The 72089-nt window shown below is 44.6% G+C and overlaps 1 protein-coding gene across 1 annotated transcript; it reads right to left on the reverse strand.

Moving 5' to 3' along the window:
- Positions 1 to 1066: 1066 nt before the first annotated feature.
- On the reverse strand, positions 1067 to 53929 carry FAM110A (family with sequence similarity 110 member A). Its single transcript, XM_087888982.1, has 2 exons — positions 53854 to 53929; positions 1067 to 3047 (listed from the first exon to the last, which is right to left on the reverse strand). Exon 2 carries the CDS (start codon positions 2641 to 2643, stop codon positions 1564 to 1566), a length of 1080 nt encoding a protein of 359 aa, XP_087745108.1. The 5' UTR covers positions 2644 to 3047; positions 53854 to 53929; the 3' UTR covers positions 1067 to 1563.
- Positions 53930 to 72089: the final 18160 nt, after the last annotated feature.

Below are 72089 nucleotides of genomic sequence, written 5' to 3' on the forward strand. Positions count from 1 at the left end.
CTTTTCTTGGTCGTAAGCCAAGACGTTTTTTTTTTTGCATTCTTGCACCTGCTTAACAATAAAACGTGGGGATTTTCCAGCTCTCTCCGCCTTCTATTGTTCCCTGGTGCTGTTGTTGCTTTGGCTAAAAAAATCCCCCCTTAAGACTCGAACTCGGCTCCCAGAGGCGAGGGTGTCATGCCACCCTTGGAGAGAAACCATCTTGGCTTCTGATATCATAGTCTTGGTGGGGAGTTTTCCCCCCACTCCTGAGCAATAGGTGTAAAGGAGAGGAAGCGGGGGTTAACCGGGCGATGCCGACGGCAGGACGATGCCCTGGGCATCGTGGGCAAGCTCCAAGGGCATCCCGTGATGTCACTTCCAAAACGCGATCACGTGGCACGGGACGTATAGCTGGCACTGCTATGGCACAATCAGAGTGGGGAGGACATGGCAACCTCCTTCTGTGAGGCGACTTCAATTTGGGGGGGGGGCTTTCCCTGAGAGAAAAGAAGGGAGGACGGGGGTGGGTGGGTGCCGTTTTTAAGGACACCCGCCGAGTCTCGAAATGAGGGTCCTCGAAGAGATGCCCTTCAAAAGTAATATAATCCGTGACTCCCATCATCCACAGCCACCGGAGAACGAGGCGGATTCCTCTCTTGGAAAATTTCGAATGGGTGAAGGACGTCTGAGTTATATTTATTTCAGTAAATAATAAACAATAGAAGAGTGGATTTGTACCTCAGGGATGAACGGTGGAGTCCTTGGTGCTCTCTTAGGTTGTGAGTTCTAGTCCTGCCTTAGGCCGCGCACAAAACCCACTCCCTTCTAACATTGATGATGTCGCCTAGTTGGGTGATGAGATGGTTGCAAGAAAACCATCAACCTCAGAGAGCCCCCAAGGACCCCAAAATGGCCATTGTCCCCCTCCTCCTCTCCGCAAACCCCACTCCCTTCTAGCACTGATGATGTTCCCTAGTTGGGTCACGAAACGTCTGCAAGAAAACAGCCAAGCTCAGAGAGTACCAAGGACCCCACAGTCCTCCTCCTCCTCTTTCTCCTTCTTCTTTTCCTCCCCCCTCCTCCTCTCCGCAAACCCCACTCCCTTCTAGCACTGATGATGTTCCTTAGTTGGGTCACGAAACGTCTGCAAGAAAACAGCCAAGCTCAGAGACCACCAAGGACCCGACAGTAAACAACAGCCTTATCAAGGAACCACAAAGAACACTTCCCCACCGATACAGACAGGACAAGTCACTTGTTTATAAACAGAGAGCAAAAAAACCCCCCTCCCATCTAGCAAGGATGACGTTACCAAGTTGGGTCATGAAATGTCTGCAAGCAAAACAGCCAAGCTCGGACAGCACCAAGGGCCCTACAGTGTTCTCCTCAAGCTTGGATGGGGAACAGAGTGCAAGCAATCCGTGCACGATTCCAAAACGCTCGTGGTGGAAAAGATTTGAAGGTTAATGTGACGAGTCCTGGAGACGACGAGTTGCAAACAGAAATAAAGAGCCTCGGGCAATGTTGAGGGGCTCGAACCTCGTCGTTGGAGTTCCCACCCGCCCCCCTCACCGACGGCTGCTATACGTTGGATACCTTCTGCGCCTCTTTGGCCTGTCGGAGTCCATAAAGCCACTTAATGACCCGAGCATTGCGTTCGATGATGGAGATCCCGTACGGCATGCGTTCGGCTTGCCTGTCCTCTACGGTGACGGTGCTGCGTCGGGAGTGGGTCCCCACCGAACTGCTGGTGCTGACGCTGTGGAACTTGACGGACACAATATCCGAGCTGGCTCGAGTGAACCTCTCCATCTCCATGTCTCCGACGTCCTCGGGATCCAAACCGCAATAGTTGAAGAAGCGTTCCAAGTCGGCCGTCGCCCGCGAATATCGGTCGCTCAAGTCCGATTTGGACCGGTGTAACAAGGTCTGGCGTTTGGCGCTATCGGTCCGCGGCTCTCCCCTCGGGCTTGGGCAGCTGAGAGGGGTGGCAGGCAGGTTTTTGGGGGGCGCTGGGGGAGCAGGGAGCGGAGACAGTTGGATAGCGGGGGTACCTCTGGCCGGCGACACACCGCAGGGCCGGACGTCCACTCGGCGGACGGCTACAGTGCTGGATGGCTTGGAAGACACCGAACTTTGCGAGAGTTTGCTCATGTCAGTCATGGGCTTCTTCTTAGGGGTGGAAGGGAGGTTGTCCAGATTCCGGCTATGGACCTTGGATATCCACGGGCTGTCCGAAGGGCTCAGCTCCGGTTTGGGGAAGGCAAGGGGGCTGTCGCAAAAATTGATCAAGTTATTGAGGATTTCCAAGTTGAGGGACGATTTGGCCCCACCGCCTTCTCCCCGCCGCCCCACTTGAGGGACCTTGCGGTTGGGGGTGAATATTGCCCGCCTGACCCCGGGGGTGAAGAGCGGCTGTTTGAGCAGCAATGGCCGGACGGGGTCTTGTTTGGTGGTGGCCACTTGTTGACTCTTGACGTACTTGGCTTTGTCCGCCTCCAGACGTTCCACGGCGCTGAGCTTCCGGGAGGTGCTGACCGGAGGCCGGCGAAAGTATTCGGGCCCCTTGTTGAGGATACGGAAGGGCATGGCGGAGGTGAAAGGGGCCGTGGCCGTCACGGTGCTCATGGCACGGCTGGCTTGGAGGGTCTCCACCGGCATGGCGAGCTGGCGCCGTCTGATCTCCCCCGCGAGACTTCTTGTGCGACAATCCTCAAGGGAAAGGATTCACATGCCCTGGGCTGGCTGTTGTCAAGCACTGGAGCGGTCTCTTATTGGCAGGCGGGCAGGCAGGGCAGCTTTCCCAGACAGATGACAGCCTGCGGAGAAGAGAAGGCAGAGAGATCGGCAGCTCCCAGTCACTGCTGGCAGGCAGGGCAGCTTTCCCAGACGGACGACAGCCTGCGGAGAAGAGAAGGCAGAGAGATCGGCAGCTCCCAGTCACTGCTGGCGGGCAGGGCAGCTTTCCCAGACGGATGACAGCCTGCGGAGAAGAGAAGGCAGAGAGATCGGCAGCTCCCAGTCTCTGCTGGCGGGCAGGGCAGCTTTCCCAGACGGACGACAGCCTGCGGAGAAGAGAAGGCAGAGAGATCGGCAGCTCCCAGTCTCTGCTGGAGGGCAGGGCAGCTTTCCCAGACGGACGGGCAGCCTGCGGAGAGGAGAAAGCAAAGAGATCAGGGCTCTCTCTCTCCTAGCACAGCCTCAGCTCTGCTTGCAGCTTTCCAGACGGACGGCAGCCTGCAAAGGAGAGAAAGCAGAGAGATGGGCAGCTCCCAGTCTCTGCTAGCAAGCAGGGCAGCTTTCCCAGACGGAGGGCAGCCTGCAAAGGAGAGAAGGCACGGAGATCTGAGCTCGCTCTCTCCCTCGCCTCGCCCGGGCAGCGTCCGCAAGACAAAGGCAGCAACAGCAGCTGAGCGGCGGGTTGCCTATTTCAAGGGGAAGACCCCGCCCACCCCTCTCCGCGGGGGTCCGCCCGGCCAGCCAATCAGCAGCGGCGGGGACACTTCGAATGCCAGCTCCGACCTATCACGAGGAGGCGGAGGAAGCTCCCGCGGGGGCGGGGGAGAATAGATTCAGTGAATGAAAAAGAGCCCCCCCGCGGGAGCAAGAGCGGAGAAAAAGGGAGCGAGGTTCTCCGTCTGGTCCGCCCGCCGGGGGAGGAAGAAGAGGAGGGAGGAGGGGGGATCTCCCCCTCCCCTTGCTCTTGTCCTCCTTCTGGTCCTCCTCCTCCTCCTCCTCCCTCTCTCTCCAAGCCCTGACATCACCTGCGCTCTTCCCACAATGTTACTCACCTGGAGTGCGTTCACACGAAACCCCAAACCCGCTTCCCGGTGTGTATGTGTGTTTGTGCGTGTATGGGTCATCAGGGGTCTTTCTCTCTCTCCCCCCCCATCATAAAAAAAGGAATCAACGGGATTCCCATGATCCCTGCTTAAGGCATGCTCCCCCCCCCACCCCGCTCATCATCCCGGTTTATCGACGGCGAACCTGAGTCACGCGTGTCGTGTGAACGGCCCCTTCCTCCCGCTCCATAGGGAAAGGAGCGAGGGTTCGGATGGGAATCCGCCTTCCTCCCCTTCCTCGTCCCGGGTCTGGTTTCCACACACACCCCTCCCCAAAGGCAGGAGGCGGGGAGGAAGAGACCAGATTAATAACAAAAAATGGAAGGGACTTTGGAGGTCATCTAGTCCAACCCGGGCCCTGCCCAAGCAGGAGACACTACCACGCCATTTCTGACAGATGTCAGTCCGGTCTCTTCTTGAAAGTTTAACAGATTAACAGAGTTGGAAGGGACCTTAGAGGGCATCTAGTCCAACCCGGCCCCGCCCAAGCAGGAGACACTACCACGCCATTTCTGACAGATGTCAATCTAGTCTCTTCTTGAAAGTTTAACAGATTAACAGAGTTGGAAGGGACCTTAGAGGGCATCTAGTCCAACCCGGGCCCCGCCCAAGCAGGAGACACTACCACGCCATTTCTGACAGATGTCAGTCCGGTCTCTTCTTGAAAGTTTAACAGATTAACAGAGTTGGAAGGGACCTTAGAGGGCATCTAGTCCAACCCGGGCCCCGCCCAAGCAGGAGACACTACCACGCCATTTCTGACAGATGTCAATCCAGTCTCTTCTTGAAAGTTTAACAGATTAACAGAGTTGGAAGGGACCTTAGAGGGCATCTAGTCCAACCCGGCCCCGCCCAAGCAGGAGACACTACCACGCCATTTCTGACAGATGTCAGTCCGGTCTCTTCTTGAAAGTTTAACAGATTAACAGAGTTGGAAGGGATCTTGGAGGGCATCTAGTCCAACCCGGCCCTGCCCAAGCAGGAGACTCTACCACACCATTTCTGACAGATGTCAATCCAGCCTCTTCTTGAAAGCTTTAGCCTAGATTTAACAGAGTTGGAAGGGACCTTGGAGGGCATCTAGTCCAACCCCACCTATCTACCCCCTCCAAGCAGGAGACCTTACTACAACATTTCTGGAAAGGCCACTCGCTTCTTCGTCGCCCGGCGGAGAGGTGGGGGGAGGGATTTCCACACACCCCTTCCGGATTTTGGGTTGGGAGTTGGAGCTCATTCTCAGGACGGGGGTGGGGGGTGGGAGTGGGGGAGGGAAAGGGGGCACGAAAAAGCCTTTGGGGGATGGGAGCCTCTCTTAAGAATGGATGTTCCCGTGTCTCATTTCAACGACACAGACTCTGGAGTTAGTTAGTTAGTTAGTTAGTTAGTTAGTTAGTTAGTTAGTTAGTTAGTTAGTTATTTGTTCGATTTATATATGCCGCCCTTCATACTTTTGTATATACCTGCTTAGTAGGGCTTTTGCCCCCCCCCCAAGCGGTGTTCTTTTTTTTATACAAAGTCAGCTTATTGCCCCCACAATCCGGGTCCTCATTTTACCTACCTCGGAAGGATGGAAGGCTGAGTCAACCTTGACCCTGGTGAGATTCGAACTCGCAGTAATTGCAGGCAGCTGGTAGCTATTTAACAGTGCTTTAGTCTGCTGCGCCACCAAGGCTCTTTTTTTTGAGTTGAGGCTTAGCTGGGGTTCAGTCCCCTTCATTAGGCAAAAGCTGGTCTGCGTTTTTTTATTTCGTGATATCCTGCCATTTTTAAAAGCTATTATTTAATAAATAACTCAAGGAGGCGAACAAACTAGCACTTTTTCCTCCTCCTGCTTTATCCCCATAACAACAGCAACCCTGTGGGGTAGGCTGGGCTGAGAGAGAGAGTCTGGTGGTCCCAGACCACCTAGCTGTCTTTCATGTTTAAGGCAGGATTAGAACTCGCCGTCTCCTGGTGACTGGGCCAAAAGTCACCCGGCCAGTTTCTGTGCCTATGGCACAACTAGAACTCACTGTCTCCTGGTGATTGGTTCAATGTCACTAGGCAGACTTTTGTGCCGAAGGGGGGAGCAGAATTCTTATTCTCATTCATTCCCTCGCTCTCTCTCTCTCCCTCTCTTCCCCCTCTCTTTCCCTCTCCCTCTCTCCCTTCCTCCCTCACCCCCTCTCTATCTTTCTCTCTATCATGCCTGTCTGTCTGTCTGTCTATCTCTTATCTGTTGATCTATCTATCTATCTATCTATCTATCTATCTATCTATCTATCTATCTATCTATCTATCTCATCTATCTGTCTGTTGAACTATTTATCTATCTATCTATCTATCTATCTTATTTGTTGATCTATCTATCTATCTATCTATCTATCTATCTATCTATCTATCTATCTATCTATCTATCTATCTTATCTATTGATCTATCTATCTATCTATCTATCATCTATCTATCTATCTATCTATTGATCTATCTATCTATCTATCTATCATCTATCTATCTATCTATCTATCTATCTGTTGATCTATCTATCTATTTTATCTGTTGATTTATCATCTATCTATCTATCTGTTGATCTCTCTATCTCTCTATCTCTCTATCTCTCTATCTCTCTATCTCTCTATCCATCATCTGTCCATCTATCCATCTATCCATCTATCCATCCATCCATCCACCAACCCACCCACCCACCCACCCACCCATCCATCTATCCATCCATCCATCCATCCATCCATCCATCCATCCATCCATCCATCCATCCACTGGTATATCTATATCAATCATCCGTATACCTACCTACTTATCTACCTACCTATCTCTCTCTCTCTCTACCTATATTTTAAAGTCTTGAAATAATTTTCAAATTCACGTATATTCCATGTGACTTTCTCCTCCAGAGGACCGGATGGGAATCCTTCCCTCGGGTCTTTCAGCCAATTTACCTGTTTCCTGAATTAATCCCATTTCTGCATTTCCGTAATTTATTGTGCCTTAAACGAGCACTGCAGGCTCAGCCACACATACAAAATGACAAACAGACTTAGCAGGTTGTGCAATAACAGTGTTATATCACAACTGCTGTGAATCTGCTTTTGAAATGTTTCCAGGGTTGATCAGGATTTAAATATAGTCTAATCTTGCATCGTTGTTTCTAAGGCTATTGTTTCCTTTCTATGGCTAGCAATGCTTTCTGTCCGTCACTCTTGATTGGCAAATCAGATTTCCTTGGACTTCTAAGAGAAGCAACCTTGGAACAAAAGATGCCCTAAAAGGATAGATTTTAGATACGATAAAAGAAATCTAAATATACAAGCCGGTGCTATAGAAAATCAGTGCGCAACAATGATCATCGAATCGCAGTTTCCTTCTAATACCACTTTCTAATTCTCTAATCCCATTTTTCTCAATCTTAGCCACTTTTAAGGTGAGCGGACTTCAACTCCCAGAATTCCCTAGGCAGCATGGCTGACTGGGGCATTCTGGGAATTGAAGTCCACCCATCTTAAAGGGCCCAAGGTTGAAAAATATTTGTATAGACACTGGGATAAAAATAAATACATAAAAATAAAACAAATTGCCTGTGCAGAAAATGAGTTTTTCCAGCATCCCAATGAAGCCTGTAATTTGAACCTTTTAAGGAGTTTCATTTTATAGTTTTAATATAGTTTTGTATGTTTTAACTTTCCGAATGGGAACCGCCCAGAGTTGGTCATAAAACGGGCAGCAGTATAAATGTTTCAATGAAATAAAACCATACAATCTACCCAGCCAACAGAACAACAGCCTGCTTTCGCAATATGCTTGACCTGGTTATTGGATTAACCCTTTCTCTGCGTTGACACCTTAAAAGGTTGGGAAGACGATGAGTAGGTTTTCTCAGGATATTTTTATTTCTTTACACCATCTTTGCAGAGCAGCCCCGTTCTGAGACTCTGGGTGGTGGAAAACCAGGCCGGAACAAGTGATGAATAAAAAATTAATCTTGTCTAATAATATAATATAATAATAATATGATGTGATAATATAAAATAATATAATGATATAGTACAGTTAAGTATTAGTCTAGTACTAGTATTAGTATCGTGTCATATAGTATAGTATTAGTCTAGTACTAGAATTAGTATGGTACTAGTATAGTATAGTATAGTATTAGTCTAGTACTAGTATAGTGCTAGTAAAGTATACTAGTATTAGTATAGTACTAGTATAGTATTAGTGTTAGTATAGTATAGTGTTAATAGAGAATAGTGTTAATATAGTATAGTACTAGTACAGTATAGTATTAGTATAGTTTAATACATACATATATGTATGTATATAGACATATATATATGTCTTTTTCTTTTTCGTAGGCTTTTATGTGCATATTCTTTCTAGCCAGGTTCCACCTACTTCCACTTTCTAGCCAGGTTCCACCTACGTAAGCTAAGTTGTTCCACAGCCCTAGTTCTGTGAAATCTCATTCACAAGTTTCTGGGCTTTTTGTATCCTGCTGAAAAGCAACAACTCCCAAATTGCAGCACAGAGTGTATATATATATATATATATATTCTGAGGTTTTCACGGGTGTTTGTATGTAGGTCTTTGGTTATTCGGGTTTTCTCCTGCGTAAAATTGGAAGTGTCTTGGCGACGTTTCGACGAAGTCTCATTCGTCATCTTCAGGCTGGTGTTTTTGGCTTCGTGCTTCTAGGAGCAATGTGTGATCGCAGCTGTTTCTTCCTTTTAACTGCCAGTAGGGGTGTGAACTGATTGGGTGGGAGCTTGGCTGTGTTCTGATTGGGTGGAGGTGTGTTCTGATTGGTTGGGGGCTTGGCTGTGCTCTGATTGGCTGGGGGTGTGTTCTGTTTAGGTGGGGGCTTGGTTGTGCTTGGGTTAGTCTGAGTTGCAGGGGGATATTTGAGCTGGTGAGCTATGTTGCTGTTGAAACAGCTGCGATCACACATTGCTCCTAGAAGCACGAAGCCGAAAACATCAGCCTGAAGATGACGAATGAGACTTCGTCGAAACGTCGCCAAGACACTTCCAATTTTACGTGGGAGAAGACCCGAATAACCAAAGACCTACATAGATATATATCACGATACTAATACTATACTATACTAGTACTATACTATACTAGTGTATGTATGTATGTATATTTGTTTTCATAGATTTTCACTGGTATAGGTATGCAAGTCTTGGCGTATTTGGGTCTTTTCCTGTGTAAGATTGAGAATATCTTGGGACCTCATCGAAACATCTCCAAGATACTCTCAGTCTTACACGGGAAAAGACCAGAATACACCAAGACTTGCTGGATCTTTTCCCGTTTAAGACTGAGAGTATATATATATATAGTCGAGAACGATCTGTAAAATAAAATAAATCAAACAAAACAAAATAAAATAAAATTAATAAAAGCATAAAATGCCCTTCCTTCCTTCCCTTTTTTCCTCTCTCTCTCTCTCTCTCTGTCTTCCTTCCTTCCTTCCTTCTTTCTTTTTTCTTTCTTTCTTTTCTCTCTCTCCCTTTCTTTCTTTCCTTCTTTCTTTCTTCTTCCCTCCCCCTCTTCTTTCTTTTTCCTCCTTCCTTCCTTTCTTTTTCTTCCTCCCTCCCTCCCTTCTTCATGCCTACCCTTCCTTCCTTCCTTCCTTCCTTCCTTCCTTCCTTCCTTCCTTCCTTCCTCCCTCCCTCCCTCCCTCCCTCCCTCCCTCCCTCCCTCCCTCCCTCAAGATCAACACCTACAGTCAATCAGATCAAACAAGGCATTCTAGCAAATATCTGGTTTTCCTGCTGCCGTGTGAAATGCAGAGCTTTTTCAGGCTGGGCGAAATTCGGCAAGGTGGCACAACTAAGGGTATGAAAGCAACCCTCTGCAACTCATTCCTTCCTCCCTCTCTCTCTCCTGGCTTTTCCCACAGCCTCAGGTAGACTGCACTGCTCCATGGAGGCTCCCTTTCACAATTCCGCAGGCAGAAATCTGCCTAAAATCCATCCCCTTTCGGAGAAGAGCTGGAGAAGAAAGGAGTAGGGAAAAAAATATGAAAGAGGAAAGCAGAAAAAGAGCAGCCTGAGAAAAAATTGGGCAAAACGTAAGAATAAATTTGGGGGGTGGGGGGGGAAGACCCCAAAGTTTCCATCATCACCCCATTTTGCAAAACCGAAGAATTGTGTCGGCTTTGTCGCGTAAATATGGACTTCCAGAAAAGGAGGAGTTGTGTTAAATGCTAAGCCTTTGTTTAGAGTGATTTCTTTTCTTTTCCAGACAAAAAAACCTGAAGCATCGTTGGGCGATGAAACGTGAGCTGAATAATAAGAATTAAAAGTAGAAGCCCATCCCTTGAAAGAGGAGAGAATTCAGCACAGAAAAAGGCCATCTCCCGCCTTCAAGGGATGGACCCACAAAGGGTTGTGTGTCTTTTTGACCCTAGAATGCTGTTTTTTCAGCCAAAACTCTGCAGAAGTATCTCCAGTTTAATGCTTTTAAGAGTGTTTTTCAACCTTGGTCCCTTTAAGAGGGGTGGACTTCAACTCCCAGAATTCCCCAGCCAGCCATGCAGCGTTTGCCTTGGAATTCTGGGAGTTGTAGTTTTCCTCCTCCGGTAAAAGCTGTTTTTCAACCTGTGTCCCTTTAAGAAGGGTGGACTTCAACTCCCAGAATGCCCCAGTCAGCCATGCTGCCGAGGGAATTCTGGGAGTTGAAGTCCGCTCACCTTAAAAGTGTCCAAGATTGAGAAAAATGGGATTAGAGAATTAGAAAATGGTATTAGAAGGAAACTGCGATTCAATGATCATTGTTGTGCTCTGATTTTCTATAACACCGGCTTGTATATTTAGATTTCTTTTATCGTATCTAAAATCTATCCTTTTTAGGGCATCTTTCGTTCCAAGGTTGCTTCTCTTAGAAATCCAAGGAAATCTGATTTGCCAATCAAGAGTGACGGACAAAAAGCACTCCTAGCCATAGAAAGGAAACAATAGCCTTAGAAACAACAATGCAAGATTAGACTATATTTAAATCCTGTTCAACCCTGGAAACATTTCAAAAGCAGATTCACAGCAGTTGTGATATAATGGTGTTATTGCACAACCTGCTAAGTCTGTTTGTCATTTTGTGTGTGTGGCTGAGCCTGCAGTGCTCGTTTAAGGCACAATAAATTACGGAAATGCAGAAATGGGATTAATTCAGGAAACAGGTGAGTTGGCTGAAAGACCCGAGGGAAGGATTCCCATCCGGTCCTCTGGAGGAGAAAGCCACATGGAATATATGTGAATTTGAATATTATTTCAAGACTTTAAAATATAGGTAGAGAGAGAGAGAGAGATAGGTAGGTAGGTAGGTAGATAAGTAGGTAGGTAGTAGGTATATAGATGATAGATGGATGGATGGATGGATGGATGGATGGATGGATGGATGGATACATACATACATACATACATACATACATACATACATACATACATACATATATAGGAGATAGATAGGAGATGGATGGATGGATGGATGGATGGATACATACATACATAGATAGATAGATGGATGGATAGATACATACATACATAGGAAATAGATAGAAGATAGATAGATAGATATAGATAGATAGATAGATACATACATACATACATAAGAGATAGATAGATAGGAGATGGATGGATGGATGGATAGATATATACATAGATAAATAGATGGATGGATGGATGGATGGATGGATGGATGGATACATACATATATAGGAGATAGATAGATAGAAGATAGATAGATAGATAGATAGATAGATAGATAGATACATACATACATACATACATACATACATACATACATATATAGGAGATAGATAGGAGATGGATGGATGGATGGATGGATGGATAGATACATACATACATAGATAGATGGATGGATAGATACATACATACATAGGAAATAGATAGAAGATAGATAGATAGATATAGATAGATAGATACATACATACATACATACATAAGAGATAGATAGATAGGAGATGGATGGATGGATGGATAGATATATACATAGATAAATAGATGGATGGATGGATGGATGGATGGATGGATGGATGGATGGATGGATACATACATATATAGGAGATAGATAGATAGAAGATAGATAGATAGATAGATAGATAGATAGATAGATAGATAGATACATACATACATACATACATACATACATACATACATAGGAGATAGATAGATAGGAGATAGATGGATGGATGGATGGATAGATATATGGATGGATGGATGGATGGATGGATGGATGGATGGATACATACATAGGAGATAGATAGATAGGAGATGGATGGATGGATAGATCGATAGATCGATAGATAGATAGATAGATAGATAGATAGATAGATAGATAGATAGATAGATACATACGAGATAGATAGATAGGAGATGGATGGATGGATGGATGGATGGATGGATGGATAGATAGATAGATAGATAGATAGATAGATAGGTAGGTAGGTAGATACTTCAGGGGTGGACTTCAACTCCCAGAATTCCAAGGCAAAAGCTGGGCTGGGCTTTTTAAAAAAATTAATTTTCTTGATCCCATGGATGTCCTGCCAAATCTCTCTTCTAGCGCCGATGCATCTGGAAAGCATCAGGAAGGAACGTTGGCCTTGATCGGCAGGGTCAGGATTCAAATTTGATCTGGACTATAAATAACCCTAAGAACCTGTCCAATCACTTTTTGTCCCTCAAAGCTCCCATGCCGGGTGGTTGGGAGGATTTAAAAAATGCAGGGGGGGGGGGATCAACGGGCCATGTATAAAAAGAGGATAATAAAATAACAACGCAACTTAAGTCAAGGCGATGATTTATGCCTTCCTTTCCTCCCTCCTTCCTTCCTTTTCTCCCTCCCTCCCTTCTTTTCCCCATTACTCCCTTCCATCCATCCATCCATCCATCCATCCATCCATCTATCCATCCATCCATCTCCCTCCCTTCTTTCCTTCCTTCCTCCTTTCCTTCCGTCCACCTCCCTTCCTCCCTCCCTCCCTCCCATCTTTCTCCCTCCATTCCCTGCCTTCCTTTGTTCCTTCCTTCATTTTTTCTTCTTTTTCTTTCCTTCCTTCCTTTCCTTCCTCCCTCCCTCCCTTCTTTGCTTCCCATCCATCTCCCTCTTTTCTTTCTATCTTCCCTCCCTCCTCCTTCCTCCCTCCCTCCCTTCTTTTCTCCATTACTCCCTTCCTTCCTTCCATCCATCCATCCATCCATCCATCTCCCTTCTTTCTTTCCTTCCTTCCTGCTTTCCTTCCGTCCACCTCCCTCCCTTCCTCCCTCCCTCCCATCTTTCTCCCTCCATTCCCTGCCTTCCTTCGTTCCTTTCTTCATTTTTTCTTCTTTTTCTTTCCTTCCTTCCTTTCCTTCCTTCCTCCCTCCCTCCCTTCTTTGCTTCCCATCCATCTCCCTCTTTTCTTTCTATCCATCTTCCCTCCCTCCCTCATCCCTTCCTTCTTTCTTTTCCTCCCTTCCTTCCTCCCTCCCGTCTTTCTTTTCCTTCCTTCCTCCCTCACTCCCTTCTTTGCTTCCCATCCAACTCCCTCTTTTCTTTTTATCCATCTTCCCTCCCTCCTCCCTCCCTTCTTCCTTTTCCTTCTTTCCTTCCTCCTTCCCTTCTTTGCTTCCCATCCATCTCACTCTTTTTTTCTTATCCCTCCCTCCTCTCTCCTTCCCTCCCTTCTTCCTTTTCCTTCCTTCCTCCCTCCCTCCCTCCCTCCCTCTCTTTCCGCCTTTCCTCCCTCCCTCCTGCCATCCATCTCTTTCCCTTCATTGCTTCTTGTATGCTTTGAACACCCATCACTTGGAAAAAGATGAAGGGGCACACCCATTGTAACTTTTGCACCTGGGTGAATTGGCATCTGGCTAATGGCTCAGCCACGAATCCTTGACAAGACCTCCAGGCTACAACTTGGCACCCCAGAGAACTGCTACTAGTTACTACCTCAATGCACCAAGGAGCAAACTCCGTGTAATAGCATCGAAGAGGCCTGGGGCTGGATCAGGCCTTCAGCCCATCTAGTCTGGAGTTCTGAACCATCCAGGGGCCGGGTGGAAATCCTGGGCATAGGATACAGGTTACAGAATAATGGAGTTGGAAGGGACCTTGTAGGTCATCTAGTCCAACCCTCTGCCCAAGCAGGAGACCCGAGACCAGTGTTTCTCGATCTTGGTAGCTTGAAGATGGGTGGACTTCAACTCCCAGAATCCCCCAGCCAGCAGCGCTTTTTCTTTCTTTCTTCCTTCCTTCCTTGCTTGCTTTCCTTGCTTTCCTTCCTTCTTTCCTCTTTCTCTCCCTCCTTCCCTCTTTCCTTTCCTTTCCTTCCTTCCTTTCTTCCTTCCTTGCTTTCCTTCCTTCTTTCCTCCTTCTCTCTCTCCCTCCCTCCTTCCTTCTCTCCTTCCCTTTCTTTCTTTCCTTCTTTCTTTCTCTCCCTCGCATTCCTTCTTTCTTTCCTCCTTCCTCCCTCCCCTTCCTTCCTTCCTCCTTCCCTCCCTCCCTCCCTTTTTCTTTCTTCCTTCCTTCCTTGCTTTCCTTCCTTCTTTCCTCCTTCTCTCCCTCCCTCCTTCCTTCTCTCCTTCCATTTATTTATTTATTTATTTATTTATTTAATTAATTAATTAATTAATTTTTATACCGCCCTTCTCCCGAAGGACTCAGGGCGGTGAACAGATAAAATAACATACATATAAAATGTGAATATAAGATGATTAAGCCAATTTGGTTCATTGGTTAAGAATCTTCAGCAACCTTCTCTTTCTTTCTTTCTTTCTTTCTTTCTTTCTTTCTTTCTTTCTCTCTTTTCCTTCTTTCCTACTTTTCTTTTTTCCTCCCTCCCTCCCTCTCCCTTTCTTTCTTTCTTTCTTTCTTTCTTTCCTTCCTTCCTTCCTTCCTCCCTTCCTCCCTCCTCCTTCCTTCCTTCCCTTCCCTTCCCCTCCTCTCCTTTCCTCTCCCCTCCCCTCCCATTCCCTTTCCTTCCTTTTCTCTTTCCTTTTCTTGTTTTCTTGTTTTCTTTCTTTCTTTTTCTTTCTTTCTTTCTCTCTCTCTCTTTTCCTTCCTTCCTTCCTTCTTTTCTTTCTTTCTTTCTTTTCCCTCCCTCCCTCCCTCTTTCTTTCTTTTTTTCTTTCTTTCTCTTTCCTTCCTTCCTCCCTCTTCCTTCCTTCCCTTCCCTTCTCCCCTCCTCTTCCTTTCCTTTCCTGTCCTCTTTCCTTTCTTTTTTTTTCTTTCTTTTTGCATTAAAAAAAAGGACCCCGGGGCTGCTAGGGCAATGCAAACACCTTTGCCCGTTCAGCCTGGCATAAACTGAGGACTTCAACGGAGGAAGAATGTGCCCCAGTCATCAGTTCAAGAGTTAGAAAAGGCAGCCAGTGAAACGGCCTCGGGGGCAGCGGGAGAAACACGTAGGCACATTGCCATCTTCCACCCCGACAGTCGAACGGAGTCGGGAAGTGTTTACGCCAGGTCACGCCACACTGGCTGAATCATTCCCACAAGCCTGGGTTTAGGATCCGCCCGGCCCTTGACTGGGCTGGTGGGAAACTGAGTCAGCTGAATCACCCCTGGAATTCTGACAGCCTAGGAGTTAGAAAAGAGTATTTGTAGCTCAGGATTGAATGCTGGTGGGGTCCTTGGTGCTCTCAGAGGTGGGTTGGAGACGTTTCATGACCCAACTAGGTAGCATCATCAGTGCTAGCTAGAAGGGAGTGGGGTTTGGGGGAGGGAGGTGGAGGTGGAAGTGGAGGAGGAAGGAGGAGGAGGAAGAGGAAGAAGAAGAAGAGGAGGAAGTGGAGGAGGAGGAAGAGGAAGAAGAGAAGAGGAAGAGGAGGAGGAGAAAGAAGAAGAGGCGGAAGAGGAGGAAGAGGAAGAAGAAGAAGAAGAGAAGAGGAGGAGGAAGAAGAAGAGGAGGAGGCGGAAGGAGGAGGAGGAGGAAGAAGAAGAAGAAGAAGAGAGGAGGAGGAAGAGGAAGAGGAAGAAGAGGAGGAGGAAGAAGAAGAGGAGGAGGAAGAAGAGGAGGCGGAAGGAGGAGGAGGAGGAAGAAGGAGAAGGAGAAGAGGAGGAGGAGGAGGAAGAGAGGAAGAAGAAGAGGAGGAGGAAGAGGAGGAAGAGGAAGAAGAGAAGAGGAAGAGGAGGAGGAGGAAGAAGAAGAGGCGGAAGGAGGAGGAGGAGGAGGAAGAAGAAGAAGAGAAGAGGAGAAGGAAGAAGAAGAGGAGGAGGAAGAAGAAGAAGAAGAAGAAGAAGAAGAAGAAGAAGAAGAAGAAGAAGAGGAAGAAGAAGAAGAAGAAGAAGAAGAAGAAGAAGGAAGAAGAAGAAGAAGAAGAAGAAGAAGAAGAAGAAGAAGAAAAAAACAATTATGGGCTCCTTGGTGCTCTCTGTGCTTGTCTGCTTTCTTACAGACATTTCATAACCCAATTAGGTAACAGCATCAGTGCTAGAAGGGAGTGGGGTTTGGTTTCTGCTATCTGCTTATATGCAAGTCGCTTTCCCTGTTAGTGTTGGTAAAAGTATCAAGGAACTACCAACTTAGACAAACAAGTTAACAGTAAACAATGGCCTAATCGAGGAACTACCAAGAACACTCCCACCCACACTGACAGGCCAGGGCAAGCCACTGTATATAAACAGACAGCAAACCTACTGCCTTGTAGCACTGATAATGTTACCTAGTTGGGTCATGAAACGTCTGCAAAAAATTCCACAAAAACCAGCCAAGCTCAGAGAGCACCACAGTCTCACAGTCCTCCTCCTCCTCCTCCTCCTCCTCCTCCTCCTCCTCCTCCTCCTCCTCCTTTTCTCTTTCTTCTCTTCTCTTTCTTCTCTTCTCTTCTCTTTCTTCTCTTTCTTCTTTTCTTTTCTCTTTCTTCTCTTTCTTCTCTTCTCTTCTCTTCTCTTCTCTTCTCTTCTCTTCTCTTCTCTTCTCTTCTCTTCCACAACCCCCCACCACCCTTCTAGCACTGATGACGTTACCTAATTGGGTCATGAAACGTCTTCAGGAAAACAACCAAGCTCAGAGAGAACCAAAAACCCCACAGTCCTCCTCCTCCTCCTCCTCCGTGCAGAAACCCCACTCCCTTCTCGCACTGATGATGTTACCTAGTTGGGTCATGAAACCTCGACAGCAAAACAACCGAGGCTCAATCACCAAGGATCTCACAGCGTAAATCTGCGGCGCCTGGACTCCAACACCCATGACCTCCACTCTGGCTGGAGTCCTTGAACCCCCATCCCCAGTGTGGGGAGGGAGGGGTGACCTGTCATCTATTTTTCAAGCATTGTTCTGCCCCAGCTCCGGATTTCCGAGGATATTGACACCCACCAATGGTCCTTATCAAATTTATTAAGTAGCAAGAATAAACAAGACCGGCAAAGGTTGGCAACCAGCCCAGAAAACAAGATACGATAAGACTCTGCTCTGATGATAATTACAAGTTGTTTCCAGCAAGAAACTTACTAACGGCGGGTGACTTAAATAGGCGAAGGGAGTGGCCAATTATCCTCAAACCTTACTCTCGAGTGGACCTCCTCCTCCTCCTGAGTACCACTCCTGCCTTTTGGCAGCCCTGCGTGCCCAAGCATTGAGGAGAGGCTCCTCCACTTCGCTCTCTCCACTTGAAGGAGCCTCTGGAGGTTCTGAAGGCCCTGGCTGAGTCTCTGCCTCTGGCACCACATCCTCTTCAGCCTCCTCGCTGTCCGACGCGAGCGCCGGCTGCGCAGGCTGCTGGCGTGACACCACACCAGCCTCCTCCTCGTCGGGATCAGCCACGATCCACGCAGGCCGCTGGCGGGCCACAACAAGCACGGGATCCCACAAACATATTTCAAGAGGAAGAGGCGAACACTGCTTGTTCCCAGAAATTTGGATTTCACACCCCCAGCGCCATATGTGTGTTCCTTCGGAAATCTGAACAGCATCTGATTTGTGTTATTACTCACCCCCTTATAGAAATCCTAGCGATAAAGTCAGTAGAACAGACGCCTGATGACGTCAATCTCAAACACTGACGCAGTTTGTGACTGTAGGCAACATGCAGGGGGGTTTCAAATCTTTGCCACATGCCCACTAGCATTTAATACGGGTAGTCCTCGACGTACGACCACAATGGAGCCCAAGTCGCTAAGCGTGACCTCGGTCAAGTGAATTGCGCCCCGTGGTACGCCTTTTCTTGCCACGCTTGCTAAGCGAATCGCCGCCGTCGTTTAATTAGTCACACGGTCATTAAGTGGATCTAGGCTTGACTCGGCTTGCCAGAAGGTCGCCGAAAGGGGATCACGTGACCTTGGGACCGTCATAAATGTGAGTTGGTTGTCCAGCATCCGACTGTAAATGACGTGAGTATGGGGCGGCTGCAATGATCATAAATGGGGAGAAACAGGCTCGGGCTCAAGACCGAGTGGCTGTGGCTTCCGGCATCCTGATATAGTCAGTTGACGCCATCGCTGACTATTGGGGGCGAATCGCTGGCCCCCACGGAGAGGGCTCGCAACTTGGGTGTCCTCCTGACGCACGGCTGTCTTTAGAAGAGCACATGACGGCTGTGGCCAGGGGGGCTTTTTATCAGGTTCGCCTGATCCGCCAGTTGCGTCCCTTTCTGGATCGGGATTCCTTGCGCACGGTCACTCAGGCGCTCGTCACTTCCTGCCTGGACTATTGTAACGCTCTCTACATGGGGCTCCCCTTGAGGAGCACCCGGAGGCTCCAGCTGGTCCAGAATGCGGCTGCGCGGGTGGGTATGGGGGCGACTCGGAGCTCCCATGTAACACCTCTCCTGCGCGAGCTGCACTGGCTCCCGGTGGTCTTCCGTGTGCGCTTCAAGGTTTTGGTTACCACCTTTAGAGCGCTCCATGGCTTAGGACCCGGGTATTTACGAGACCGCCTTCTGCCACCAGTAGCCTCTCACCGACCAGTACGCTCCCACAGAGAGGGGCTCCTCAGGGTGCCGTCGGTCAAACAACGCCGACTGATGGCCCCCAGGGGGAGGGCCTTCTCTGTGGGGGCACCTGCCCTCTGGAACGAGCTCCCCCCGGAGATACGGCGGATCCCGGATCTACGCACCTTTTGCCGTGCCCTAAAGACGTTTTTATTCCAACAAGCCGGGCTGGCCTAAACTCTTTTAAATTGTTTTAATTTTTAAACTGTTTAATTTATGGTTTTGTTTTTTTTTTAATTTGACTTATATGCCGCCCTTCTCCGGAGACTCAGAGCGGCTTACAATGCGTTAAGCAATAGCCTTCATACTTTTGTATATTTTATACAAAGTCAGTTTATTGCCCCCACAAACTGGGTCCTCATTTCACCTACCTTAGAAAGGATGGAAGGTGAGTCAACCTTGAGCCTGGTGAGATTCGAACCTGCAGTAATTGCAGGCAGCTGTGTTAATAACAGGGTGCATTAAACCACTGTACTACCAAGGCTCTTTTAATACAGGGGTGCTTTTAATTGTGGGCCAAATTAATTTAATCGGATTTTAATACTGTTTTTAAATTTTGTATTTCTTGTGTTTTATCTGTTGGCTGTTCACCGCCCCGAGTCCTTCGGGAGAAGGGCGGTATATAAATATAAACAATAATAATAATAAATGTGAAAAATAGTCACTTTTTTCAATGCTGTTGTAACTTCAAATGGTCACTAAGCGAAGTGTTGTAAGTCGAGGACTACTTGTACTCCTTGTTCTGCCCCCACCATAATTTGATTCCCTTTTTTGAGGTCCTTAATCCAGATAAGCGTGGATTAACCCCAGACAAATAAACAAGCAGAAAACAATACCCCAATCAAGAGATTATCCAGACATTCCCACCAACACTAACAAGGCAAGCCACTGGCATATAAACAGTGCTCCCTTCTAGCACTAGTGATGTTATTTGGTTGGGTACATGACAGTCCTCGACTTACAACACAGAAACTTCAATCAATCAGAATGGAGCTGGAAGGGACCTTGGAGGTCTTCTAGTCCAGCCCCCTGCTCAAGCAGGAGAACTTATACCATTTCACACAGGTGGCTGTCCAGTCTCTTCTTAAAAACCTCCAGTGATGAAGCATCAACAACTTCTGGTGGCAAGCTGTTCCACTGGCGAATTCTTCTCCTTGTTACGAACTTTCTGCTTAACTCCAGGTTGCTTCTCTCCTTGATTAGTTTCCATCCATTAATTTCTTGTCTTGCGTTCTGGTGCTTGAAACCCTTCCTCTTCTTTGTGGAAGCCCCTCAGATACTGGAACTCGGCTATCATGTCTCCCCTTCTTTTCTCCAGATTGGCCCAAATCAAATCCTGCAACCGTTCTTCATATGTTTTAGTCTCCAGGCCTTTAATCATCTTAGTTGCACATTTTCCAAAGTCTCAACATCTTTGAACAGAGAGCACCAAGGACCCCATACTCCTCCTCCTCCTCCTCCTCCTCCTCTCCCTTCTAGCACTATGATGTTACTTAGTTGGGTCACGAAATGTCTGCAAGAAAGCAATCAAGATCAGAGAGCACCAAGGACTCCACAATTCTCCTCCTCCTCCTCCTCCTCCTCCTCCTCCTCCTCCTCCTCTCCCCTTCTAGCTCTGATGATGTTCCCTAGTTGGGTCATGAAACATCTGCAAGAAAACCACCAAGCTCAGAAAGCACCAAGGATCCCACAGTCCTCCTCCTCCTCCTCCTCCTCCTCCTCCTCCTCCCAACTCCTCCCCCTTCTCCTCTTCACAAACCCCATGCCCTTCTAGCACAGATACAGATAGATACAGATGAACAGAGTTGGAAGGGACCTTGTAGGTCATCTAGTCCAACCCCCCGCCCAAGTAGGAGACGCTACACCATTTCTGACCGATGGCAGTCCAGTCTCTTCTTGAAAGCCTCCAGTGATGAAGCTCCCACAACTTCTGAAGGCAACTTCTGTTCCATCGGTTGATGGTTCTCACTGTCAGGAAATTTCTCCTTATTTCCAGTTTGAATCTCTCCTTGATCAGTTTCCATCCATTATTCCTTCTCTGGCCTTCAGGTGCTTTGGAGAATAGCTTGACCTTCTTCCTCCTCCCCGTGACAGCCCCTCAAATACTGGAAGATGCTCTCCTGTCTCCCCTGGTCCTTCTCTTCACTAGACTAGCCAGGCCCAGTTCCTGCAACCGTTCATCGTATGTTTTAGCATCCAGGCCTGCTTTGATCATCTTAAATAGAGTCAGATTAACAGAGTTGGAAGGGACCTTGGAGGTCATCTAGTCCAAGCCCCCGCCCAAGCAGGAGACCTATAACATTTCTGATAGATGGCAGTCCAGTCTCTTCTTGAAAGCTTCCAGGGATGAAGCTCCCACAACTTCTGAAGGCAACTTCTGGTCCATCGGTTGATGGTTCTCCCTGTCAGAAAGTTCCTCCTTATTTCCAGGTTGAATCTCTCCCTGATCAGTTTCCATCCATTATTCCTTGTCTGGCCTTCAGGTGCTTTGGAAAATAGCTTGACCCCCTTCCTCCTCTCTGGGGCAGCCCCTCCAATATTGGAAGATGCTCTCCTGTCTCCCCTGGTCCTTCTCTTCACTAGACCAGCCAGGCCCAGTTCCTGCAACCGTTCATCCTATGTCTTAGCCTCCAGTCCCCTCCTCATCCTGGTTGCTCTTCTCTGCACTCTTTCCAGAGTCTCAACATCTTTTTTTTATAGTGTGGGGACCAAAACTGGATGCCTTATTCCAGGTGTGGCCTTACCAAGGCTTTATAAAGCAGTACTAATAATTAACGTGATTTTGATTCTATGCCTCTGTTTACGCAATCCAGGATTGCGTTGGCTTTTTTTTGGCTGCTGCCGCCCACGTTCGGACGCTTGGCAAAACTGGCGTGTCCATTGCAGCATCCCTGCGTTCACGTGATCAATATTCAAATGCTGGGCAACCCGGCACGTATTTATGATTGCAATGTCAGCTCGTGTGATCGGAAGGTTTTGCGGACCTTCCGAGAAGCAAAGTCAAACTTAACCATTGCAGTGATTCACTGAACAGCTGTGGCCACATAGGTTGTAAAATGGGGCAAACAAACAAACAAAAAAAACCCTCAACTGTCTTGGTTAGCGAAAGGAAGGCTGGGCTCAATGGTGGGTCGTAAGTCGAGGTCTATCTGTATTGAAACGTCTGCAAGAAAATAAGCAAACACTGAAAGCACCAAGGACACCACAATATTCTCCTCCTCCTCCTCCTCCTCTCTGCAAGCCCTCCTCCCTTCTAACACTGATGATGTTGTCTATTCGAGTCATGAAATGCCTGCAAGAAAACCACCAAACTCAGAGAGCACCAAGAAACTTACAGTCATCATCTCCTCCTCCTCCTCCTCCTCCTCTTCCTCCTCCCCCCGTCCCCCTCTCCACAAACTCCTTCTACCACTGATGATGTTCCCTAGTTTGGTAATAAAACGTCTGCAAGAAAACCACCAAGTTCAGAGAGCACCAAGAACCCCTCAATTCTCCTTCTCCTCCTCCCTCCTCCCTCCTGCTGATGATGTTACCTAGTTTGGTAATGAAATGTCTACAAGAAAACAAGTTCACAGCCCATCAAGGACCCTACAGTCCTCCCCCAACCCCCCCTGGTCCTCCTCCTCCTCTCCCTTCTAGCACTGATGATGTTCCTTAGTTCAGTCATGAAATGCCTGCAAGAAGACCACCAAGCTCAGAGACCACCAAGGACCCCACAGTCCTCCTCCTCCTCCTCCTCCTCCTCCTCCTCCTCTCCACACACCCTACTCCCTTCTAGCACTGATGATGTTACCCAGTTGGGTCATGGAATGTCTGAAAGAAAACAACCAAGCTCAGAGAGCACCAAGGATCGCACAGTCCTCCTCCTCCTCCTCCTCCTCCTACCTCCTCCTCTTCCTTCTCCCGTTCCTTCCTTCCTTCCTTCCTTCCTTCCTTCCTTCCTTCCTTCCTTCCTTCCTTCCTTCCTTCCTTCCTTCCTTCCTTCCTTCCTTCCTTCTGGCACTGATGATGTTCCCTAGTTGGGTCATGAAACATCTGCAAGAAAACCACCAAACTCAGAGAGCACCAAGGACCCCACGGTCGTCCTCTTCCTCCTCCTCTCAATACACCCCACTCCCTTCTAGCACTGATGCTGTACCCTAGCTGGGTCATGAAACGCCCGCAAGAAAACCACCAACCTCAGAGAGCACCCCGGGAACCCACATTCCACCCCGATCTTCTCTTCTCCTCTTCTTGTGACCCCTTCCCTGGGCAGCCTCCAGGATCTCAAATCTATTTGGATTCCCCCACCCCACCATGCCCCACCTCCCTTCTTAGAGAGGGATGCTGAAGGAAAGGGCTGGACAATTCAGAGTATGGATCAGTGGTGGGGCAACATGTTTGATACGGTGCGTTGGCGAGGCCCCAAAAGATTGTTGACCTGGAAAAGATGGCGGGGAGAGGATGGGAAAAAGGTTCTTTGAGATCCCGGCCTCCGCATTTTCCCACTGCTCTTAAAACTGATTCGATTTGACATTCGGTGGTGGGCGTTGTTAGGAGTCATTCAGGCAGCGCCTCTCTGTATGTACACAGCAAAATAGTTTCACAACGTCGACAGAGAGGCAGCTCCCTGCCTGCGAGGGAAATCATGTTTCCAAGGAAAGCCGAGAAGAAGAGGAGGAGGAGGAAGAAAGTGGAAGAACCAAGGAGCGATTCAGCAAAATCGCTTCGGCTTTTTAACATAGCTGCCATTGGCGGCAGGCAGGATAAATTTAAATATTTGCGTGGGTTTTTTTTTTCTTTTCCCACTTGCAAATCCTTCTTGAAAAGCATCCAAGAGGAAGTCAACGGGCCTAAATCATATTCCCAGAATTTTTTTTAAAAACAAAAAAAAATGCAAAGAGAGCGTGGCAGGAAATGTTGGGACGGAGAGCGGAGTTCAATGGGAAGATTTTAAAAGTGTGGGTTTTTTTTAATGATGTGTGTGAATCATGGTGCGTTCGTTTGGGCAACGATATAGATAGTTCTCGACTTAACGACCAGAGCTGGGAGCAAAATGTCCGTTGGTAAGCAAGGCAAGCTTGTTAAGAGAGTCGTGGCCAATCTTTTGACCTTCCTTGCCATGGTTGTTAAGCAAATCATGGTTGTTATGAAGTGAATCGGACAGTCAGTAAGTGATTTTAGCTTCCCCCGTTGACTCTGCTTGCCGAAACTGCACTGAAAAGTGTTTTATTGTACTTACAACCGATGCAGGATCCCTATCGCAGGGGTGAAATGTTCCTGGTTCGGACTGGATCGCCCGATCCGGTAGCAATGGAGGTGGGTGATTCGGAGAACCGGTAGCAAAAATCCCTGCCTCTCCCCGCACAATCATCAGAGGATTTTTTTTCTTTTAAAAGCCTCTAATGATCCAAGCTGAGTTGCCTGATCAGCAGAGGCATTTAAAGGAAAAAAAGCCTCTGCCGATCAGGCAACTCAGCTTAGAATTTGGCCACCTACATACCGGTAGATGGAGTTGAAAAATGACAAGCCATTCATATGGTTAAGGAAATTAGGCCATTAGTCCTCCCTCCTGCTCTCAAAAGGGGATAAGCCTTCAAAACCCCAAAATAGTCCTTTGGCATTAAAAATAACCAGCATCTGGGGACTTCCGGTTGGGGACTCACAGCGACATGGCGCTGAGAGAGTGATCGCTGCTCTCCAACGCCGCTAATCGCCGTGTTTTGTGGATCCTTTTTGAGGCGAGAGGCTCAACGGAGGGATTTCGGAGAGCAGAGAAGCGAGACCATTAGTCCTCCCTCCTGCTCTCAAAAGGAGATAAGCCTTCAAAACCCCAAAATAGTCCTTTGGCATTAAAGATAACCAGCATCTGATTTGAAGCTTTCTAGCTGCCAAACTCTACGACGACGCTAAATCAGATCACCGCCGGTCTCCAACTGCAAGGATGAGCAAAACGGCAGCTCGTGGGAAGCTCACGATCCACTCTGGATTTGGCAATGTTCTCTTTTGCAAGCTCTCCATGATCTACGTTCAAGACTCATTGATCCTCCTGGTGCTGCCCATCCCTTGATCGTTTGTGGCTGGATGCGAGAAGAATGCCCTTGCTGATAAGGATCAGGACACCGTGGCCCATTTAACAGAATAACAGACTTGGAAAGGGCCTTTGAGGTCTTCTCGTCCAACCCCCTGCCCAAGCAGGAAACCCTACAGCATTTCAGAAAGATGGTTGTCCAATCTCTTCTTAAAAACCTCCAGTGATGGAGCACCCACAACTCCTGGTGGCAAGTAGTTCCACTGGTTAATTGTCCTCACTGTCAGGAAGTTTCTCCTTAATTCCAGGTTGCTTCTCTCCGTGATTCGTTTCCATCCATTGCTTCTTGTCCTGCCTTCAGGTGCTTTGGAGAACAAAACAAAGTTGGAAGGGACCTTGGAGGTCTTCTCGTCTGACCCCCTGCCCAAGTAGAAGACTCTGTACCATTTCGGACAACTGGCTGCCCAATCTCTTCTTGAAAACATCCAGTGATGAAGCACCCACAACTTCTGGTGACAAGCAGTTCCACCATTCAATTGTTCTCACTGTCAGGAAGTTTCTCCTTAATTCCAGGTTGCTTCTCTCTTTGAATAGTTTCCATCCATTTTTTTTTCTTGTCTTGCCTTCAGGTGCTTTGCAAAATAAGTTGACCCCCTCCCCTCTTCTTTGTGGCAGCCCCACAAATATTGGAAGACTGCTATCATTTCATCCCCTAGCCCTTCTCTTTGTTAGACTAGATGTCAGGTTACGATGTCATCTCAAATAAATTGCATTTCCAATGATGAAATCTTTCATTTATTGAGTACAACGATCTGTCCCCGACTCCATCGTAGCCGACACTGACCCTCTGACCCCAAACTCTTCCCTTTTCGTTCCCCAATTCTCAGCATCTCATTGGCCATCTTCCAAGTCACTCTCCCCATCTCTACTACTTCAGCTCACAGGAATGTCCCCCCTCCCATCCCATCTCCTAGGGGATATTATCTGCAGGGAAAATAAGTAGGTGAAAAGTCAAGCGTCTTCTTCTTCTCCTTATGTCAGCACTGGAGTGCTGACATCAGACATACTCAATTCCTGCAAACATTCTTCATATCAATAAAGGAGAATATTTGTAGCTCAGGGTTGAAATGAGTGGTCCCTGGTGCTCTCTGAGCTTTCTTGCTTTCTTGCAGTCGTTAGCACTGATGAGGTTGCCTAGTTAGGGCCATGAGTAGCTAAATTGAACAGCCCTCTTTCAACAGAGGGGGTGGGATACGACATCACCCATCTTTGGTCTACAACACAGCTCCTGTCGTGGTCCGCCAGCAGCCTGTGGAGCTGTCAGCGGAGTTGGACAGCGATGAGGCTGAGGAAGAAAATGGGCCAGTCCTGGAGGCGGGGGAAGGCCCGGATGAGGGCTCTGCATCGGAGGCAGAGGTGGGGCTGGGGCCATCGGGGAGTGAGGTACAGACTCCTGAGCCTCCAGAGGCTGACAGTAGAGAGGCAGAGGAACAGGAGGAGCCTGTTCCTAGTGCACATATGAGAAGAGCTGCCAGAAGGCAAGAGCAGCTAAAGCAAAGAGGACGACTCAGGAGTAAGGCCAGGAGATGATTGGCCCCTCCCATAAGGCTTAAAAGACCATCAACGGCTCTTGGCCTCTTTGCCGGAAAACAACCGTTGAGAGATCTGCTTCGTGTTTGGATGTATTTCTTTCTTGTCAGCGTCTTCTGTTCCTGAACTTTTGCCAAGAAAAGCCTTTGGCAGTTTGCCTAATTATCCCAAGGTCGGTGATAAACTGAGGAATGGTGTTTTGAAGACTTTGCTTTAATTTAGTTTGGACTACGCTGAGAATGAGTTATTTCTCAGCTGTTCTAATAAAGTCTGTTTGTTTTCGAACTGTTTGTATTTAATACTAACTACTTGGGCCTGGGTCACAACAGCTCCTTTCAGCAATTCCAAGAAGGTTCAACCCCTATTTGCACTACTCAGGTGATCCTGAGGAAACACGTAAATAAATAAATAAATAAATAAATAAATAAATAAATAAATAAATAAATAAATAAATAAATAAATAAATAAATAAATAAATAAATAAATTTCTATACCGCCCTTCTCCCGAAGGACTCAGGGCGGTGTACAGCCTATTAAAAACATAAAGAAAGACCTCCAAGTGGCCTCAACGACCCTCTAAAAGAATGCAAATGACCAGCTGTCTGCAAGGAATATAAATCCTTCCATTCCCCACCATTCGGTCAGAGCGGAAGAAACTTCTTGGATGAGAAGCGAAAGGTCTTCAAAAGAAAAACCAGGAAGTCCAGTTGTCTCTTGAAAAAAAGCACCGTTGGGACTTCTCCATCTGGTGTTCCATCTTTGTTAGACTAGGGAGTTGGGCATCACGAAGTCACTGATGCCGTGGTCACCTTGCAGCTTGGCTACCGCAATGCACTCTTACATGGGGCTGCCCTTGAAGACCTGCATATATATATATATATATATATATATCTAGACCCGTACCAGTCGGGCTTCAGGCGGGGGTACAGCACAAAAATGGCATTGGTCGCGTTGGTGGATGATCTCTGGAGGGCTCGGGACAGGGGTTGCTCCTCTGTCCTAGTCCTATTAGATCTCTCAGCGGCTTTTGATACCATCGACCATGGTATCATGCTGCAGTTGAGGGGGGTTAGGAATAGGGGGCACCGTTTTGCGGTGGTTCTCCTCCTTCCTCTCCGACCGCTCGCAGTTTGTGTTGGCACAGGGACAGAGGTCGACCTCGAGGCGTCTCACATGGGGGGTGCCGCAAGGGTCAGTCCTCTCGCCCCTCCTGTTCAATATTTATGTGAAGCCGCTGGGTGAGATCATCCGTGGTTTTGGGGTGAAGTGTCATCTGTACGCTGATGATACTCAGCTGTACATCTCCACCCCAGACCACCCCAACGATGCCCTTGATGTGATGTCTCGCTGCCTGGAGGCCGTGCGGGTCTGGATGGGGAAGAACTTGCTCAGACTCAACCCCTCCAAGACCGAGTGGCTGTGGCTTCCGGCGCCCCGATATAGTCAGCAGGTGCCATCGCTAACTATTGGGGGTGAATCTCTGCCCCCCACAGAGAGGGCTCGCAATCTGGGTGTCCTTCTGGATGCACGGCTGTCTTTAGAAGAGCATATGACGGCCGTGGCCAGGGGGGCCTTTTATCAGGTTCGCCTGATTCACCAGTTGCAGCCCTTTCTGGATCGGGACGCCCTACGCACGGTCACTCATGCCCTTGTTACTTCCCGGTTGGACTACTGTAATGCTCTCTACATGGGGCTCCCCTTGAAGAGCACTCGGAGGCTCCAACTGGTCCAGAATGCGGCCGCGCGGGTGGTTATGGGCGCAACTCGTTGTGCCCATGTGACACCCCTCCTGCGCGAGCTGCACTGGCTCCCAGTGGTCTTCCGGGTGCGATTCAAGGTGTTAGTTACCACCTTTAAAGCGCTCCATGGCATTGGACCCGGGTACCTTCGAGACCGACTTCTGCCACCAATAGCCTCCCACCGACCAGTCCGCTCCCACAGAGAGGGTCTCCTCCGGGTGCCGTCAACCAAGTTATGTCGACTGGCGGCGCCCAGGGGGAGGGCCTTCTCTGTGGGAGCCCCTGCCCTGTGGAATGAACTGCCCCCGGAAATACGTAAGATCTCCGACCTCCGGGTGTTTCGCTGCGCACTGAAGACCCTATTATTCCGCCAGGCCGGACTAGCAACACAATAGTTTTTAAATTGGGATATTTAAATTTATTGGGGTTTTAAATCTGAGCCACTTTATTTAATTATTTTAAATTTTATATTGTTGTTTTGTTTGTGTTTTTAAACAGGCTGTACACCGCCCTGAGTCCTTCGGGAGAAGGGCGGTATAGAAATAAAATTATTATTATTATTATTATTATTATTATTATTATTATTATTATTATTATTATTATTATTATTATTATTATTATTATTATATTTGTTTATGTAAGTTTTCACGGGTATGTATGTGTGTATAGTTAATATTTCGGGTTGGGATTCTGCTGAAACGTCGCTTCTACCCTTTTAGGGGTATATCCACAATTACACGGGAAGAAACCCGAAATATTAACTATACACACACACACATATATATATATATACATATATATATATATATATATATATATATATATATATATATATATATACGTATATACGTATATACGTATATACATATACATATACACATACATATACACATACATATACACATACATATACACATATACACATATACACACACACACACACACACACACACACACACACACACACACAAACACACACACATATATATATATATATATATATATATATATATATATATATATATATATAAATATATCTTCAACTGGTCCAGAATGCAGCAGAGCAAGTGGTAACAGGCATACCTCAGTAGGCCTACCTAAGACCTCTTCATTGTCAGTCACGCTGGTTGCTGGTTTCCCCTTTCAGATCTAATACGAGGTGCTAGTGGAAGTGAGGGTCCACTCGTCCAGGGATGGGCTCTAAAATTTTTACCAGGGGGTTCTTTGCCTGGTTGCTGGATGGGCGTGGCCATGGTGGGCATGGTGTGGGCGTGGCCTAGTTGGCCTCCTGCACCACAGCGGAGGGGGAGCGTTTTTGCCCTCCCCAGGCTTCAGAGGCTTTTCTTGAGCCTCCAGGAGGGCAACAACAGCCTCCCCAGGCACCGGAGGCTCTCTGGAGACCATTAACGGGCCCGTTTCCAGCCTTCCTGAACTTCCGGTTGGCCTGTTTTTCACCCTCCCCAAGCCTCTGTGCATGCCCTCCATTTACCTGCATCGAAAATGGGAGGCATGGGGACTCCTAGGAGGGGAGGAGTGGGATGGGGTGGGCAGGGCCAGCCAGGAGTGGGATTTGGAGGTTCTCCGAACTGCACAGAATCTTAGCTAGAGGTTCTCCCGAACCCCTGCGAACCAACAGCAGCTCACCCCCCCTCAACATCTGCCTAACCAGTTGGATCCTGCAAGGTTGGGACACAATTCAAATGCTCGCGTTTAACATTTTTTATCCACCTGTCAAGGAGCTGGGACAGTCAGATGTTGTTGTCGGAGAGATTGTTAAAGGCGTAGTCATTGCAGGATGTAAGCTGTTCCAAGCAAGGCTGCCTTTTGCAATTGACGGATGGTATGTCAGTGCCAATATTATTGTTGTTATGATTCGGAAGGCATCGCCTGATGTCATCCCCAAACAAACAACCTGCCTAGTGAAATGGCTCTTAGGAACAGAGCCAAAAACCGACTCGTTCTACAGCAGTACAGGTAATTCTTCACTTACAACAGTATGTTTTACACCTGGGCAGGAAAAAAACCCCCAAAGCTACAAGTACAGATTAGGCCCGTGATGGGGAACCTATGGCACGGGTGCCCCACGTGGCACGCAAAGCCATATTGGTGGGCACACGAATGTTGCCCTAGCTCAGCTCCAGTGTGGATGTGTGCACCAGCCAATTGATTTTTCAGGTCCCACCGGAAGTCAGGAAACTGGCTGTTTCTGGCCTCCGGAAGGCCTCCGGGGAGATAGGGAAGACTGTTTTTGCCCTCCCCAGGCTCCTAGAAAGCCTCTGGAGCCTGGGGAAGGGAAAAAACGGGCCTACCAGGCCATCGCGTGCCAAAAGCAGGGGGAAGTATGGGGGGGGTGTCACGGGCACATGCGCGGGAGGGTGGAGCGCATTGAATTATGGATGTGGGCACCCGCACCCGCGACCCCCCCCCCACGACCCCCGCTTTTGGCATGCGACGGCAAAAAGGTTAGCCATCACTGGATTAGGCGAAACCTGGCTCAAAGACAGTAACTGTGACCTTGGAGTCCTAATGGATGATCATTTAAACACGAGTCAGCCGTGTGCAGCGGCGGCAGCCAAAAAAAGCTAATACAATCCTAGGTTGCATTAACAGTGGGATAGAATCAAAATCACGTTAATTATTACTACTGCTTTATAAAGCCTTAATTTATTAATTTATTAATTTTATTTCTATACCGCCCTTCTCCCGAAGGACTCAGGGCGGCGTACAGCCTGATTAAAAGCGCAGAGACAGACAAAAATTTAAAAATAATTAAAATTATTAAATGATAGGCCCAATTTATAAAACCCCCAAATTTAAAATCCCACATTTAAAACCAATAAAAATCTTTACCTTGATAGCCCAGCCTGGCGGAACAACAAGGTTTTGAGGGCACAGCGAAATACACGGATAAATAAATAGTAAATAATAATAAATAATAAAGCCACACCTGGAAAAAGGGCATCCAGTTTTGGTCATCACCTTACAAAAAAAGATGTTGAGACTTTGGAAAAAGTGCAGAGAAGAGCAACTAAGAGGATTAAAGGCTTGGAGAGAAAAACATATGAAGAACGGTTGCAGGGATTGGGTAGGTCTAATTTAATAAAAACAAGGATTGGGGGAGACGTGAGAACAGTATTCCAGTGTTTGAGAGGCTGCCCCAAAGAAAAAGGATCAACCTATTTTCCAAAGCACCAGAAGGCAGGACAAGAAGCAACGGATGGAAACTAATCAAGGAGAGAAGCAACCTGGAATTAAGGAGAAACTTCCTAACAGTGAGGACAATTAACCCGTGGAACTGCTTGCCACCAGAAGTTGTGAGTGTTTCATCACTGGAGGTTTTTAAGAAGAGACTAGACAGCCACTTGTCTGAAATGGAATAGGGTCTCCTGCTTGAGCAGGGGGCTGGACTAGAAGACCTCCAAGGTCCCTTCCTGCTCTATTCTGATTGGTTTAGTGTCCATTTGAAGTTACAACTCTTAAAGTTACTGGAGCTGAGAAACATTGATGTTATGCACTGTGATTCCTAGATGTTTCTTTCCTAAACTATATTTTCATTTGAATCTACATTGAATTATTTTTTTAAAAATTTTTTAATTTTTAAAAAATTTGATTTATATGCCGCCCTTCTCCAGAGACTCAGGGTGGCTTACAATGCGTTAAGCAATAGCCTTCATACTTTTGTGTATTTATACAAAGTCAGCTTATTGCCCCCACAATCTGGGTCCTCAATTTACCTACCTTAGAAAGGATGGAAGGCTGAATCAACCTTGAGCCTGGTAAGATTCGAACCTGCAGTAATTGCAGGCAGTTGTGTTAATAACAGGGTGCTTTAGACCACTGTACTACCAAGACCTTGAGCCTGGTGAGAATTGAACTCGCAGTAATTGCAGGCAGCTGGATGTTAAATGCTGCCTTAGGAGGCATTAGCCTCCTACGCCACTCAGGCTCAATAGCTCAATAGAATTATAGATTCTATTGGAATCAGATAGATCAACCAATGGATATATATATATATATATATATATATAGTCCTGGAAGTTACCACATTCATTTAGTGACTGTTCAAAGTTACAACAGCACTGAAAAAAGTGACTTACGACTGTTTTCCGCACTTATGACCATTTTAGCATCGCCACGTGATCAAAATTCAGACGCTTGGCAACTGACATGTACTTACGACCGTTGCAGTGTCCTGGGGTCAAGGGATCCTCATTTTGCAACCTTCTAATGAGCAAAGTCCACATTTGGACAATGCAGTCCAAAATCTGCATTGAGTCGCTTAACAACCGGGGCAAGGGGGGTCGTAAAATGGGGCAAAGCTCACGTAACCGCTGTTGGATGGACAAAGAGCTCGAAATAAAATCCGAAACTTAATGACTCTATACCAGGGATGGTCACTCATGCCCTCGTCATCTCCCGCCTGGACTACTGTAATGCTCTCTACATGGGGCTCCCCTTGAGGAGCACCCGGAGGCTCCAACTGGCGCAGAGTGCGGCCGCGCGGGTGGTTATGGGAGCGATGTGGAGCTCCCATGTAACACCTCTCCTGCGCGAGCTGCACTGGCTCCCGGTGGTCTTCCGGGTGCGCTTCAGGGTTCTGGTTACCACCTTTAAAGTGCTCCATGGTTTAGGACCTGGTTACCTACGGGACCGCCTACTACCACCAATAGCCTCCCACTGGCCGGTACGCTCTCATAGAGAGGGACTCCTCCGGGTGCCGTCAGCCAAACAATGTCGACTGGCGGCCCTTAGGGGGAGGGCCTTCTCTGTGGGGACACCTACGATCTGGAACGAGCTCCCCCCGGAGATACGGAGGATCCCGGATCTGCGCACCTTCAGTCGCGCGCTTAAGACTTTTTTATTCCACTTGGCCTAATCTTTTCCTTCTTTTTAATATGTAAATTTTAATTTGTTTTTAAATTATTGGGGTGTTTTAATTCGTCTGGGCCAAAATGGTTTAATTCGATTTTATCTGGTTTTTAAATTTTTTGTATTTATGTATTTTATTGTTTGGCTGTTCACCGCCCTGAGTCCTTCGGGAGTAGGGCGGTATACAAATCAAATAAACAAACTAAACTAAACTAACCTTTTTGCCATCACGTGCCAAAAGCAGAGGGGAGCGTGGGGGGGGGTTGCGTGTGCCCACACCCATAATTCTGTGCACCCCGTCCCCGTGCATGTGTGCACAACCCCCCCCATGCTTCCCTCTCTTTTGGCACGTGATGGCACGATGGGCCCGGTAGGCATTTTTCACCCTTCCCAGGCTCCAGAGCCTTTCTAGGAGCCTGGGGAGGGCGAAAACAGCCTTCCCACCCTCCTGGAGGCCCTCCGGAGGCCAGAAACGGCCTGTTTGCTGACTTCCAGTGGGCCCAAAAGGCCCGAAAATCAGCTGGCTGGCGTGCGCATGTGTGCCCGAGCTCAGCTCGCGTGTCCACTGATATGGCTCCGTGCGCCACCTGTGGCACGCATGCCGTAGATTCACCATCACGGCTCTATACGTTAAGTCCGTTGATGTGCACAAAGGCACAAAGACACACTTGGAAAAAAATGCAGAGGGAAGGAGTGGAGTTGGTGGAAAAGCCGAAACTGGCCGTCTGAACGAAAGAGAAGACTCGGTCTAGTTTTGTTTCCATTTGGAAAACCAGTTCTGAATGTTTTTGTCCTCGAAACGTCAAAGAATAAAATCCTAATTTTAGGTTGGGAGGATGAAAGCGGTTTTGTTGTTCTAGGAAAGGTTTGAAATGTTGCGCAACGTAAGGAGCCTTGGTGGAGCAGCGGACTAAAGCGCTGTTAAATAGCACTTAGCTGCCAGCTGCCTGCAATTACTGCGAGTTCGAATCTCACCAGGCTCAAAGTTGACTCAGCCTTCCATCCTTCCGAGGTAGGTAAAATGAGGAGCCAGTTTGTGGGGGCAATAAGCTGACTTTGTATAAAAAAGAACACCGCTTGGGGGGGGGGGCGAAAGCCCTACTAAGCAGGTATATACAAAAGTATGAAGGCTATTGCTTAACGCATTGTAAACTGCCCCGAGTCTCTGGAGAAGGGTGGCATATAAATTGAACCAATCAATCAATCAATCAATCAATCAATCAATAAAGCAAAAGGCTGAGGCTGCAGAGGGATAGGAGGGAGGGGTGGAAGTGGGGGTGGAGGACTGTCAGATGCTTTCATGCTCCCTGAGCTTGGGTGTTTTCTTGCAGACGTTTTATGACCCAACTAGGTAACATCATCAGTGCTGGAAGGGACTAGGATGTATCTGTATCTAATCTATATCTATATCTGTATCTATAACATCAGCACTGATGATGTTATCTAATTGAGTCATAAAACCTCTTTAAGAAACAACCAAGCTCAGAAAGCACCAAGGATCCCACCGTCCTCTTCCTCTTCCCCTTCCTCCTTGTCTCTGCAAACCACACTTGCTGCTAGAACTGATGATGTTACCTAGTTCGGTAATAAGACGTCTGTGAAAAAACAACCAAGCTCAGAGAGCACCAAGGACCCCATACTCCTCCTTTTCCTCTTCCTCCTCTCCCCTTCTCCCTCCTAGCTCTGATGATGTTACCTAGTTGGGTCCTGAAATGTCTGCCCAACCAAGCTCAGAGAGCACTAAGGACCCCATAGTATTGGGAAGGGCTTTGCTTTTGCCCCCCCCCCCCAACCATAGGTGAAACCCAGCAGGTTCTGGAGAACCGGTAGCGGAAATTTTGAGTAGTTCGGAGAACCGGCAAATGCCACCTCTGGCTGGCCCCAGAGTGGGGTGGGAATGGACATTTTGCAGTATCCTTCCCCTGCCATGCCCACCAAGCCACGCCCACAGAACCAGTAGTAAAAAGAATTGGATTTCACCACTGCTCCCAACCCTTATCTGCCCCCACCATTTTTGCAAATCCTGGAATAATAATAATAATAATAATAATAATAATAATAATAATAATAATAATAATAATAGTAATAGTAATAGTAATAGTAATAGTAATAATAATAATAATAATAATAATAATAATAATAATAATAATAATGTTATTATTATTATTATTATTATTATTATTATTATTATTATTATTATTATTATTTTGTTTGTTTGTTTGTTTATTTATTAAATGTATATACCGCCCTACTCCCGAAGGACTCAGGACGGTGAACAGCCAAGATAAAATACACATAGTACAAATGTTAAAAATATACTAAATTTAAAATATACTAAATACCATGGCCCGAAAACAAATTTAAAACACCCCAATTTATAAGACAAATTTAAAATTTAAAACGATTTTAAAAAAGAGGTTAGGCCAGGCCAGCCTGCTGGAAAAGGAAAGTATGACGATGTCGCCCCTTCCCACATTTTCCTGCCTCGGCTAACCTAACATTCTTCCTCTCCTTTTCTTTGCTGAGATATTCCTTCCTTTCAGGCGATGCTTTTCACAGCCCCTTCCATTCCTGGAAACCCCCCTCCCCTGGTTCCCTTTTCTTCTGCCGAAATTTAACCAGCCTATATCACCCAGGTGCCTTCTGGGAACACCTGTCAGCCAGGTGAGACACACCTGCATCATTGGCTTTTAATTAACATCCAGGAGAAATTAATTCAAGATCATCCTTCGATGACTTTGGGGGAGTTTCTAATAATGTCTCTCCCTCCGCTCCCCCCCCCACCTGTAATCAGGCTGGCTGTGGATGATGGGAAATGTATTCCGACTCAGTGGGAGAGTTTCAGATTAAACCAAGGTGGTTTAGAGGCTAAGCACCTCTAGGGGAGAAATCTAATTTGCAGCCTGCATTCCAGGCAAGATACAAAAGTCCACCTGTTCAGAATCTCTTGGCTAGCTAGATGGGCGAGCCGATAAATTTAATAAATATCAATTTAAAAAAATAAATATGAAGTTAGTAAATCCATATAAATTTAGGACGTAGAGGTAGGCCTCGGCTTACGACCACAATTGAGCCAAAAATACTTCTGTTGCTAAATGAGACAGTTGTTAAGTGAGTTTTGCTTCATATTACGAGCTTTCTGGCCACAGTCGTTAAGTGAATCAATGCAGTTGTTTAAGGTTGTTAAGTGAATCTTGCTAGAAGGTCGCAAAAGGGGATTGCACTGCGACCGTCATAAATATTTCATTTTCATTTTATTAAATTTGTATACCGCCCTACTCCCGAAGGACTCGGGGCGGTGAACAGCCATAAAATAAAACATATAGATACAAAATTTAAAATAGAGATAAAACAAATTAAATAAATTTGGCTGAACCAAATTTGAGTCAATATGAGTCAGTTGCCCAGCGTCCGAATTCGGATCACGTGATCACGACGAGGCTGCGATGGTCATTAAGTGTGACAAACGGTCGTATCACTTTTCTCAGGGCCGTTGTAACTTTGAACAGGTCCCTAAATGAACAGTTGTCAGACTACCGATATATATAAATTTAATTAATATAAATTTAAAAAGATAAGCATAGATTAAGTAAAAACCCATAAATTTTAAAAATACACATAAATTTAACCCGTCAATATAAATGCAACCAATAAATATAAAGTGAAAATCAATATACATTTAAAAAAATAAACATAAATCTAATCCATAAATATAAATTAAAAAATATTTCCTGATAGTTAGAACAATTAATCTGTGGAACTGCTTGCCACCAGAAGTTGTAGATGCTCCAACACTGGAGGTTTTCAAAACGACACTGAGCAGCCATTTGATTGAAATAATACAGGTAGTCCTCGACGTACGACCACAACTGAGCCCAGAAGTTATGTTGCTAAGCAAGACAGTTGTTAAGTGAATTTTGCCCCATTTTACGACCTCTCTTGCCACTGTTGCAATAGTGAATCTGTTGCTAAATTAGTAACCCGGTTGTTAATTTAATCTGGCTTCCGTGTTGATTTTGCTGATCATAGAAGGTCGCAAAAGGTGACCCCAGGACGCTGTGACCGTCATAAATATGAATCAGGTGCCAAGCGTGTGCATTTTGATCACAGGATCATAGGACTGCTGCGTCGTAAGTGTGAAAAACAGTCATAAGTCACTTTTTTCAGGGCCGTTGGAACTTTGGATAGTCACTAAATGAACGGTTGTAAATCAAGGACTACCTGTATAGGATTTTCTGCTTGAGCAGAGGGTTGGACTAGATGACCTCGAAGATCCCTTACAACTCTTGTTATTCTGTTGTAAATTTAAAAATAAATACAAATGTCATCAATAAATATAAATTTAATCAGATAAAATAATCTGGGGTTTGGAACCTAGCCATGGTCTGAGCCAGTGGTGAAATCCAATTTTTTTTTTACTACTGGTTCTGTGGGCGTGGTTTGGTGGGCGTGGCGTGGTTTGGTGGGCGTGGCTTGGTGGGCATGGCAGGGGAAGGATACTGCAAAATCCCCATTCCCTCCCCACTCCTGGGGGAAGGAGATTGCAAAATCTCCATTCCCACCCTACTCTGGGGCCAGCCAGAGGTGGCATTTGCCGGTTCTCTGAACTGCTCAAAATTTCCGCTACGGGTTCGCCAGAACCTGTCCGAACCTACTGGATTTCACCCCTATTCTGAGCATTCTAAACAGACAAATCCATGATCTCTTTAAAAAGTGTAATAACAGGGATCCTTCCAGCCCGTAAAACAAGGACTTCCCACACTTTTCCTTTCAAACCCCAGCAAAGGGCGATTCCCAACCACAGGAACTCAAAACTGTGTCTTGTCTCCTCGTGGTACAACTGGCCACCTCAAGTCTTCCCAACGAGTCCAACCAGTTGTTGGACTCACTTTCTGGCTCTAGGAAGGACGAGCAGTCAACTAAAAGGGTGTTAATTAACTTGCGCAAGAAGATCTCTGCGGGATATACAATGGCTAGTTTAAGCCGAAGTCATCCCGTTTCGGCCACGAGGACTAGAAACTTGAGATTATAGGGCTGGCTGATGAGTTTCCGTCAAGACAAAGGCTCCCAGGAGCCCGAAAGGCCCTTGGGCAGAGTCGATGCCAGAATTGTGGGAAGGAAGCCAGATTTAATTTGGTGAGGTTTAACGTTGTTCCGAAGTAAGCGACGAGTTGTTTAAAAGTCAAAATTCGAGGCGGTCATTTTTATTCTGAATTTTTCCTGAATTCCCTGAAAAAAAGTTGGGAATTTTGCTCTTTTTAATCGTTCCACATACGCCTTTCTTCCCCTTTTCCGGCTTTTTCCGGTCACCTTTAGTTTCACTGGTGTTTTAGACAAGTAGTCCTCGACTTACGACAGTCCACTGAGCGACCGACCGAAGTTACAGCGGCACTGAAAAAAAGGGACTGATGACCGTTTGTCGCGCTTAAGGACCGTTGCAGCATTCCCCGTGATCCCGTGATCAAAACCCAGATGCTTGGCAACCGACTCATATTTATGACGGTGTCCTGGGGCTCACATGATCCGCTTTGACGACTTTACAGCAAAGGTCAAAATCAAAGGGGAAAGCCAGATCCGCTTAACAACCGTCTGACTGACTTACGAACGGCAGTGATTCATTTAACGACCGTGGCAAATAAGGTCGTAACATGGGGCGAAACTCACTTCACAGATGTCTCTCTCAGCATCAGAAACTTTGGGCTCAATTATGGTCATAAGTCAAGGATTATGCTGTATTATGATCATCAAGACAAATTCCTTGTGTCCAATCACGCTTGGCCAATAAAACATTCTATTCTATTCTATTCTATTCTATTCTATTCTATTCTATTCTATTCTATTCTATTCTGCATTCTATTCCATTTTCTATTCTATTCTATTCTATTCTATTCTATTCTATTCTATTCTATTCTTCTATTCTATTCATTCCAATATTCTATTCTATTCTATTCTATTCTATTCTATTCTATTCTATTCTATTCATTCCAATATTCTATTCTATTCTATTCTATTCTATTCTATTCTATTCTATTCCAATATTCTATTCTATTCTATTCTATTCTATTCTATTCATTCCAATATTCTATTCTATTCTATTCTATTCTATTCTATTCTATTCTATTCTATTCTAATATTCTATTCCAATATTCTATTCTATTCTATTCTATTCTATTCTATTCTATTCTATTCTATTCTATTCTATTCTATTCATTCCAATATTCTATTCTATTCTATTCTATTCTATTCTATTCTATTCTATTCTATTCATTCCAATATTCTATTCTATTCTATTCTATTCTATTCTATTCTATTCTATTCTATTCTATTCATTCCAATATTCTATTCTATTCTATTCTATTCTATTCTATTCTATTCTATTCATTCCAATATTCTATTCTATTCTATTCTATTCTATTCTATTCTATTCTATTCATTCCAATATTCTATTCTATTCTATTCTATTCTATTCATTCCAATATTCTATTCTATTCTATTCATTCCAATATTCTATTCTATTCTATTCTATTCTATTCTATTCATTCCAATATTCTATTCTATTCTATTCTATTCTATTCTATTCATTCCAATATTCTATTCTATTCTATTCTATTCTATTCTATTCTATTCTATTCTATTCTATTCTATTCATTCCAATATTCTATTCTATTCTATTCATTCCAATATTCTATTCTATTCTATTCTATTCTATTCATTCCAATATTCTATTCTATTCTATTCTATTCTATTCTATTCTATTCTATTCTATTCTATTCATTCCAATATTCTATTCTATTCTATTCTATTCTATTCATTCCAATATTCTATTCTATTCTATTCATTCCAATATTCTATTCTATTCTATTCTATTCTATTCTATTCATTCCAATATTCTATTCTATTCTATTCTATTCTATTCTATTCATTCCAATATTCTATTCTATTCTATTCTATTCTATTCTATTCTATTCTATTCTATTCTATTCTATTCTATTCTATTCTATTCTATTCATTCCAATATTCTATTCTATTCTATTCATTCCAATATTCTATTCTATTCTATTCTATTCTATTCATTCCAATATTCTATTCTATTCTATTCTATTCTATTCTATTCTATTCTATTCTATTCTATTCTATTCTATTCTATTCATTCCAATATCCTATCCTATCCTATTTTTATAAAATTCTTATTTGAAAAAAAGATTTGTATTGTTCCTTCAGGGAAACCAAAGAAGGCTGTCATGAATATCCCAATTCTAGGTAGCCCTCTACTTATAACCGTCCATTTAGTGACCATTCAGTGTTACAACGGCGCTGAAAAAAGGGGACTTACGACCGTTTTTCACACTTATGACCGTTGCAGCATCCCCAGGCTCAGGTGATCAAAATTCAGACCCTTGGCACCTGACTCGTATTTATGACTTCTGCAACATCCCGCCGTCATGGGATTCCCCATTCGAGACCGACCTTCCCAGCCGGCGTCCGACAAGCAGAGTCAACGAAGGAAGCCAGATTCATTTAACGACCGTGTGACTCGCTTAACAACGGCAGCGATTCGCTAAACCCCTGAGGGTGGGGGAAAAAGAAGCGGCTGGGAAATTCTGAGAGCGGAAGTTGACGTCTATCTAGGAACGAAATCTTTGGCAAGGAGCCTCCCGTTTTCCCGTACAACGAGGAGAGCTAGAAACGTAACCTTTCCTTTTATCCTTTCTGCTAAAGCCGCGTCTTTTCGGAAGCTCCCGCCTCACCCATAAATAAATGCAGGGTTGCCTTTTTTTAAAATAAAAATAAAAATTAAAACCAACTGATGATTACAGGATTTATTTAGCAGCCTTTTTTTTTCTGGAAGACACGAAGTTGGCAAAAAGGAAAAGAAAAGAACGAGAAAAAAAGGAACGAGGTGAAGGAGGGACCACAAACACAAACACCCCCCCCCCAAAAAAAAGGGGGTGGGGGGGGAAAGGTTCCTGTCTCACTTGCTAGGCTTCTGCAAACGTATCACCAGGGGTCACACCTTGGAGACAGGAGAAGGAAGGAAGGAAGGAAATCAGGAAGTTCTCACCCCAGGCCGAGGCTCGGAAGGAAATACCTGAAAATAACAAACAATTTCTTTCCTTTGAATTCATTCCCCCGCCCTCTCCCAAAGGCTTCAGGTGAGCTGCAAACAGGGTCAACCCCCCCCCCACCCCCAATTAAGTAAAGCAGGATGTCCGGCAAAATCGTTAGGTTAATTATCATTCCCTCGCTTGCAGGTTTCTAACCTGCTCAGCCCTTCCCTCGTACACTCCATTCCGATCGTTCCACACACACACCCCTTCTCCTTTGGATGCTCCGGGAAAAAAATATATATAATAATTTGTGAATCCTCGGTGCAATCTTTGAGCCTGCGTGGTGATGCTTTCGTGACCCAACTAGGGAACATCATCAGTGCTGGGAAATATAGCACTATAGATAGGATTGCAGAGAGTAACATAATACATATAGAATTTCAATCTCGCAAATAAATTCCTGCAACCCCCTGAACTTGAATAGAGGGGACCCCGATTTGATTTCTTAATTTTTAGAGGAGGCAAGTTTGCATTTCGCGTGAATGGAGGCCATTAGATTTATTTATAGGTTAGAACTGGGGGGTGAAGGTGGGGGGAATAGAATCATCTTCTTTTAACGACCCCATAATCTCTTGCGGGATGGAGTCTGGGCCACTGAATGGAGCTGAGCTGTTTACTGGCCGGATGCCGTCCCTGTCGCCAGTACGGAGTTTTGTTCAGCAGATATATTCTCATTTGTGCCCAGAGAGAGGATCGAACTCTCAGCCTCCTGATTGTGAGTAGATGTCGCTTTAAATTTCCAACCCTGAGTAAACTCTGTGAATTATTGAATGCCTTGGTAGGGAAACCTAAGTCCATTTGAATATGCGTATTAATGCATAACCGCTTAACATTCACACCAAGACAGCAATGCATTTAAATGCGCTGGGATTCCTTTTTCGCAACACCCTAGAGTGACAATTAAAGTTGCTGTTATTGTTGTTCTTATCATTCAAAATGGCTTATTAAAATAAGTGGGCGGTGTATAAATTAGCTTTAATTGGACAGAAATCTCTGGCGTCTTTCTTTAGATCAGTGTTTCTCAACCTTGGAAGCTTGAAGATGGGTGGACTTCAACTCCCAGAATTCCCCAGGCGGCCTCGCTATTCAGCCATGATGGTCCTTAAACAGACCCCCACACACACTGTGTCATCCTGTCTGAAACTCGGCTTACGACCACGTTCATTTAATGACCGTTGAAAGTTACGGCACTGAAAAAAGCCACTTGTGACCATTTTTCACACTTATGACCGTGGCAGCATTCCCCCATGCTCAAAATTCAGCAGCTTGTCAACTGACTCATATTTATGACGGTGTCCTGGGAGTCATGTGATCTCCTTTGACGCTCTCCTGGAAAGCAAAGTCAACGGGGAAGCCAGATTCATTTAACAACGGTGTGACTGGCTTAGGAACGGCAGTGGTTTCATTTAACGACCGTGGCAAGAAAGGTCGTAACACGGGGCAAAACTCACTTCACCGATGTCTCACTTAGCATCAGAAACTTTGGGCTCAATTATGGTAGGAAGTCGAGGATTACGCTATATTATGATCATTTTTATAAAATTCTTATTTGAAAAAAAAGATTTGTATTGTTCCTTCAGGGAAACAAGAGAGAGCTGTCATGAATATCCCGATTAGAGGTAGTCCTCAACTTATAACCGTCCACTTAGTGACCGTTTGATGTTACAACGGCACTGAAAAAAGGGACTTATGACCGTTTTTCACACTTACGACCTTTGTAGCATCCCTGAGGTCCTATGATCAAAATTCAGATGGCCATTGACTCGTATTTATTTATTTTATTTATTATTTATTTATCAAATTTCTATACCGCCCTACTCCCGAAGGACTCAGGGCGGTGAACAGCCAAGATAAAATACAGATAATACAAACATTAAAAATCCATTAAAATTATTAATTTTTTTGGCCAAAACAAATTTAAAACACCCAATTTATAAACAAATTAAACAATTTAAAAATTTAAAAGGGAGAGTTAGGCCAGGTGAGCCTGTTGACGGTTAAAAACCTATTTATGACGGTTGGAGTGTCCCGGGATCAGGTGATCCCCTTTTGCGACCTTTCGACAACCAAAGTCAAACGGGAAACCCGATTCACTTAACGACCATTTTACTAATCAGCTGTGATGATTCACTTAACAACGGTGGCAGGAAGGTCGTAAAATGGGACAAAACTCACTGTACAGATTTCTCCCTCAGCAAGATGAATTTGGGCCACAATTGTGGTCATAAATCGGGGACTTACTCCCATCTGCCAGAACATTTCCCTAGTACCGGGATGGCGAACCTATGGCACGGGTGCCACAGGTGGCACACGGAGGCATTTCTGTGGACACGCGAGCGTTGCCCTACCTCAGTCCAGCACGCATGTGCGTGCTGGCCAGCTGATTTTTGGGCCTTTTGGGCCCACTGGAAGTCGGGAAACGAGCTGTTTCAGGGCCTCCAGAGGGCCTCCGGGGTGTGTGTGGGGAAGGCCGTTTTCGCCCTCCCCAGCTCCTAGAAAGGCTCTTGGAGCCTGGGGAGGGCAAAAAATGGGTCTACTGGGCCCACTGTGCCATTGCGTGCCAAAAGAAGAGGGAGAGCGGGGCGGGGGGGGGCTCATGCACGCATGCGTGAGGGGACGGGGCGCATTGAATTATGGGTGTGGGCACATGCATGTGCAATCCCACCCGCCACTACCCCCGCTTTGGGCACGCGACGGCAAAAAGGTGATCCATCATTGCCCTAGTAAAAGAAACACGTTTGATTTGTTAATCTGCTAGCTCCAGAAACTCCTCCGCTGCCTCTATCCTTGTTTGAACAGAATAAAAATGAGATTGAATTCCAGAACGAGAAGTCATAAACTCCTTGGTTTCAAAGCATCGTGGTTAATAAGTGACTCGGGTTTAAAACCTGCTTTTTTTTTTCCCCCCTGACCTTCATTAATCCTGTTTGCTCCAAGCTATTCCTGCTTACTCCCAGGGTGTGAGACCTCTTGAATTATAAGGAGCTGAGCAACCTTGGAAGATATGAACACAAAACAACTCACATCTTAGTTTAACCAAGGGTTTCAACCAATTTTGGGAGATCTGGCATAATGGCAGGATGGAACTTCCTTTGACAGGCGCAGTCTATCCTTGAATCCTCGATGCTAAGAGAAGAGGACCGGATAGGGAGTCCTGGAGTTACCGCCACAGTTAGGCCCAACATTGATGCCGCTAAGAGAAATGTGTGTAAAATGAGTTTTGCGCCATTTTTACAACCTTTCTTGGCACGGTTGTTAAGTGGATCACTGCCGTTGATAAGTTAATAAGTTGGTTGTTAAGTGAATCACTGTCATTGATAAGTTAATAACTTGGTTGTTAAGTGAATCGCTCCCACTGATAAGTTAATAATTTGTTTGTTAAGTGAATCATTGTAGTTGATAAATTAATAACCTGGTTATTAAGTGAATCGCTTCCATTGATAAGTTAATAAATTGGTTGTTAAGTGAATCACTGTCTTTGATAAGTTAATAACTTGGTTGTTAAGTGAATCACTGTCGCTGATAAATTAATAACTTGGTTGTTAAGTGAATCGCTTCCATTGATAAGTTAATAAATTGGTTGTTAAGTGAATTGCTTCCATTAATAAGTTAATAACTTGGTTGTTAAGTGAATCGCTCCCACTGATAAGTTAATAACTTGGTTGTTAAGTGAATTGCTTCCATTGATAAGTTAATAACTTGGTTGTTAAGTGAATCGCTCCCATTGATAAATTAATAACTTGTTTGTTAAGTGGATTGTTCCCACTGATAAGTTAATAACCTGGTTGTTAAGTGAATTGCTCCCACTGATAAGTTAATAACTTGGTTGTTAAGTGAATCACTCCCACTGATAAGTTAATAACCTGGTTGTTAAGTAAATCGCTCCCATTGATAAGTTAATAACTTGGTTGTTAAGTGAATCACTGCCGTTGATCAGTGAATAACCTGGTTGTTAAGCGAATCTGGCTTCCTCATTGACTTTGCTCGTCGGATGGTCGCAAACGGGGATCCCGCGATCCAGGGTCATTGCAACCATCATAAATATGAACCAATTGCCAAGTGTCCGAATTTTGATCCCGTAACCACGAGGATGCTGCAACGGTCATAAGCGTGAAAAACGGTCCCAAGTCACTTTTTTCACTGCTGTTGTAACTTCGAACGGTCACTAAACGAACGGTTGTAAGTCGAGGTCTACCTGTCGACTTTTAAGGCTGCAGCGTCAGAGCCTGGCATGGCTTGGAGAACTGCAGTCTTGTACACTTACTCACACCCACGCCGGTGGATAATCCTAATTATAGGGTGCAAGAAACACGCCACTCTGGCAAGCCAAATGACTACCTAAAGACAATACTTTCTCTCCACCAGCCCAGATGGATTCTCAAACGGGGAGCCAAACACTAAATCAAAAAAGCAAAATAAAATAAAATAAGACAAGATCTCTAGTTCTTTCCCACCACTTTCCAAACTTTTCAAAACTTACAACTCGCTTGTTGAAAAATAGCAAAATCAAAAGAGAGAGAGAGAAAGAAAGAAGGAGGGAGAGAGAAGCAAAAAAATCTCATATTTCTCAAAGCAAGCCTTTCGTGTGAGGTCAAACGGCCGGCCGGCACACCTAATTCAAGAATTCTTCAAACTTTTTTTTTTTTATTGAAAAAGTTTTACAATTACATTTTCTCCCCAATTTCCTCCCCCCCATCCCTCCCTGACCTCCCTAACCCTCCCTAACCCTCCCCTCCTCCCCTGACTTCCTCAGAATATAATCCAAATCAAAATCCCCTTTTTATAAAACTTGAACCCGTACACCCCCTGTATATTTTTCACATCTTCACAAAATTCTATTATTCTATCGCTATATAATACTTTCAGTTAAAAGCTATCTGATATTTCCTAGTTTGATATTTATTCTGCACATAGTCTGTTGCAATATTTTCAGGATCAGACTCAATAAAGATAATAGGAGTTAGAGCTTTAAATATATTTCTTTTTAATTATGATAGGCATTCTATATTCACTGAATATTCAAGGTAGAAGCGACGAGAATGGTGAGGGTGGCTCCTTATATATACAAGGGGTGGAGCTAGGAATGGGAGTGGTAAGTTATGAATACATTAAAGTCCAAAGAATAAGTTAACCTCTGATGTTCCATATATACATTATTTACACATTGGAGAATAAGGCATTTACATCTGACAAATCCCCCTCTAAATGCCGGTTCGTTACATAACACCAATTACATTCTGATTCAGGACAATATAATACATATAATTTAGAAGTTAAATATTTGTGTTGTTTAGAAGGTAAGGGTTTTGTTAATATGTCAGCTAATTGTTCAGAAGTATCGCAATGTATTGCTTTAATGAATCCGTCTTGAGACAGTTGTCTCACATGCTTAAACTTTATATCAATATGCCTGGACCTTTGTCCAATTGCATCAGATCTGGATATTTCAATGGCCGCTTTATTGTCTTCATGCATAATAAATGGTAAGGTGGGTTTCTTCCAAACATCAGTGATCAGATCATTGAACCATACAAGGTTATTTGCAGCCTTGGACAAACAAACATATTCCGCTTCTGTAGTAGAAGTGGCTACTAGTTCTTGTTTACCAGTATACCAGTAAACTGGACAATCATTCAATAGAAAAACATAACCAGAAGTACTCTTTCTGCATGATGTATCACCAGCCCAATCTGCATCAGCATAACAAGTAATTTTTGGTTCTCTGTCATTATTGGGTTCCAACATTAAACAAAAATCTAATGTACCCTTCAGATATCTTAGAATTCTTTTGACAGCTTCCCAATGATACAAGGTTGGTTTACTAACATATCTTGACAATAGATTGAGAGGTAATGCAATATCTGGCCTAGTCCAATTAGATATATAAAGGAGTGAACCTATAACTGATCTGTAAAATGTGTTGTCTTTAAACTCAGGGGAAGATTCATCAGTGTTTCTAAGAAAATCAGTTTGCATAGGGGTGTCACAGGTTTTAGCATTATTTAAGTTACATTTGTTTAGGAGTTCGATGATTTTATCTTTCTGTGTAAGTTTGAATCCCCTTTTAGTTTTGTTAATTTGCACACCAAGGTATTTATTCACTTTACCCAGAGATTTCAGTGAGAAGTGTTCATTTAACTTATTTACAAAGATTTCCCTGCTCTCTTTATGCTTTCCAATGTATAAAATATCGTCCACGTAAATTAATACAAATTCAATATGATCATTACTCTTTTTTACAAAGAAACAGTTATCAGCAGTGGTGGCGTTGAAATCCATGGTCTTAAGTACTTTTACCAAGCAATCGTACCATCTTTTGCCGGATTGCTTTAATCCGTACAGACTCTTATTTAATAACCAAATTTCGTTCTTATTAGTGTATTGACTGTGTGGTGCTCTTACATATATTTCCTTATCTAATTTTGCATGTAAGTATGCGGTCTGTATGTCATATTGGAATACGTCCAGATTGAGTGCAGATGCTACTACAAGGGCTGTTTTGACACTCTCTGTTCTCACTGTGGGTGAATATGTATCAGTATAGTCTTCTGGATATTTTTGTGCATAGCCTTGTGCAACTAGTCTAGCCTTGTATAAGGTATTGCCTCCTTCTAAGTTCTTAATTTTATAAATCCACCTGGTACCTATAATTGTTTTATCCTTAGGTGCGATCGCAGGTGTGAATACATTTAATCCTTGTAAACTTTCCATCTCTTTTTCCATAGCTAGTTCCCATTTTTCTCTTTCTTCATGTGGAAGTTTCAATACTTCTTCATATGTATTAGGTGTTATTTGTTCTCCATTCATATGCATTATGTAATCTTTGTATTTATTTGGTATTTGGTTTCTATTGTTTCTAATAGTTCTTTCAGGCTTGCTATGGTTATCATGCAAATATCTAGCTTCCTTTTTTGTTAATGTGTCTGTCTTTATTTTATGCTGACTATTAGTCCAAGTTTTGGTTTTGTTCTTACTTTTGTTAATATTTTGATTTTCTGTTGTTCCTTCCTCGCAAGATATCGTATCTTTACATTTATTGGGAAATATTTCATTAAGGTGCAATTTTGACCAATTGGCCTGTTCATGGAACACAGCTGTTCTGGATACTATAAATTTGTTATTACTATCAATAAATCTGTACCCTTTGGTTCCAGTTTCGTATCCCATGAATCTTAATCTCCTGGATACGTTTTCTCCCTTTCTCCTCAATTGTTTAGGTATGTGTACGTCTGCAGTGACTCCAAATATGTGCATGTGTGATAATTTGGGTTTTCTATTGTACATCACCTCATATGGTGTCTTATTCACAATACTGGACCAGGTTCTATTTTGAGTGTAATTCGAATAATGTAATGCCTCTGACCAAAATTGTTTGCCTAAACCAGCATCCTCTAATGTGCACCTAATCATGGTTTGTAGTGTGGAATTTTTCCTCTCTGCAACTCCATTTTGAAATGCAGAAAAAGGATTGGATGTGAAATGTAACATTCCTCTATCCTTTAACCATTGGGAGAATTCTTTAGACATGAACTCACATCCCCTATCTGTCATAATTTGCTTTATTCTGATATTATGTTGTGTTTCTATACGTTTGTAGAATTCCTTAAATTTCTGAAATGTTTCATCCTTGTGCTTTAATGTGTAAACAAAACCATATCGGCTGTAGTCATCCACTATTGTTAGGAAGTAACGTTTTCTATAGGTAATTGAGGGACTTAATGGACCAACTAAGTCCATATGTACCAAATCAAAAATATTGTTAGTTGATCTGTTAGATTTTTTTGGTCTGGGACTGGTTTTTAGTTTGGTGGACTTACATACTGAGCATTCCAAATAATTTTCACAATTTTTTATTTTGACACCTTCTGCGTGTTCAGTCATTTTTTGTACTACAGGAAAGCTTGCATGTCCTAACTTCCTGTGTAAGATGTGAGCACACTCATCATGAATTGGTTTACCTATTTTTGGTTTCTTTTCCTTGTATGTATTTTTGTGATCATGAGTTATTCTACACTCATCATTGTCACTGTTACTGACATTTTCATCATCTGCTTCAATACAATCTTCCATATTTGAATCAATGTTATGTAAACATCTTTCTTTAGTTATCAGATAGGGTAGACCTCCTTTTATCATTACAGTACCTACATTTGTTTTGTTCTTTTCTATAGTTGCTTTCCCCTTTGAGAAAACTATATTGATATCAGATTCTCTGCTTAATTTTATGGCACTTAGTATGTTGTGAGGTATTTCTGGGATTAATAATACCCCCTCTATTTTCCCTAGACCAGGCAAGGTCACATTTCCTTTGCCTAGTACTTGAACCTTTTCTTGATTAGCTACCTTTATCACAAACTTATCTTCTATAAATGAAGATAATATACTTTTGTTGTTGGTGGTGTGATTTGTTGCACCAGAATCAATAAGCCAATTGTTATTCTCATCCTGCTGTGTTCTGGTGCTGTCTTGTTTATTTAGCCCATTCAGTGACCCAGATTTCCTCTCTTTTGAATTTTCTCTACCCCCTCTACCTTCTTTGTAATTTGGTGGGCTTCTATATTTGTGTCTATCTGTGGAAGATTGTCTGTAATTATATTTGCTCCTATATTCTGGTCTATGTCTCTCTCTTGAGACTTTGGGGCAGTCTCTTCTACTATGTTCCCTGGATCCACAATTGTAGCATCTAAAGGCCTCATTATGTTTATCTTGAAAGACTACTTTCCTAAAAGGTTTGTGGTCTGTTTGGTTACTGGATCGATTTTTTCTTGAATTGTCTTCTGCTATCAATTTGTTAGATAGACTTTCTATGGATAAATATCCCAAATTAATGGTATCTAAGTGTGACATAAAGCTATCCCATGATGGATCAAGTGAATTGATAATAACACTTTTCATTGTTTGATCTGAAATCACTTCCCCCCTCAATTGTAGCTCAGCTCTTATTTTGTTTAGATTTATCAAATGCTCACTTATAGAAACCCCTGGTTTTACTCTAGAGGAAAAGAAATCCTTAGACATTCTTGTGGTTGTAGCTACGCTATCGCTGTGAAATAGATTAAACATGCATTGAATTATTTCTGATACAGTTAGGTTTGGTTTGATGCTATGATACATTGCAGGAGACACGCTAGATATTATTATGAAAAATGCTCTATGATGTAAACAATCTATTTTTAAAGTCCAAGGTCTTCTTGGAGGGCTAGTTATAAAGAATAGTAAATTTTCTTTCATGAAAATAACCTGAAGCTGTTGATACCACTCTTGTAAATTAATGCCATCAATTCTAAGTTTTGGGAAGTCACTGGGTAAGTTACCTACATTATTCTGTCCATTACTTACAACCTGGGGCAGTCCGTGATCTCTCAAGTGCAGGAAATTACAGAACGGCATTGGGATGCTTGCAATGAGTCTGCGCGGTTCTCTGGCCAGTTCAAGTCCTTCTGGGTCGTCTACGTAGTTTCGCACATGCGCGTTGCTCATTTCTTCTTTGGTGGCGTCGTGGAAGGTTCTCTCCCTTTCAGCTCTCTCGATCCGCTCCTCCTCAGATGAGTCGGTCTCTGGCTCGGTTTTTGGGGTTCTGGTGGTGGTGACGGTTCTTTTCTTCTTTTTGTGTGCGTTGGTATTCGATTTTGTCTGTGGTGTAGGGCGAAATCGGCATGGCTCTCTGGGCTCGGGCGTCGTCGCTTTCGAAGTCAGGATGGGAGCGTGCAGGTCTTGAGTCGCCGGTTTGATTTCTTGCTTCTTCGTAGATGTCTTGGTAATTTTCAGTCTTGGCCCAAAAGCAGCAAAAAGCGTTTTCATTGCTGATTTTACTTGAGATTTTGTTAAATCGTCTTCACTTTCTGATTTTGGATCATCTGAAGAGTTTGAGACTTCTTTCTCACTTTCTTCGTCTGATAGTGTTTTTCGCGCCAGAAATTTTGAACTGAGCGTTTTGATTGGCTCTGCTCCATTCTCTTTTGAAGTTCGTTGAAACCAAGATGGCTGCCATTCAAAATTTCGCGCGGGATCACATCTTTTCTTTTTAACAACTATTTTCTCAGTAGTCATCTCACTTACGATTTTTTGATCTTTGGGTTTTTCTTTAATGACGTTTTTCTCTCTCGCTGCTCCGCTGTTCTTCAGCATCTCCTGGAGGTCCGCGATGAGACTTTCATCATTCTTTTGGCTTTTTAGTATCTTTAATATCTCTGACCTGAGTTCGTTATTTTCTATTTCGATTTCTTTCTGGTCATTATTTTCACTCATTAGTTCTTCTTCTTCAGTGGTGTATTCTTCGGATTCTCTCGAAATCGCATTGGTGGATTCGTTGATCATCTCTTGATCAGTTTCTATTTCTTTGCTGTAGGCCCTGGTGTTGGGCCTATCTTTCTTGGACATTTTTAATTACTTATTGAGTCAATTAACCATCCTCTGCTACCAACTTGTTGCAATATTTTCAGGATCAGACTCAATAAAGATAATAGGAGTTAGAGCTTTAAATATATTTCTTTTTAATTATGATAGGCATTCTATATTCACTGAATATTCAAGGTAGAAGCGACGAGAATGGTGAGGGTGGCTCCTTATATATACAAGGGGTGGAGCTAGGAATGGGAGTGGTAAGTTATGAATACATTAAAGTCCAAAGAATAAGTTAACCTCTGATGTTCCATATATACATTATTTACACATTGGAGAATAAGGCATTTACATCTGACATAGTCTATCCACTTTTTCCACTCCCATTCATAAGTCTCTTGTGAGCGATCTTTTAAATATGCTGAAATCTTCGCCATCTCTGCAAAAATGGCCATCTTCAAAGAATTCTTCAAACTTTTAAGCAATGCCCAATGTCTTCCCCACCCCCACCCCCCCACTTCGGAGGACTCGATTCATGTGCTTCAACTTTCTGTTTCCCAAAAATCACAACTTGCTGGCTTCCTGGCAAAGCTATTTGGCAGATTGTTTGGTTTCCCCATCCAATCTCCCTCAAGCTGAAGATAGTAGTATGTCGTTATTTACATAAGTATGAATGTTAGACAAGAAGAGAGGAGAGGAGAGGAGAAATGAGAAAGAGAGGAGGAGAAGAAGAGAAAGGAAAGAAAAAAGGAAAAAAAAGAAGAGAAGAGAAGAGAAATGAGGAGAGGAGAGGAGAGGAGAGGAAAAGAAGAGAAAAAGAAAGGAAAAAGAAAAAAGAAGAGAAACGAGAAAGAGGAGAGGAGAAGAAGAGAAAAAGAAAGGAAAAAGAAAAAAGAAAAAAGAAGAGAAAAGAGAGAGAAGAAGGAAAGAAAAGGAAAGAAAAAAGAAGAGAGAAAAGAAGAGAAGAGAAATGAGGAGAGGAGAGGAGAGGAGAGGAAAAGAAGAGAAAAAGAAAGGAAAAAGAAAAAAGAAGAGAAATGAGAAAGAGGAGAGGAGAAGAAGAGAAAAAGAAAGGAAAAAGAAAAAAGAAGAGAAATGAGAGAGAAGAAGGAAAGAAAAGGAAAGAAAAAAGAAGAGAGAAAAGAAGAGAAGAGAAATGAGAAATGAGAGAGAAGTGAAGAAGAGAAAAAGAAAGGAAAAAGAAAAAAGAAGAGAAATGAGAGAGGAGAAGGAAAGAAAAGGAAAGAAAAAAGAAGAGAGAAAAAAAGAGAAATGAGAAATGAGAGAGAAGTGAAGAAGAGGAAAAAAAGGAAAAAGAAAAAAGAAGAGAAGAGGAATGAGAGAGGAGAAGAGAAAAGGAAAGAAAAGAGAAAAGAAGAGAAATGAGAGAAGAGGAGAAAAAGAAAGGAAAAAGACAAAGAAGAGAAGAGAGGAGGGGAGGAGAGGAGAGAGGAGAAAAAGGATGAGAGAGTGAGGAGAGGAGAGGAGAAGATAAAAGGAAAGGAAAAAAAGAAAAGTAGAGGAGCAGAGAAAAGAAGAGAAGAAAAGAGAAAAAGAGGAGAGAAAATTAAAAAAAAGGAAGAGGAGAGAGAAAAAGACAAAATAAAAAGAGGAAGGAAGAACGGAAGAGAGAAGGAAGGAAAAGAGAGGAAGAAAAGAGAAGAAGAAAGGGAGAAGAAAAGAGAGAAGAGGAGACAAAAAAAAATAAGAGAGCAGAAAGAGAAAGAGAAAAAGAGAAAAGAAGGGGGGCGGGAAAAGAAAAGGACGCCCCTTATTGTCACAGCATGAAAATCCGGAAGAAAGAAGGGGAAGCTTCTTCCGAACTCTGCTTTTTTTTCTCCAGCCATCCCAGGACCAAACAAAACTTTTGTCAAAAGTTTCTGCAAAACTTTTTGCTTCCGAAATGATTGACAGCTTCTCCCCAGCCTCATCCTCAGCCAGTAACCCCAGCCGTCCACGCTCCCAAAAGTTTCAATCTTGCAAAAATCCTCCAAGATCCTCCTCCTTCCCTCCCCCCTCCCTCCTTCCCCCTCCCTCTCCCCCCCCGCCGCCCCATTTTCCCCCTTGCCAAAGTTCATCCTTGGGGAATTTCCCCCCCTCCCCCATCACACCCACAGGTCCACGACCTCCTAACCAGGAGCAAAAATGAAGCCGGCGAAACAAGAAGCTGGGCTCTCTATCTGTTGAATTTCTGCCTGCCTGTTTGCCTGCTTAGCCAGATTGCTGTCAAAATCCCAGCAATTTTGGGATCCCAGCACAAGTTTTACTCAACCGCACAAGTTTTACTCAAGAAAAAGTAGAGTCGTCCCGTGGGAAAGTCGCCTGCACTTTCGGGGTCCCTCTCTTTAGAGGTTTGAGGTCCAGCAGAAATGTGTAGGGGAGGGGTTGAGCCCCAAAATGGGGGGGGTGAGGGTAGGCAGGTTGAACCCCAAATCAAAGGCATTTCTTTTTACCTGGTTTGCAAAGAATCGGAGATCGCGGCGCAGGAACCAGCCAGCTGCGGCTTCCTTCTTTCCCAGCAATAACCGTTTTGCTCCTGTGCAGGCAGGCGGGTATTAAATTTACCAGCTGACCTGAGGCTCAGGTAACCAGGTTGCACAACTTCCTGTTTACCTGGGCAATTCTCTTTCCTGTGCATTTAAAAAAAATTTTTTTTTTTTTTTTTTTGCACACCAGACAAGTCTCAGTGCAAAGTTAGATCTCGGAGCTGCCGGCATCCCAGATTTCCATGGAAAGAGGGTGCCCTGTTTGGATTCAGCAAAATACACACACACATGCACACGCGCACACACACACACACACACACACACACACACACACACACACAATTATGGGTCGTTGGTGTTCTCTGAGCTAGATTCGGGTGTTGTTGTTTTGGGGGGTTTTTAGGCATTTCATGATCCAACTAGGGAACATCATCAGTGCTAGAAGGGAATGAGGTTGGGAGGGTGGGGGGAGGAGGAGGAGGAGGAGGAGGAAGAGACCAAAACAAGAAGCTGGATACCCTGCCTGTTGAATGTCTGCCTGCCTGTCTACCAGATTGCTGTCAAAGCCCCATCCTGGGAAACTAACATTTTTGTAAACGTTTTAATCTAGAGCAGTGATGGCTAGCCTTTTTGCCGTCAAGTGCCAAAAGTGGGGGAACTTTTACCAGTGGGCCCGGTAGGTCCATTATTCACCCTCCCCAAGCTCTAGAGGCTTTCTTGGAGCCTGGGGAGGGTGAAAATGGTTTTCCCCACCCCCTCTGGAGGCTGGAAATAGCTGGAAGCAGTAGTGGGTTGCTCCCGGTTCGCACCGGTTCGCAAGATTTCACTGGTAGTAAAAATTTGTAGAAGTTCCCAGAACCGGTAATAACATTGGCTGGCCATGCCCCCAAACCAGTCCCCGGCCCGGTCGCCGCTCGCTTACCCCGCCCACCTCATCAGAGGCTTTTTTTTACTTTTTACTTTTAAAAGCATTTTTTCCACAACCTCTTCGGCTGAAAAAAATGCTTTAAAAAAAAAAAAAAACCTCTGATGATTGTGCGGCTCAGCTGGGATCATCAGAGGCTTTTCAAAGCATTTTTTTCTGCAACCTCTTGGCCGAAAAGGTGGTACAAAAAATGCTTTGAAAAGCCTCTGACGATCCCAGCTGAATTGCCTGATCGGCAGAGGCTTTTCAAAGCATTAGAAAAAATGCTTTGAAAAGTTAAAAAAATAAAAGCCTCTGATGATCCTGCGGCTCAGCTGGGATCGTCAGAGGCTTTTCAAAGTATTTTTTTCTGCAACCTCTTGGCCGAAGAGGTGGTACAAAAAATGCTTTGAAAAGTCTCTGACAAATCCCAGCTGAGTTGCCTGATCAGCAGAGGCTTTTCAAAGCATTAGAAAAAATGCTTTTAAAAGTTTAAAAAAAAAAAAAGTTGGCCACGCCCACCCAGTCACATTACTACCCCCCACAAAGCCACACCCACAAAACAAGCCACACCCACAGAACCGTTAGTAAAAAAAATTTAGAACCCACCCCTGGACCGGAAGGCCTGAAAATCAGCTGGCCGGCGCGCACATGCGCACTGGAGCTGAGCTAGGGCAATGCTCGGGTGCCCACAGATATGGCTCCACGTGCCACCTGTGGCATGCGTGCCATAGGTTTGCCGTCACAGATCTAGACGTTTCCAATTCCTGCAGCCATTCATCATATGTTTTCACCTCCAGCCCCCTCTAATCATCTTTGTCGCTCTTCTCTGCACTCTTTCCAAAGTCTCCACAACTCTGACAACATTTTCCCTTCCTAGCAGACTCAAACCAGGATCATAAGTGTGAAGGGGTTTCCCCCACGCCCCCACCCCATTGGGGGCATCAAAACAACAAGAGCCTCAAATTAGGGGTGAACCTAATTCAATTCTTCCTTCATTTGGATGTATTAGGACCGCGATGGCGAACCTATGGCACGCATGCCACAGGTGGCGTGTGGAGCCATGTCGCTTGGCACGCCAGCTCAGCTAGCGTGCACATGCATGCACTGGCCAGCTAATTTTTGGGCCTTCTGGGCCCACCAGAAGTAGGGAAACAGGCTGTTTCCTGCCTCCGGAGGGCCTGGGGTGAGGTGGGGAAGGCTGTTTTTGCCCTCCCCAGGTGCATAGAGAGGATCTGGACCCAGGTGAGACAGAAAAACGGGCCTACCGGGACATCATGTGCCAGGACCTGGTGGGAGAGGGGGTCGCACGCGCATGCACAGGGCGGGGTGCATAGAATTATGGGTGTGGGCATGCTCACGCGTGAACCTCCCCCATCCCCCTTCATGGCATGCGATGGCAAAAAGGTTAGCCATCACTGTGTTAGGATATGGTTTGAGCCTAATAAGTTCTCCAGGCAATATATGTGTTCTGTGACTTTAATATGAATACGTATTGTGTGACTTTAAAGTTTTACTGCTGATTCATTGTAATGCTGAGTCATGCTGTAATTAGATAATCACTAGTTGTAAATGTATTTAAGAAAGGTACTGTAATGTATTCAGTTGATGATATGCTACCATAGTGTGTGGAGTTGCTACCATCGTGCTATCATCGTTGGATGGATCTGCTACCATCGTGGTTGGTGAACCAGAGTGAGTTTGTTATTCTAACCAACTACTGTTTGTGTGGTAAGAAGAGTTTCTGTATCACTGGACTGATTGAACTGGCAAAGACTTGGATTGATTTAAACACTATGAGATTGTTTTTTTTCACTATAAAGTAAACTTTTGATAAACCAGTTTGCACATCTCTTATTCATTGCTCCCAGCAACGTTTCTCTGTGCTCTACACTCTGCTGGTTGGTAACACAACAACAATATCCTTAACAGGAGGGAGGGAGGGATGGAAACTACCTAGAATTCCTGCTGGATGAAAAGGTCTTTCTTTAGCTGAAGGACCCACAAGTTCCCCCCTTCCTCTGGGATTGTCTATCCCCACCCCCACCCCGCCCCGTTGCCTCCGAACTCCGTCCTGCCTGCTCGCACAAAGACCTATTTTATACCAGGCTGCCAACTAGGGTGCTTGGCGATGGGTGCCAAGGCAAATCTGGGGCCAGGCCAAGAACGTAAGAAAAAGGAATTGCTTGCATCCCTTGAACCTCGGCGTGGATTATTGCAGCCGGGCGAGAAAGGGGTGGTGGGTGCTTTTTTGCAACCAGAGACCCTTCCCCCCCCCAAACTCTCCCGCCCATGCCAACTAAGGCCAGGTGGATTTTCCTCTTGAAAAGCACCATTCAGAGCTCAACCCAGCGCCAGACGAGAAAGGCTGAGGATCAACAGCTCTCCCTGCCCTTCGCGGCTCCTCGCCAGCAGCTGTTCTGGGGGGGACGACAACACACAAATCGAGATATAGAGGAATTAATTTGCACATTCCTGAACACAAGTCTGGGACAGGGATTGTGCAACTACTCGCTATTTGGGCCATCCGACAATTTTTTTTATTTTTTATTTTATTTGATTTATATGCCGCCCTTCTCCGGAGACTCAGGGCGGCTTACAATGCGCTAAGCAATAGCCTTCATACTTTTGTATATTTATACAAAGTCAGCTTATTGCCCCCACAATCTGGGTCCTCAATTTACCTACCTTAGAAAGGATGGAAGGCTGAGTCAACCTTGAGCCTGGTGAGATTCGAACTTGCAGTAATTGCAGACAGCTGGAGTTAAATTACAATGCATTAGTCTGCTGAGCTATCCAGGCTCCTCTGAGCTATCCAGGCTCCTTGGAATTCCCTGGAATTCCCTCGATCTTTTTTCCGTTGTCGTTGTCGTCATATTTTGTTTCTAATTCAGATTTTTTAAAAAAAATATTTTCATCATTTATTTTTTACCTTTTTTTAAAAAAAAATTAAGACGATCCTAATATAATACAGGGGACACGGTGGCTCAGTGGCTAAGACGCTGAGCTTGTCGATCGAAAGGCCGGCAGTTCAGCGGTTCGAATCCCGAGTGCCGCGTAATGGAGTGAGCTCCCGTGATTGGTCCCAGCTTCTGCCAACCTAGCAGTTTGAAAGCAGGTAAAAAATGCAAGTAGAAAAATAGGGACCACCTTTGGTGGGAAGGGAACAGCGTTCCGTGCGCCTTTGGCGTTGAGTCATGCCGGCCACATGACCACGGAGACGTCTTCGGACAGCGCTGGCTCTTCGGCTTTGAAACGGAGATGAGCACCGCCCCCTAGAGTCAGGAACGACTAGCACATATGTGCGAGGGAAACGTTTACCTTAACCTTAATATAATACAGGTAGTCCTCGACTTACAGCCATTCATTGAGGGACTTTTCAAAGCTACAAAAAGCGACTTAGGACGGTGTTTCACACTTACGACCGTTGCAGCATCCCCAGGGTCACCTGATCAAAGTTTGGACGCTTGGAAACTGGCTCATATTTATGACAGTCGTAGTGTGTTCTGTGTCACGTGATCCGCTTTTGAGTCCTTCTGACAAGCACAAGCAATGGGGAAGCCAGATTCACTTACCGGCCATGTTACTAACTGCAGTGATTCACTTAACACAATGATGACAAAGCAAGGTTGTAAAACGGAGCAAAAAATCACCACAACTGTCTTCCTTAGCAAAGGAAATATTTGGCTCAGTTGTGGTCGTAAGTCGAGGAATATCTACCAATGAGAAACCTAACCTGGCCTAGCTGTAAATTCCACTGAAAAAAACATTCACCGAAATTGACCAAAATGCTTCCTGGAACATAGAACATCGAATCTTTGGTCTGGAAGGGACCTTGGAGGTCTTCTAGTCCAACCCCCTGCTTAGGCAGGAAACCCTACACCACTTCAGACAAATGGTTATCCAACATCTTCCTAAAAATTTCCAGTGTTGGGGCATTCACAAATTCTGGAGGCAGGTTGTTCCACTGGTTAATTGTTCTCACTGTCAGAAAATTTCTCCTTAGTTCTAAGTTGCTTTTCTCCTTGATTAGTTTCCATGCGTTGCTTCTTGTCCTGCCCTCAGGGGCTTTGGAGAATAGCTTGACTCCCTCTTCTTTGGGGCAGCCCCTGAGATATTGGAAGACTGCTATCATGTCTCCCCTAGTTCTTTTCTTTTAAACTTTTACAGAATACATAATAACAGAGTTGGAAGGGACCTTGAAGGTCATCTAGTCCGACCCCCTGCTCAAGCAGGAAACCTTATACCCGTGATGGCGAACCTGTGGCACCTGTGCCACAGATGGCACGTGGAGCCATATTGGTGGGCACGTGAGCATTGCCCTATTTCAACTCCGGAACGTATACGCATGCCGGCCAGCTGATTTTCGGGCCTTCTGGGCCCACCAGAAGTCGGGAAACAGGCTGTTTCTGGTCTCCAGAAGGCCTTTGGGGGGGGGTGAGGAAGGCCATTTTGGCCCTCCCCAGGCTCCTAGAAAGGCTCTGGAGGCTGGGAAGACCAAAAAACAGGCCTACCGGATGTTCTGTCCCCGTCTCACACACGCACACAAACAGACAGCCGGGGGTTAAATAAACTGGCAGACAACCAATTCTTCCGATAAGAAGCTTGGCAGCAACCCAGTAGCTGCTTGCCAAGAACTTTACTCATAAACAAAATACACACAGTTCAAGCATTGTCCAGTTCGTAAAATAAATCCAAGGCAGATAATGTTATTTCCAAAGATGCAATGTGACTCGATAGTAGTTAGGTTTGTCCATCACAGAGTCTGAATGGCCACCTCACCCCCTTTTATGCCCTGTGGGGTGTGGTCCAGTGACTCATCTTAATCTCTGGCACGCCTCCTTTTCTGCTGCTTGCGCTTGTCTCTCCGACGCTGGCATGGATCCAGCCAAGACTTATCTCCGTCACTGTCCGACTGCGAGGAGAAAACTGGCTCCTGACCAATCTCTTCTCCTTTGGGAGACACCTGAGGCATTGCCAGAGAGGAGGGTCCTGGAGAGGGAGGCCTTGCCAACTCCTCTCCTTCACTCTTGGAGTCCTCTCCTGCCGATGACACAGGCTCAGGTAACCGAGCCACAACACCGGGCCCACCGGGCCATTGCATGCCAAAAGTGGGGGGAGCACAGGCGGTTGTGCATGCATGCACAGAGGGGCAGGGCACATTGAATAATGGGTGTGGTCATGTGTGTGCGTGACCCCCCCCCCCGTGCTCTCCTCCCTTTTGGCACGTGACGGCAAAAAGATTTGCCATCACTGCCCTATACCATTTCAGACAAATGGCTGTCCAGTCTCTTCTTGGAAACCTCCAGTGATGGAGCACTTTGCACTGATTACAGGTAGTTCTCGACTTATGACCCCCTTGGATTATTGTTTGATATCCCAGAATTATTAACTTTGGCGGCCCTGAAGGGGGGAAGGGTGCAGTTCCCCGAAACAGGGCAAATTCTTCTCACGGCCAAGAATGAAATTCCTTTTTTTTTTTTTTAAAAAAAAATGCTTTTATTAGCTGAGAGAACAACGTCAGAAATCTTATTGCCATCGGGGGGGAAAAACCCACACAAAATAATTGGTATTTTTCTGAACAGAGTGCAATTTCCTGCTGTCCACTGGTATCAAGCTGGGTCATTCACTGGTGTGTAAAAATAACACAAATAACTTCCTGATCAAAGGCACATATGCACCCCTTGTCAAAAGCCTGCTGGGACGGTCACTAATCATAATCATAAGTTTATTTGTCAAGCATATATAAGAAAACAGGGAAAAGTATAAACATAATTTGAATACATGAAAAGAGTAAGAGTAAAAAGGAATATTAGGACAGGGACGGAAGGCAGCTGGTGCTCTTATGCACGCCCCTTACAGACCTCTTAGGAATGGGGTGAGGTCAACAGTAGACAGTCTAAGGTTAAAGTTTTGGGGGTTTGGGGGAAGAAACCACAGAGTCAGGTAGTGCATTCAAGGCATTGACCACTCTGTTACTGAAGTCATATTTTCTGCACTCAAGTTTGGAGCAGTTTACCTTGAGTTTGTATCTATTATTTGCTCGTGTATTGTTGTGGTTGAAGCCAAAGTAGTCATTGACAGGAAGGACATCGTGGCAGATAATTTTATGTACTATGACTGAAGTCGGCGTAGTTCTAAGTTGTCTAAGCCCAAAATTTGGAGTCTGGTGACATCAGGTATTTTATTGCAGTTAGAGGAATGGAGGACTCTTCTCGTAAAATATCTCCAGATTCTGTATTTATGTCCGATATGCAGTGTGGGTTCCAGACAGATGAGCTGTATTCAAGAATTGGTCTAGCAAATGTTTTGTATGCTCCAGTTAGTAGTACAACATTGCCAGAGAAGAAGCTACGCAAGATTAGGTTAACAACTTGGTAGTACAGTGGTTTAATGCACCCTGTAATTAACACAGCTGCCTGCAATTTCTGCAGGTTCAAATCTTACCAGGCTCAAGATTGACTCAGCCTTCCATCCTTTCTAAGGTAGGTAAATTGAGGACCCAGTTTGTGGGGGCAATAAGCTGACTTTGTATAAATATACAAAAGGATGAAGGCTATTGCTTAACGCATTGTAAGCCGCCCCGAGTCTCCAGAGAAGGGCGGCATATAAATCAAATAAAAATTAAAAAAAAAAAAAAAAACAACTCTTAATGCCTTTTTGGCAATGTTGTTACAGTGGGCTCGGGCACTTAAATCTTTAGAAATGAGTACTCCAAGGTCCTTGACAGAGTGAGGGTCATCTACAAGGTTATGTCCATCTAATATGTATTTTATATTTTGATAATGGCAATCACGCAACCCCAGGAAAGTGCAACGGTCATAAATGCATGCCAATTGCCAAGCAACCAAATTTTGATCACGTGAGTGTGAGGATGCTGTAATGATCATAAATGCGAGGACTGGTCATAAGTGCGAGGACTGGTCGTAAGTCACTTTTTTTCAACCCTTTGAAGAGTCCCTAGGTGTAGGGAAATGAAACCCAGCTAGTCCTCGACTCACGACCACAACTGAGCCCAAAATGTCTGTTGCTAAGTGAGACATTTGTTCAAAGTGAGTTTTGCCCCCGTTTTTACGCCCTATCTTGTGGCCCTGGTGAAGTGAAGCACCGCAGTTGTGAAATGAATAACACGGTCATTAAGGATGCCAGGACGGCTGTAAGTGTGAGAAACGGATGTAAGTGTGAGGACCGGTCATAAGTGCGAGGATTGGTCGTGAGGAGAGCATTCTCTGTGGGGGGCCCTACCCTCTGGAATGAGCTGCCCCCGGAGATTCGTAGGATTCCCAACCTGCGTACCTTTCGTCGCGCCCTAAAAACATTATTATTCCAACAAGCAGGGCTGGCCTAAATAATAATAATAATATTTTACTATTTTAATGGGTTGTTTTATTAGAGTTTTCGGCCAATTTATTTAATTGTTTTAAATTGCTTTTAATTTTTATATTGTCACGGTTTTATTTCTGGCTGTACACCGCCCTGAGTCCTTCGGGAGAAGGGCAGTATAGAAATTTAATAAAATAAAATAAATAAATAAATAAATAGTAACTTTTTTTCCCCCAGCACTTCGAATAGTCCTTATGTGTAGGACAATGAAGTAGGGTTGCGTCCAGCTCGATGTTCTGAAACACCCCAAAACAACAACAGCCAAACTTTATTTTGGAAGAGAAAAAAAAAATCTGAATTTTGGCTATTTTTTTTTATTTTTTTTATTTTTTTTTTTATTTAATTTGATTTATATGCCGCCCTTCTCCGGAGACTCAGGGCGGCTTACAATGTGTTCAGCAATAGCCTTCATCCTTTTGTATATTTATACAAAGTCAGCTTATTGCCCCCACAATCTGGGTCCTCAATTTACCTACCTTAGAAAGGATGGAAGGCTGAGTCGACCTTGAGCCTTGGCGAGATTCGAACCTGCAGTAATTGCAGGCAGCTGGTCTTAATAACCAGCTTAATAACAGGGTGCCTTAAACCACTGTGCTACCAATACATCCAAATAATCCAGCCAACTCTTCTTCCCCGGAGCAATTTCCACCTGTCAAGTGGACTCCGTCTGAAGGGGGGGGGGGTCATGGGTATGTGGGTGGGGGGGAAGCCCAGCTGTCCTGACACCAGGTCACCCTTCATAGGCTCCAGTTTGTCTGACGCCCACTTCCGGAAGGATCTGTCTCTACATGTCGTTCCCCCCTCTTCTCCCTTCTTGTTTTCTTTCAAAGACAAAGAAGTTGGAAATCCCCACCCAGGTTGGGAAAGGACACTGCGGGAATTGTGGCTCTCAAGGTAACACAAACTTTGCAACGAATCGCACCGGGGGTCCCAGCAGGGAAGGGGCATCCGCGAAATCAGGGTTTGTTGAACTTGGCCGCTTTAAGGTGGGTAGGATTCTGGGATCCGCTGAAATCCAAATGGCCAAGTTTATCCCAACCTGTCTCAGCCTCCTACTTAGCATCTTGCAGGTTGCCTTGGACTGCAACTCCCATCGTTGGTCATGTGAGCTGGGGATGATGGGGTGGTTCTCCCACCCATCAGCTCATCTAAAGTCTCACTCTAGTGTTTTTTTTTTTTAAGATGCTAGGAAGAAATTGGTCGGTTGGTCCTGTCCAATTGTCCCTTTCTTTTAAATCTCCTCCTCCTTCTCCTCATCGCCTTCTCCTTCTTCCCATCTTCTCCTCATCTCTTCCGTCTTCTCATCATTTCCTTCCTTTTCTCCTCCTTCTCCCTCTCCTCCTCCTCCATCTTCTCCTTCCTCTTCCTCCTTCCTCTTCTGATACTCCTCCCTGTCCTCCTCCTCATTGCCTTCTCCTTCTCCCCTCCCCCTCCTTCATCTCCTCCTTCTCATCTCTTCTGTCCTCATATTTTCCTTCCTCTTCTCCTCCTTCTCCTTCTCCTCCTCCTTCTCCTCCATCTTCTTTCTAATTTTCATCTCCTCCTCCCTCTCCTCCTCCTTCTCCTCCTCTCCTTCTCCTCCTCTCCTTCCCCTTCTTCCCCTCCACCTCCTCCACCTTCTCCTTCTTCTAATCTCTTCTATCTTCTCATCGTCTCCTTCCTCTTCCTTCTTCCTCTCCTCCATCTTCTCCTCCTTCTCCTCCATCTTCTTTCTAATTTTCATCTCCTCCTCCTTCTCCTTCTCCTCATCGTCTTCTACTTCTTTCCCTCCACCTCCTCCATCTTCTCCTCCATCTTGTCCTTCCTCTTCCTCTCCTCCTCTTCCATCTTCTCCTTCTCATCTTCTCTTCCATCTCCTCCTCCCTCTCCTCCTCCTCTTCCATCATCTTTCTAATCTTCATCTCCTCCTTCTCCTTCTCCTTCTCCTTCTCCTTCTCCTTCTCCTTCTCCTTCTCCTTCTCCTTCTCCTTCTGATACTCCTCCCTGTCCTCCTCCTCCTCCTCATTATCTTCTCCTTCTCCCCCTCACCCTCCTCCTTCTTCTCATCTCTTCTATCCTCATCTTTTCCTTCCTCTTCTCCTCCTTCTCCCTCTCCTCCTCCTCCATCTTCTTTCTAATCTTCATCTCCTCCTTCTCCTTCCGCTTCCTCCTTCCTCTTCTGCTACTCCTCCCTCTCCTCCTCCTCCTCTCCTTCTCCTTCTTCCCCTCCTTCTTCCCCTTCTTCTCCTCATCTTCTCCTTCCTCTTCCTCTCCTCCTCCATCTCCTCCTCCCTCTCCTCCTCCTCCTCCTCCATCTTCTTCTCATTTTCTCCTCCTCCTTCGTCTTCTCCTTCCTCTTCCTCTCCTCCTCCTCCTCCATCTTCTCCTCCTCATCTTCCCCTCCCTCTCCTCCTCCCTTTCCTCCTCTTCCATCTTCTTCTCATTTTCTCCTCCTCCTCCTCCTCCTCCTCCTCCTCCTCCTCCTCCTCCTCCTCCTCCTCCTCCTCCTCCTCCTCCTCCTCCTCCTCCTGAGGCCATAAATGAAAGCCAGGCTTATCACAGAGTTTACAGAAACTCATTTATTGGTGTGCATGTGTGTCTTTGTGTGACTTTCCAAGGTTGGCCGGGAGAAGCCAAAATATTTTCATCTGTTGCAAGGCAGGCTGCCAAAAGGGACCTGCCCTCCATATTGCGGCTGCCTCTTTATTCATCTTATCGGGGTAATAAAGACCCAGCCCCTAATTACAGGTGGGCCAGTTCCTATAAACGGAGCCTGAAGATTAGCCCTATTTTAAAAAAAAATACCTGAGTGGTTTCGTTGAATTCTTTATATATATAAAGGCCAAGCCCCCACCCAATCAGAACACACCTCCACCCAATCAGAACACAGAACACAGCCAAGCTCCCACCCAATCAGTTCACACCCCCACTGGCAGTTAAAAGGAAGAAACAGCTGCGATCACACATTGCTCCTAGAAGCACGAAGCTGAGAACACCAGCCTGAAGATGGCGAATGAAACTTCGTTGAAGCGTTGCCAAGATACTTCCAATTTTACACGGGAGAAAATCCGAATAACCAAAGACCTACATACAAACACCCGCGAAAACCTCAAAACACACACACACACACACACACACGTATGTATGTATGTATGTATATATATATATAACTTTATAAACCAGTTTGGTGGAAGCTCCTCTAAGTAAGTATAAAAACAACCACCAAAGTGTAAGAATTATAGTAACACACAGGGACACACCATAACCAAAATGTAATAACAAAATAACAGGGGGGAAAAAATAAAATAAAATGAACACAAAAAGTCCTCGACTTACAACGCTTCATTTAGTGACCGTTCAAAGTTACAACAGCACTGGGGGAAAAAAATGCTTCGTGTCTGTTTTTCACACTTATGACCGTTGCAGCATCCCCATGTCACGTGTTCAAAATTTGGATGCTTGGCAACTGACTCATATTTATGACGGTCCTGCGGCCACGTGATCCCCTTTTGCGACCGTCTGACTAGCCAAGTCAATGAGGAAGCCAGATTCACTTAACAACCATGTTGCTATCTTAACCACTGCAGTGATTCACTTAACGATGGTGGCGAGGAAGGTCGTAAAATGGGACAAAATACACTTAACCACTGCCTCGCTTCACATTCTCTTGTGAATCACAAGAGAAATTTTGGGCTCAGTTGTCGTCATAAGTCGAGGACTAGCTGTACAATATTACTGGCACTGGGAGTTCTATGACTCTCAGGCGTGAAATTAAAGACCACAGAGAGATTTAAATGAAGATTGTTGCTTTATTTACTCTGGCTCAAATGGAACCACAGGTAGTCCTTGACTTACAACCATTTGTTTAGTGACCATTCAAAGTTATTTTAAAAAGCGACTTACAAACAGTCCTCATTCTTACAAGAATCTGCGGTCATATCAGTGGTGAAATTCAAAATTTTTCCCTACCGGTTCGGTGGGTGTGGCGTGGTGGGCGTGGCTTGGTGGGGGGGTCATGTGACTGGGTGGGCATGGCCAACTTTTTTTTTTTTTACTTTTTAAAGCATTTTTTTTACTACTTATTCGCCCAAAACGATAGTAAAAAATGCTTTAAAAAAGTAAAAAAAAAAAAGGTTCCGATGATCACGCAGCACAGCTGATTGTGACAGCTGATTGCAGCACAAATGCTTTTTTAAAGCATTTTTTTTTTTTACTACCAGTTCGGGGAACCAGTAGCAGTTTTTACTACCGGTCCGGGCAAACCGGCCTGAACTGGTAACATTTCACCCCTGGGTCACATGATTAAAATCTGGGTGTTTGGCAGCCGGCATATATTCAGCATCACAACCTTCTCAGTTGCCTTTTGAAAGAAGTCAATAGGAAAAGCTGGATTCCTTGTGATTCACTTAATAACTGCAGTAATTCACTTAACAACTATGCCAATGTAGAAAGTCAGCACCCACCCCTCTCCTAGAAGAATGAAAGAATGAAATATTTTAAGGAATATTTAAAAAAAGGCAGAATATTATATTTCTCTTAAAGGAGAAATGGAGAAACATGTTTTTAAGAGGCAGAAAGCAGCCCCCACCTTCCTTAATAACCCACAGCAGATGTCAGCACTTAAGAGATAAAGAGCTTATTGTAAAAGGAAGACAAGAATCTAGATAGCTCTATTCATAAACAAATACCCTCAACCAAGAGCCAAAATGGGATGAAAGCCATTAAGCCACAATAGGAATTGCATTGCCCCCAGAGCAGTCCAAACTTCAACAAAACTTAGCTCAGACAAATACCTAGGATTTGCATTTCTTCTTTTGCCAATAGAGCCAGCTATGTCAGAAATGGTGTAGGGTCTCCTGCTTGGGCAGGGGGTTGGACTAGATGACCTGAAAAGTCTCTTCCAACTCTGGTAATCTGTATCTGTATCTCTACATAACCCCATAGGAATCTGACAACAGTAGGTGTTTCTGTCTCCCTTAGGATTTTTAATTTCTCTTCTAGGGGAAATATTTTATCCTGCCTTTTTAATATTTCTCAAAATATCTCATTCTTCTAGGAAAGGAGTGAGTCCTAACTTTCTACAGCACCACAGAGTAAACAAAGGGTACAGTCACCATGTGCTTTACTGCTTAACTGCTTAACTGTAACAGGAAACAGGAAACCCTACTTGGAACAAAAGGACATAGAGTATATATCATAGAGCCAAACTTGTAAACACTGCCATCTACTGGCTGAGTACTACTGTAGTTGTTGCATAAAAATACATTCCACAAAATGCATTCCCACAATGCAATGATACGATTTAGCATGTTGCTTTAATTAACGTCATTTGCCTGCTGACACCCCAGCACGCGGGACATAGTCACTCTGGCACATGGTATGGACAAAGGCATCCTCTCAAGCTTGGCACCATTAGTGTGGCACCTTAAATGAACCCAGGCATCGTGACCAGCTCGCTGTGACCAATTTGCACAGCTTCTGTCACAACAGAATTGCTCAGCTCTGCTAAGGCTGACTCTACGAAAGGATCTGAGCTTGGTAGCATAACTCTGCTTGCCATGTTGTGTGTGATGAAACTCTTAGGACCTAGAAGGTAGAACATAGATTCAATAAAGGACAATATTTATACTGTAGCTCAGGGTTGAACTGGGAAGTCCTTGGTGCTCTCTGAGCTTGGTGGCTTCCTTGCAGACATTTCATGACCCAGCTAGGTAACATCATCAGTGCTAGAAGGGAGTAGGTGTTATGTAAAATGTCTAACTTGTTTATATCTTGTCTGTATCTCTACCTTCTTACTTTTCTGCAAGGGTTAACAATAATACACGCCCCCTCATTTCCATAATCCTACCTGATTCCTGATTCCTCCCCTCGGGTATAAAAAGGTCTCTCTGAGGTAAATCTGTGCTGTTCCAATTGTGTATCTAAAAGAGAAAAACATAACGTTAAAGGTCTAATGATTAAAGAGGCCTAGGATCTATCCAGGTCTAAAATAAAAGCTTGAAAATAAAATACATTTTGATTAGTGAGTTATTGGGCTAGAACCATCGACTTTAACAAAATGGTAGCAGAGGATGGTTGCCCATAACTCTATAAAATGACTGAAACAAATGCTTACTCTGAAAATATAAACAGAGTAAACACAAGAGCCTTCACCAAGAAAATGGCTGTATTTTATATAAAAGTGCATTGAGAGAAGGAGCAGGAAAAAGAGGAAGAGGAGAGGAAGAGGAAGAGGAGAACTGTGGGGACCTTAGTGCTCTCTGAGCTTTGTGGCTTCCTTCCATTCCATTTCATTAGCAAACTAGGTAACATCATCAGTGCTAGAAGGGAGTGGGGTTTGCAGAGAGGAGGAGGAGGAGGAGGAGGAGGAGGAGGAGGAGGAGGAGGAGGAGGAGAACAAGGACTGTGGGGCCCTTGATACTCTTCAAGTTTGGTGGTTTTCTTTCAGACATTTTATGACCCAACTAGGTAACATCATCAGTGCTAGAAGGGAGTGGGGTTTGCAAAGAGAAGGAGGAATATCATCAATATATACCAGTTGCCAACTGTCCTAATTTTGATCACATGGTCACAGGGATGCTGCAACAGTTGTGCAAAAACCGGTCGTAGGTCATTTTCTTCAGCGCCATTGTAACTTGGAATGGTCACTAAACGAAACCGTTGTAAGTCGAGGACCCCCTGTACCGCTACTCGTCAGTCAGGTTTTTTTTCAGGGCTGTTGTAACTTCGAGCAGTCAGTGACTGTAAGTCAAAGACGACCTGCATTCCTAAGGGAGAAGGCCTTCGGAGCCTGCAAATCCAGGTTTCATTTCACTGTTAGATCAACATAGGAGCCCTGGTGGTTAGAATGTAGTATTGCAGGCAAATTCTGCCCACTGCCAGCAGTTCGATTTTAACCGGCTCAAGGTTGACTCAGCCTTTCAGCTTTCTGAGGTTGCTAAAATGAGGAGCCAGATTGTTGGGGACAAGAGGCTGATTCTGTAAAACCGCTTAGAGAGGGCTGTAAAAGCACCGGGAAGCGGTATATACGTCTAAGTGCTATTGCTATTCGGATCCATTTGCTATCCATTCAGAAGTTGATAGTCTTCTGAAGTCCGCTGGTAACCGGCCAGCCTGGCTTTAACATCTATTTATTGGAAAAAATAAATCTAGTTTCCCCCCAGAATTCAATTCAGAATAGAGCTCGAAGGGACCTTGAAGGTCATCTAGTCCAATCCCCTGCTCAAGGAGGAGATCCTATACCATTTCAGACAAGTGGCTGTCCAGTCTCATCTGAAAAACCTCCAGTGATGGAGCGCCCACGATTTCTTGTGGCAAGCTGTTCCACTGGTTAATCGTTCTCACTGTGAGGAAGTTTCTCCTTAGTTCCAGATTGCTTCTTGTAGGCAGAAAAATCCCATCCGGTTCCAAGCCACAAGAAAAATGCTGGAAATAAAATGGAGGCTGGCCGCCAAGGAAAGGAGGTCTTTGTTTATTTGGTTTCCGGAAACTTCAGTGGCAGCAGCAATGTTGGCTGAGTGTGTGGATGGATCTTGATAGGGTTCTGATTTGAGATGCTCCAGGGGGATTGTGCAATGTAGTGAGCCTTGTGACTTTTGCTATTCTAATGGTGGTGGGTTAATCCTAATCTCCTGTCCTTAGAATTTGGTTGCGGGAGTCTTTGTTTTTGTACTTTTAATCCTTTCTGGGGGAATCAGTTTTGTTTATGAACAACCTGGCCTGGATTTCTTAATGGGCACAAAATATCCATCTCTCAAGACTTCAGGCATCTGCTGGAGGCCGTTTCCTGTAGCAGGAAGACTGGATTTGCTTTCTGCCTTTAAGAGCATATTTCTCCTTTGGGAAAATATAATATTCTGCTTCTTTTAATGGTCTGTAGAGATTCTCCATCATCCAGGTCAAGGTTGTCCCAAAGGTGTTTTTTTTCCAAGAGGCAACTGGACCTTCCTGCTTTTTTTTTCTTTTGAAGATGTTTCGCTTCTCATCCAAGAAGCTTCTTCAGCTCTGACAGGATGGTAGGGAATGGAAGGGGTTTATATCCCTAGCTGGTCATTTGCATCCTTTTAGAGCGTGTGCCTCTTTTAATATTAAGAATAAATAGATTCAGATTAACAGAGTTGGAAGGGACCTTGGAGGTCATCTAGTCCAACCCCCTGCCCAAGCTGAAGACCCTACACCATTTCTGACCGATGGCAGTCCAGTCTCTTCTTGAAAGCCTCCAGTGATAAAGCTCCCACAACTTCCGAAGGCAACTTCTGTTCCATCGGTTGATTCTTCTCACTTTCAGAAAATTTCTCCTTATTTTCTAGTTCGAATCTCTCCTTGGTCAGTTTCCCTCCATTTTTCCTTATCTGGCCTTCGGGTGCCTTGGAAAATAGCTCGACCCAATCCTCCTCTGTGGCAGCCCCTCCAATATTGGAAGATGCTCTCCTGTCTCCCCTGGTCCTTCTCGTCACTAAACTAGACATGCCAGCTTGCATAATGCAGATAGTCTACGGCTTACAAGCACTCACATAACGGCCACTCGAAGTTACGACGGATGTCCCTGACCTAGGAAGTTGCAATGTCCACCCCTTTTGGGGGTCACATGACCATGCTTCGGAGAGGGGAGGGGTTGGAAATCGAGCCAGACCTGCAGCCATCAGTACCATCCCACAATGACGTTTTACGTATTTTATGACATTTTGCTGAAAAACGGCATTTCCTTCCGGTTTTCGGCAAAAGTGGCCCGTAACAAACCGTTGGTTCGCTTAACGACTGCAGTTTCACTTAATGACCGCCACAAAAAAAAAGATTGTAAAATCAGGATAAGAATATCTGGAGGGGGGCTTCCCTACATTCTCTCCTTGATTAGTTTTCTTTTTTTAAAAAAATTTTTTTTATTGAAATTTATTATAATACAATACAGTACAATCAGTCAGACAGTGTTATTTTTCTACACAGGTTAGATTGATTCTTCTTTTACTTTTCATCGTAATATAACGTAAATTACATATGCATCTTAAGATTTGTATTAACTTTTATCTATTCTTTATTCTATTATCAATCCACCTGTACCAATCATCCCACACCGTATAATATTCTGAGTCTTCTTTCTCATTTAATTCTAACGTTAATTTGTTCACTTCGGCACATTCTAGATCCTTCTGAATAATATGCTCCTCTGGTGGTGTGTCCTTTCCTTTCCAATATTGGGCGTAAGATATTCTTGCTGCAGTGAGTATATGTATGATCAGATATCTTTTTCCCCCCCGATATTTCGTCTTTAGTATTCCCAGGAGGAATTTTTCAGGTATCAATTTGATTTTTTCATTGGTCGATTCTTGTAGTCAATTTTGAATTTTTCTCCAATACCTCATCGCTTCGGGACAGGACCACCACATCTGAAAGAAGGTACCTTGGTGACATCCACATTTCCAACATTTGGGCCTTACATTTGGATAGATTTTTGCTAATCTTGCTAAGTGCCATCTGTATAGCATTTTATATTGGTTTTCTCTGTATGTTGCCGCTTTTGTTAATTTATAGTTTCTATTCCAAATCATCTCCCATTCGTCCACATTTATATTATGTCCAATATTTTTTTTGGCCCACGCTATCATTGGCTCTTTTACGACCTCTTCCGCCCTTTCGAACTCTAATAAATAATTGTATAATCTAGATAGTACTTTTTTTTCTGGGCCTCTTAGTAATTTGTCTAATCTGTTTGTTCCCGTCTCAATGCCAAATTCTTAGTTTTCATCCATTGTTTCTTATCTTGCCTTCTGGTGCTTTGGAAAATAAGTTGACCCTTCCTCCCTCTTCTTGGTGGCAGCCCCTCAAATACCGGAATATTTCAAAACAGGTCATTTTTTTAAAAAAAAATTGATTTATATGCCCCCCTTCTCCGGAGACTCAGGGCGGCTTACAATGCGTTAAGCAATAGCCTTCATCCTTT

This window comes from Pantherophis guttatus, chromosome 3 (assembly GCF_059756535.1).
Source record: "Pantherophis guttatus breed Tessera chromosome 3, ASM5975653v1, whole genome shotgun sequence".
Lineage (NCBI taxonomy): Eukaryota > Metazoa > Chordata > Lepidosauria > Squamata > Colubridae > Pantherophis > Pantherophis guttatus.

What these genes read in the sequence shown, in the direction of transcription:
- FAM110A (XM_087888982.1), bottom strand. Translation starts at nt 2,643, where the DNA reads ATGCCGGTGGAGACCCTCCAAGCCAGCCGTGCCATGAGCACCGTGACG.